The sequence below is a fragment of the Piliocolobus tephrosceles genome, chromosome 1, assembly GCF_002776525.5.
Source record: "Piliocolobus tephrosceles isolate RC106 chromosome 1, ASM277652v3, whole genome shotgun sequence".
Taxonomy (NCBI): Eukaryota; Metazoa; Chordata; class Mammalia; order Primates; family Cercopithecidae; genus Piliocolobus; species Piliocolobus tephrosceles.
In genome coordinates, this window is record NC_045434.1 from 5,785,113 (window position 1) to 5,857,201 (window position 72,089).

The following is a 72,089-nucleotide window of genomic DNA, read 5'->3' on the forward strand; positions in this document are numbered from 1 at the left end:
CCCACCCAAATCTCATCTTGAGTTGTAATTCCCATAATCCCCACCTGTCGTGGGAGGACCTGGTGGGAGGTAATTGAATCATGGCGGTTTCTCTCATGCTGTTATTGTGATAGTGAGTGAATTCTCATGAGTTCTGATGGTTTTATAATCGTCTGGCATCTCCCCTGCTTGTACTCATTCTCTTTCCTGCTGCCCTGTGAAGAGGTGCCTTCTGTCATGTTTATAAGTTTCCTGAGGTCTTCACAGCCATGTGGAATGTGAGTCAGTGAAACCTCTTTTCTTTATAAATTACCCAGCCTCAGGTATTTCTTCATAGCAGTGTGAGAACGGGCTAATTCAATAAGGAATGTCAAAAACCATGGTGGGCAGGGGAAAGGAACATGAAATACTCCCTAAGACTGAAGTAGAGTTCATGGGGATGGCATGCGGGGAGCTGGAGATCCAGACAACTGCAAAAAACATTGTACAAGAGGGCAAAGAGCTTGGACTTGATTTTAGAGACAATAGGAAGCCAAATGAAGTTTTTAAGTAGTTATGGTCTGAGTTGTTCTTTTAGCTGGAGTAATTTCGCAGCTTCCTGGAGAAGCAGCTGGTATGAGGGGGTCTGTGGCAGGACAGCTGGGCAGAGGAACCCTGAAGCATCCAGGAGGGGGCAGTCAGGCTGGAGCAGGCAGTGGCACCAGCACTGGGGAAGAAAGACCAGAAAATAAATACATTGAAGATTTGATGCCTGACTGAATGCAGGGATAAGGAAGACCTTGGTAAATTATGCAGATCACCACTTCAAAAAATGATGATAAAAACCAAGGACTGGAAGTCAAATACCTCAGCTCCAACTCTAGCACAGCAATGAACTGACTGTTTGACACCAAGTCACTTTACCTCTCTGAGTTTATTTATCAAAGGAATGGGTTAGCTGGAAAAATCAAAATGTTCCTTCCAGATTGGAAATCCTATTATTTTAAGCCTTTTTCCCTTCATGATACTTAGTTCTAAAACCAGTGAGATGTGGAACCCCTGCTATTTTTCTCTAAAGTAAACTTTATATATATATATATATATATACACACACACACACACACACACACACACATCTCACATTGTCTTGAAGACACTAAGGGTCTAACATTTATTGAAAATGTTATGAGACAAATGATGAAGGCAATGACTTGCCTATGGAATCTGACCTTGATAAAAGAGTGCATCGTAAACAGGCTTAGGGAGAGGAGATGAGGGGAGTTCAGAGATAAGTCAGGAAATATTAATTGGGCAAGACTGTTAAAAATTGAAAACAGTGTTTCTCGGTTGCTGTATTTGTGAGAAGCTTGTGGGTTACAGAAATATTGAACTCCAATTCTTGAACCAAACAGGTAATGAAACTAATTGGTTTTTACGATATTTGGTCATGCATATCTTCCTCACCATTGAGAGAACTTCTAAAAGGTTCTAGTTCTTTCTAGTGCATAGTTTATAAAAATCTTTAAATACAGGCTTCATGATCTGAGGTGAGTTCCACAGTACAGTACGGTAAAAATGGCCACAAGCTGCACATTTAATGGCAATGATTAGCAATTAAAAAATGTAGCCCCTTCTCTTCATCACGTTGCCGGCTGATCTCCTGATGAATGTTTTATGTTAATATGTGAATGTCCTTTTTGGTCTGCCTCATTTTAATGAAGCAGCTTGAAAATTTTTCATCCCACATTTCAAATATTTTGTTCCAAGGATACTGAATAATGAACTGTGCTCCTCAGCATCTTAAATAATAAATCCATTTATTCATGAGGCAATTAATTTTGTAAACTTCATGTAATTTAGGTTTTTCTGATTTAATGTGAGGTTTTTCCAAGAAAGAGGAAGGATAGAGAGTAAATGGAATCTGGCCTTTTGCTTTTTATTTTCCTAAGTGCACTGTTAAGCCCAAATACGTCTGTCACACAGACTCTTAAAATAACAAAATAAAACTGACAAATTGAATGTTTCACCCACAGGCCTTTAGGCTTCAGGCTTTAATATCCTTATAACCAACAATGGCCTTATGTCAGTGATCGAAGACAAATAGGTAATGACTTTTGGAGAAATAGCGTTTTACCTTCAGTGTGCAAGAACACATTCTAAAGCTACGATACGGCCTTCAGGGATGTTAGGGAGAAAGAGGCAAAAATTTGGAGCACAACTCCTGTGGCTCTGGGGAAAGGCAGAGAGAGAGAAAGCCTGTAATTACCACTAATAGTCACTGGGGCTCTGTCATGGGCATACTTTTGACTTGAGCTGGAGTTTGTTTAGGGATAGGTAAGAGGAGCTATGTTATGCAGTTGGGGATGGGATAATGGTAGCTGGCAAAAGTGAGGGAAGGGAGGAGATTATTTACATCCATTCATTCCTTCAATAAATGTTTGTTGAACCTAGTATTTTCTAGGCATTGCTGGGGATAGAGCACTAAACAATATAGACAAAAACCTTTGCCTTCAAGGAGCTTATATTTTAGTGAGAAGCTAGGCAATAAAGAAACAAGCAAAAGTTACAGTGTGCCAGAATGTGAAAAGTGTTTATGGAGAAGAATAAAGCTGGAGAATGGGATACAGTGTGCTGGTGGGCATAAAAGCACTATTTTAAACAGCAGTGGAGGAGGTCTCCCTGATAAGATAATATTTAAGAAGAGAAGGTGAGAGAGAGAGCCAGCCGTCGAGGAAGAGGGCACGTGCAAGGAAAAAGGCCTCCTAAGTAAGACAAAACACAGCAAGTACAAAGAAAGGCCCGGAGACAGGAGTGCACTGGCTTGTTCAAGGAACCAGATGGTTAGAGAGAGCGACCCTCGGGAAACAGCAGGAGAGTTGTGTGCGGGATGTAAGAACGGTCCAGGGTGCGACATAGGGCCTTGTAGTTTCCCACTCTGCCTAAGACGGAAGCCGCTGCAGAGTGCTGAGTTGAAGGGTTAAGGTGCTCTGACGTGGAGTTCCAGATAATCACTCTGGTTGCTATGTGGAGAGTAAACTATAGGTGAAGGCAGGGGCGAGGGCAAGGGTGAAGCAGGCGTGCGGATCAGTGGAATTTTCAGTAATCCAGATGAGAGATGATGGTGGCTTGAACCCGGGCGACAGCAGTGGCAGTGAAGCGTGGTTGGATCCCGCGTATCTTTTGAAGGGAGGACCCACAGGACTTACTGATATGGATATGTTTGACAAGATAGAGGAGTCATAAGTGAAAAAAGTAATTCTGTGAGCAGCTAGAAGGATGACGTTGCAAGATTGAGGAGGCTGGGGGAAGTGTGAAGGAAAAGGTTAGGAGTTTCTGGACATGTTGAATACAAAATGACTTCAAAGCATGGAGGAAAAACTAACAAAACCTGAGCCCCCTCAGTTTTAATGTGTATTGTTTAGGAATACAGATAGGTGGGATAAAATGGCAGGGAATGATAAACACAAAATATAAGGTAGTGGCTTTATCACTTTGAGAAGAAAAGACAGAGTGATGGGGTAGAGAAGGAACACACAGGTTAATGCAGTGAAATTGGTGATGTTCCAAGTTTTAAGTGGAGTAGAAGCTTCATTGGTGTTCATTTTATTATTATGCTTCATCGTTCACAGATATCCTCTTGCATTAATCAAATGTTACATGGTAAGAATTTAAGAAGGGAATGAGAGCAGTTAAAAACATGGAGTGTGGACAGCTATTTTGAGGGGTGTTTCTGTGAAAGAAAGTAGATTTTTTTTTTAAGATGGAGTCTCACTGTGTTGCCCAGGCTGGTGTACAGTGGTGCAACTTTGGCTCACTACAGCCTCTGTCTCCCAAGTTCAAGTGATTCTCCTGCCTCAGCCTCCTGAGTAGCTGGGATTACAGATGTCCATCACCACACCTGGCTAATTTTTGTATTTTTAGTAGAGACGGCGTTTCATCATATTGGCCAGGCTGGTCTCGAACTCCTGACCTTGTGATCTGCCCGCCTCGGCCTCCCAAAGTGCTGGGATTACAGGCATGAGCCACCGCACCTGGCAGGGAAGTAGAAATATTGAGTTGAAGTGGGGTCGAGAAAGGGTATTTTAAAATCGGAACAAATGAGAGGATGTGCATCTGCGGATGGGAATGACCCGGTAGTGAAGGTGACATTGATGGCACAGGAAGGAAAGTGTTTTCTTGCTACAGAAACATCACTGAGTAGGAGAGAGGGTGTAGGGGTTTGTTTCTGTTCTCTTCTTGCTCATTTGAAGGAGTTCCCTTTCTATTCTAGACACCATTACTGGGTTTAGAAATTGAAAATACCTTCTCCCACGGCCACCGTCCTTAGCATCCTCCATTAAACAGAAATTCTTATTTGGGATGTTATCAATTTATTTCATATTTTGTTCAAGGTGTGGTTTCTGAATTTTGTTTAAATAAGTTTCTCCCTGCTCCTAAGTCATGGGGGTGGTCTTTCATATTTTATTATATCAACATTATAGCTTTACTTTTCAATTTTAGGCCTTTAATTCTTCTAGCGTCTCCCCTTATTTGTAGCATTAGGCAGTGATCCAACTTCAAATTCTCAAAATGGTAAACCAGTTTTTCCAATACAGTCTACCAAACAATCTACCTTTTCCCTAGTGGTTTATGGAAAAACAATTGCTTGCAAGGTTGGTTTTTTTTTTTTTTTTCCCTGAGTATTTGTGTTCTCCAAATTTCCTTTTTACTCTTGGTATGTTTTGACTCCTGCTATTTTCTTATTACAGATTATACTTCAGCATCTGGCGAGCCTCCCTGTGCGTTCGTATGTTTTAAAATGGTCACACTAAAAAGCTGATCCAGGTGGGGTGGTTTGCCCATTTGCAGGCACATTGTAGCATGGGCTGGGAGGTGGGGAGTCTGTTTCCTTAGGGAACTCTCAATCTCAGTATCTTAATTTTTTCATTTAAGAGAAGACTCTTCTAATATCTCGTCTGAAAGATACCCATTTAGCTCCATGCTGTTAGAAAGGGTGAGGAAAGCCTTGGGGTAAGGGATCGTGTTGAGGGAGATTTTCAAAGTAGGATATACAGATTGTTTGCTTGAACCACCTGTGTTCATTGGTATAGCCCTGGCTTACACCATGCCTGGGTGTTTCTAATCCAAGAGACTCTGTTTGATACTATGGGAGAATAACATCCAGTCTTCTGTCTGAGTTCAGATAGGGGCAGTAGTTTGGCTAACGGGGCTTGAGTGAAATATCTGTGGTTCTAGATTTTTGCTGAAACACATGTGCCCAGTCTTTTTTAGGCAAAGACTTCTAGGCATACTCCGAGCCTCTGATTCCCGAGACTCCAGAGCCCACGTGACATCAGTCCTGTGGCTTCCTGGCTCGGACCTCTGCTGGCTGGGATTCAGCTTCATCACATGACCATGAGAAAGGCATTTACCATTCCCTTGTCTATTTCCCGGATTCCAGAATTGTGATGCACTTGCTGCTGCTTCTTTTCTGTCTTTTGTGCGGCTGGAGACTTTCTACTCCCTCCTGTTCCTCTTTCTTGGGAGAAGGTGCCATTTCTTCTCTCCTCGAAGACTAGGCATCTGGCATGGAGTACCACCAGCCTCTTCAGCTGAGCACCCTGAGCGACTTGATGTTTACATGATGTTCCACCTGATAAGAGGAACTAAATTCACCTGTTGATGAAGAAAAACAGAACAAAACCCCTAGTGCCCAGAAACTTACCATGATAGGGCTCCCCACTCCCTTCCACTCTGCCTCTTCTCTCCATCTCTTTCCCAGTCCCTCAAAGGTCTTTTTTGTTTGATGCAAACTGAGGCAACTCCTCTTTGAATTGAGCCTTGGTGAAGGTGGCAAATGTTATTATGTCCAAATGACCTTTTCTTAAAGAGGACACAAACCCCTGGATGTTCTAAAATAGAGAAACCAGGGAGTCCAGCCACGCAGCGCCACGCTGTGTGACATGCTGTTGTGCAGAACTCCAACAGACCTGCCGGCAAATGCAGCTGGTTAGAAAACAAAAGGGCTTTGTCTCTCTTGTGTGCAATTGCACCCAGCATCCTGGCCAGGAAACAGGTGGCTGTATGTTCAGTGCTTTCTTTTGAGAAAGGAGAAACAAGATATTTAGATCTCTGCTGAGAGGCAGCTGTTCTCCTCTGGCTTTGTGCTAAGACTTCAGCAACGTTCTTCCTAGGACTATACGATGCTTTCCAGGTTTGTATCATTTTTCTTCCAAAGAGCTTCAAAACATGTGCAAACACAGATTTCCACCCCATCCCCACCCCCAGTTCGTAAATGTAGAACCAGAGAGACATCGAAATTAAGCAACACGCCCACTCTAGCACCACGAGTCAGAGACAGGACCCGGAACAGAGTGTAAGTCATTTGTCTTTGTTGACTATTACAGATACCCTCGTTCTGCTGGGATGATAGTATAAGTGAGCAGATAATTTTCAAGATGTTTTCACTGTCGGTTGGAATTGTCAATGTTTGTTTATTAAAATTTTTGACTCAAGGCCATGATGATGATTTCCAGGGTATTTTTTTAATTAAAAAATTTAAAAACATAAACAAGGCACTGAGCACTTCATTGGCAAAACTGAACCTGAGCAAGCTCAGAAACCAGTTGGAGTATCAGCCGGGTGCAGTGGCTTACACCTGTAATCCCAGCACTCTGGGAGGCCGAGGCGTGTGGATCACGATGTCAGGAGTTCGAGACCAGCCTGGCCAATATGGTGAAACCCTGTCTCTACTAACGAATACAAAAATTAGCCAGGCATGGTAGTGCGTGTCTGCAGTCCCAGCTACTTGGGAGGGTGAGGCAGAAGAATCACTTGAACCCGGGAGGTGGAGGTTGCAGTGAGCTGAGATCATGCCACTGCACTCCAGCCTGGGTGACAGAGACTCCATCTCAAAAAAGAAAAAAAAAGTTGGAGTATAATCTGTCATAAAGTGGCAATTTGGATGATGAATTAATAATGAACTAATAATATTGAAGTCCTTGGATGGAAATGAGATCCATTGCAGGTGTGCAGAGAAGGCTGGGCAGGTGAATTAATCTATGATCTATGATCTTACACAGAATTCTGGATAGTAAATTTGATTCCTATGGTTCCAACAAAACGAAACACCTAACCACTATATCAAAGATGCCTTAAAAATGTGACAGATGCAGTACAGTCATTGTAGATTGCCCCCAGATGATCATATTTTGCAAAAGGAGAGATGCAAGCACAGAACACTCACAGCTGGGACAGTCACTGCCTAATGAGGACCCATAGTATTGATGATGATACATTCCAATCTCATGGCTCCTATTTCTGGTTTTTCTAAACCACTGTTTATTAGGTTAGGTTTTTATTCCCCTGGCCAAAGATATCCTATGAAGCTGTGATGCTGAAACGACTGTCTTTCTCTGGATCCACAAATACCAAGAGAAAATGGGAGCTGATATAATTACTGACATGTGATAGACTGGACTATTAGTCACAACAACATTCCCCACCCCTGTAGCGTTGCCATATGTTCACAATCTTAGCCCCATAAAGGGTGGAGTGTGTATTTCTCCATCCCTTGGCTTTGGGCTCAACCATGTCGTTGGCTTTGATCAATGGAATATTTAGGCTGACTCTTTCTCTCTCTGCCACTGTCATGGGGAGAGGATGCACAGATAGCTCAGTGGACCCAGGATATTGAGACGCACGTGGTAAAGGGGTGTCCCAGCCAATCCTAGATGTGCCCAAGAAACACATGGTTATTTTTATATGCCACTGAGCTTTGGAGGCTGTGTGTCTCATAGAACTATTGTGGCTATAAATGACAGATACATTAACATTTTATTTGCCAAAGAAGAACAACAAAGGACAGAAAACCTTACTGTTGCTGTCATTTCATAACAGACAGGACATTTTGTTACTAAAAAACAGAATGAACATAATGTAGAATAAAAGTCACTCCTTTAAATTGAAATAGTTAACTATGAAAAATATGTCACTGAATTCTCATTTCCCTCCCTTTTCAATGGGAACCTAGGAAAAGTTGGTCATTGGTTTGTAGCTGTCTGGGGAATAACTCTAAGGAATCTTCTCCACATAGGAGAAGAATCTAGGTACAGGTCAATGATCTCTCTGGTCTCCCTAGCCACAGATGAATCAACGTGCCTGCAGATTTATTCTCTTGTGTCGCAGGATACTATTTTGGTGTTGTGTGTGTGTGTGTGTATATATATATATGTGTATATATATATATATATATATATTTTTTTTTTTGAGACGGAGTTTCACTCTTGGTGCCCAGGCTGGAGTGCAATGGTGCGATCTCGGCTTACTGCAACCTCCGCCTCTGGGTTCAAACGATTCTCCTGCCCCAGCCTCCCGAGTAGCTGGGATTACAGGTATGCGCCACCACACCCAGCTAATTTTGTATTTTTAGTAGAGATGGGATTTCTCTGTGTTGGTCGAGCTGGTCTCAAACTCCTGACCTCAGGTGATCTGCCCACCTCTGCCTCCCAAAGTGCTGGGATTATAGGCGTGAGCCACCGTACCCAGTCAGTGTTGCATATCTTTAATAAAAATCTTCTTTCTTTAACTCTTCAAGAGGCAAGCAACACCCCTTGCGTTTAAAGTATGCTCTTTCTGAGAGGCCAAGGTGGCTGAAATAGCCTGGCAGAGGTCATGGGGCTGGGGGGATGTGTCTCACAATGGAGCAAATCCTTTCCTTGCTTCGTCTGGTGATTCTGAGAGCAGATGCCCGTGGTGCCTCCGACCATGGGTCCTTGACGAAAGCCGCATGGTTAGCATGGCTGAGACAGGGTGAGGTTGGATTTGTTTTCTCCACGGGACTTTGTTTTCTTATTTTTAGCACCACTGCTCATAAAGAAAGCGAAGAGATTGCATATCGAATTGTGGATTGCAAATTATAAATTGCAGCCCAAGCAAAGGAATTGGACTCATCCTCTTGTTACAAAGCATGAAAGTGGCTGTTCACACAGGAAATTATAGTCTAGGGACAATAAAAACAAAGGACATTCAAGTGGATGACCTTCCTCAGGCTGTGGAAAGCTAATTGAGATCTTTAGGCTAGAGCAAACCCCAAATCTGTGGGTTTCCACCAGTTCTGCTGTTCATAGCCTATAACTTTGGCCAGGTTTGAGTGAATTATCAATTCCATGGCAGATCGAGCAGTGATTAGGTGTGGCTATGGTGGGCTCTGCATTGCAAAGTTCTCAGACTTTTTGTTTTCGAAATTTAAAAAAATTGCACAACTATATATAACTATATAAATGAACGAATGTAAAAATGACGAAAACTGAATGAGATCTGTAGTCTTGTTATCAATACTGTACCAACATCAGTTTCCTGGTTTTTACATTATCTTAGGGTTGCCAGGTTCAGCAAATAAAAATACAGCACACCTAGTTAAATTTAGCTTTAAATACAACAACAAGTAATATCAGGACACATTTCTACTAAATAGTTATTTGTTATCTGAAATTCAGATTTAACTGTATATCTTATATTTTATCTGGCAATCCTAATTATACTACGGTTATTTGCAATGTCACTATTAGGGAAAGTTGGATGAAGAAGGCATGAGACTCCATGTACTATTTTTGCAACTTCCTATAGGTGTATAATTATTTCAAAATAAAAAGTTCTAAAACATCATATCCTCCTGTATTCATCCCACATATAAAAATATATGCATCCTCAGATAATCTGGAAATGAAATGGACTGTCTGCCTTGCTGGTTTATATGTTATTTATTGAGCTACAATGGGTTTGAAGAGGTTGGGTACTCGTCTCTTAGCTGTGGAATAAAACAGTGAAGACAATCGGCAAAGATAAATTGTGTGTGGCAAGCTTCTCTTCCCATCCTGTTAAAGTCTCGAATACACCTCCTCTGCTGGCAGTTGGGCAGCAAATAGCATTTTCACTCTGATGTGTTGTAAGTGAGCTCTCTTTGATGTCCTGCATCTCAAGTGACAAACTGTCATGGCTCCCAAAGTGATTTGGCTGAACTTCCTGGCCAAAGACTAGGCTAAACTGAAATTAGCAGCTCAATTTCTTTTTTCTTTCTTTTTTTTATTATTATACTTTTAAGTTCTAGGGTACATGTGCACAACGTGCAGGTTTGTTACATATGTATACATGTGCCATGTTGGTGTGCTGCACCCATTAACTAGTCATTTACATTAGGTATATCTCCTAATGCTATCCCTCCCCCGGTCCCCTCCGCACAATAAGCCCCGGTGTGTGATGTTCCCCTTCCTGTGTCCAAGTGATCTCATTTTTCAATTCCCACCTAGGAGTGAGAACATGTGGTGTTTGGTTTTCTGTTCTTGGCGATAGTTTGCTGAGAATGCTGGTTTCCAGCTGCATCCATGTCCCTACAAAGGACATAAACTCATCCTTTTTTATGGCTAGCAGCTCAATTTCTATTTCTTTTTCTAGAAGAATGGCCTTCAGGACTACTAAATACGTTAGGATGTACTGAGCATCAATATGATTGGATTCCTGAATTCAAAGGGCCCAATGCCAAGGTGACATTCACAGGAAATGTACACTCTTCACCTGCTTCGGTAGCGGACCCTGTGTTCTTGGTGTTCTTTTAGGCCAATGAGGTCTGAGGTTCCCTCTTGCCCCTCTGATGTGATACCAAGACAAAGAACCTGGGTTCTTGGCTCCTTTATCATGGAACCATTTGCTAGTCATGGCAGTCTAAATGCTAGCACTCAAAATGTAGGTGGAAAAATGAGTCAGGTTTGGAAAAAGAGGACCGAACCTCCTTGCCCAAAGCAGCGCTATTTGAATTCCCCACTCCACATTTTCCTGTCCTAGTATTCAGAGATGATATTCAAATATTCAGCGACATGACTATCTAATGCCTGATACACCTATGATATTTCTTTTGCGTATTTTTAATCTGTATTCTCTGTGATTACCTCTTTGTAGGGCAATTTTCTAGTATTTTTACAGAGAGAATAGAAAGATAGTCTAGTCTTTCCTGTGGCAAGTCTAATTTTAAAGTTTTAAAGTTGTATTAATAGTTTAGAAAATGTTCTTTCAGATTCACAGCTCATTCTTGGCAATGTTTTGCAAATTTTTTAGAATTATTAAAATGTTTTTTAGAATTATATAGAATTTTTTTCATATATGACAGTAAGATTTCAGAGACTTTCCGTTTTCTTTTTCAATGACTTCTTAAATGATCTGAATTTGGTGACACTCAACTGACCAGGTATCAAAGTATCTATGTCAAGATATGGGTGAGTTGCCCCAGAGGCCTTAGTTGTATCCCAGGGAATGAACCACACCAGAAAAGGTTTAGCAGGAAAATTTACCTATACCAGAAAGTGATTGCAAAGAACATAAATATATTCTACCCAAAGCAAATTGGATATATTCCCAGTTTAACTTTTTTATAATGTTTGCCAAATGTATGTGAACATGATTATCATTTTTATTTGTACTTTGAGTCTTATTGAGACTAAAGCTATCTTCATTGGCTTTTGGCCTTTTTCTTTTCTTTTCTTTTTTTGTGAATTGCCATTTTAGATTTTTCTTTTTTCTTTTTTTTGAGATGGAGTCTTGCTCTGTCACCCAGGCTGGAGTGCAGGGGCATGATCTCAGCTTACTGCAGCCTCCATCTCTGGGGTTCAAGCGATTCTCCTGCCTCGGCCTCCTGAGTAGCTGGAATTACAGGCATGCACCACCACCATGCCCAGCTGATTCTTGTACTTTTAGTAGAGATGGGGTTTCATCATGCTGGCCAGGGTGGTCTTGAACTCCTGATCTCAAGTAATCTCTTCACGTTGGCCTCCCAAAGTGCTGTGATTACAGGTGTGAGCCACCACACTCGGCTGCCATTTTAGATCTTTTGTCCATTTTTCTCTTTACATTTTACCTTTTTTCTATTAATTTGTATGACTTTAAAAATATATGTCTAAGATAGTAGACTTCATGTTTTGTATGTGTCACAGATTTTTTTCTGTGAATTAACCTTGTTTAAGATGCTCTTTGCTGTATAGGAAGTTTAAATTTTTATAATTAAATCTACAACTCTTGTCTTTTACAAGCTCTATTTTTAATCTTATGTTTAGTAAATCCTTTTTTATTGCAAGACCTAACAATATTGACCAAATAATAGTGGTAATAATGGGAGTAATAGCAATAATTACAACTGTTATATCTATTGATTTAGCACACGGTATTTGCCAGAGACCTCACCAGACATTGAAATTATGGAATTCTATTTCATTCAATTATTAGTCCAGCAACCTGGGTGACCTTATCTTGCAAATGAGGAAATTGAGGCTCAGCGAGGTTTATTAGTTTAACCTTGCCCAAGGTCACTGTTATCTGCTTGACTTGGCAGGACTGAGGGACAGGTGCTGAGTCCAGAGGGCGGGCGAGACAGGTGGGCTGGAAAGCCAACTGGGATGGGAGGGCATACGTAGCTCCTTTCCCTGTGGTAGTAGAAATTCCTAGTCATTACTCTGGAGAAGAAGTGCATTTTATTGACTAATCTTCCAAACAAGCTTTAGGCTCATTTTGTCAATTTCAAGTGAAAAATCCTTTTGGAAATTTGACATTAAAAATAAAATCTTCACACCCAAGATCATGCAATGTCTCATTTATTTAGGTTTTCGCTCACACTCTAAAGTAATACTTTATAGTTTTTTAAATACGATCTGGCACATCTCATAAAGAGAGAATATTATGAATGGGATCTTTTTAAAAAAATTATATTTCTAATTGGTTATTTCTAATACGTTGTAAAACTTCTGATTTTTACATGTAGACCTATCTGACCACCTTACTTGATTCTCTTCTTTGTTCTAAGACAATTTTCCAGTTGATCATCTTGTAGTTCTTTGGTAGACTGACCCAGGTTTATAACATTTATATTATCTTGCCACTTATTTTGATAGGAAGTGTAATTTATTTATTGTGTATAGAATTGATCTGGTTTTCTGGCTTGCTAGTTAGCAGCAAAAACATTTAAAAGTTAACATTAAACAGTCAGTGTCAGCCATGCACGGTGACTCACACCTGAAATTCCAGCACTTTGAGGGGCCTACGTGGGTGGATCACTTGAGGTCAGGAGTGCGAGACCAGCCTGGCAAATGTGGTGAAACCCCATCTCTCTCTACTAAAAATACAAAAATTAGCCAGGCGTGCTGGCTGGCTCCTGTAATCCCAGCTACTTGGGAGGCTGAGGCAGGAGAATCGCTTGAACCCGGGAGGTGGAGGTTGCAGTGAGCCGAGCTCGTGCCATTGCACTCCAGCCTGGGCAACAGAGTAAGACTGTGTCTCAAAAACAAACAAACAAACAACAACAAGAACTAAACAGTCAGTGTCATTTATTCCAGTCTAACAATTGAAGTAGTCTCTTTAGTGTGTTCTCAGTCTCTCCAGGGAAAGAAACAAAAAATAAAAGCACAGTTGTTTTGGAGAGCTGGCCGGTTCCCTTTTAATTTCACCAAGATAGGGTCAGGGTATATGAGGAAAATTGCCCTGTCTTAGTGGTGGTGATGAGAAGGAGGATTTAGATGGGTGTAATGCTCTTATTCTGTCTTCTCTGTGGTGACATCTTTACTCTGATGGATTTCAGTACTGTAGTTTCTGGATGCTGAATTTACAGCTAATTTTTTTTTTTTCACTTTATTAATGCTTCTGGATGCAGTGGTCATACTCACCCCTCCCCACAGGCCCCAGTCCCTCTGCCCCTGACCTCTCAACGTGCAATTCCCTCAGTTCTTGCTGGCTGCACCCCTGAGTCTCAGGCTCATTCTCTGCCTGACCCTCTGGCTTGATAGTCCCTCCCAGCCTCTGCTCTCAGGTCTCAGGTTCCCAGCCTCTGAATCCAGTGTCCTACAGGATAGGAGTTGATGGTGGCCTGTGACAACTAACTGTCAATGCCTCACTCTGCATGTATCTCCAATTCACTTTAATGTGTTTTAATCCGTTATGGTTTTGGGTAATGATATGGTTTGGATCTGTGTCCTTATTTATATCTCATGTTCAATTATAATCCCCAATATTGGAGGCGGGGTCTGGTGGGAAGTGATTCGATCATGGGAGCAGATTTCTCTTGAATGGTTTAGTACCATCCTCTTGGTACTAGCCTCATGACAGCGAGTTCTCGCGAGATCTGGTTGTTTAAAAGTGTGTGGCGCCTCCCCTTCTCCTTTCTCTTGCTCCTGCTTTAGCCATATAACATGCCTGCACCCCCTTCACCTTCTGCCATGATTGTAGGTTTCCTGAAGCCTCCCCAGAAGCTGAACAGACGGTGGCTCCAGGCTTTCTATAAAGCCTGTAGAACCATGAGCCAATTAAACCTCTCTTCTTTATAAATTACCCAGTCTCAGGCATTTCTTTATAGCAATGTGAGAATGGCCTCATACTGGTAACCTATGACTTGGATTCCGCCTAGAGCCCCAGATGGGAAACAGGAGACATAAGACCTCTCTGTCCTCAATTTTATCCTCATTTATCTTATATATCTGTCTCTTTTCTTGCTTAAAAGGGAAAATTGGGACCACATTTGCCAGCTTCGCTTTCTTGCATCCCTTTCTTCTGAAGCCCCCGAAAAAGAAAAAATTCCTTTGAAACCTACCTTTCACCATTTTTTTTCCATCATGACTTTGCAGTCATAGAAAGACTTTGGTATCTTTTCTGCTCCCCTCCAAAATTAATCTTATTTGCAAATAAAATATTACTGCATTTTTTCTTTTTGTGAAATCAAATTATAATCTCTATCCCTATCTGCCCCTCAACAATTAGGGTAAAGATCATGTATTAAATGATTCTGAAGACATTACTTTAGTTACAAGGTTATTAAAATAATTGCAGATAATTTTGTTTCTGTCTTGATTTTTCTTATCTCAGTGGCACCTAGAGGCTCTGGCCGGGGCCTCTAGGACAATGTTGAATAGTAGGACTGATAGAGGTAGCTGCCTTATCCTGACTTTCATGAAGTTACTTTAAATGTCACCACCAAGTTATGATGTTTTCTGGCAATTATCCTTAAGTTAAGGAAAATGCCTTCTATTTTTAGTTTACTAAGAGTTTTCTTTTTTAAAGATTAAGCATTAAACGTTAGTGCTTTTTTTTTTTACTTCTATTGGTATTGCATAATTTTTCTACCAGGTTAATATACCCAGGTAAGTAAAACACTATTCTGCTCAGGTAAATAAATCGCTATTTCTAGCTATTCTAATCATTTGAATTGAATTTCTCTGGTGGCAAACAATGACTAATAGGCATTTAATAGCAATAAAAGAGGAGTGTGTTGAAAATATAGTGGGGATATTTTGAAGAAACAAAGAGCTGAACAAATGGAAGCTCAAGGAGAACCAAGACTGCTTGAAGGAGCCGAGCAGCAGAAACTAGCAGATCGCATTGCTCCTACGACACCATCATATATCATCTACCCCCAATTACCTTTATTACCTTATGATGTTTTCTTCTTCTTTTTTTTTTTTTTTACTTTTAAAATGGTTTTACTTTATGTCCAAATAATGAACAGAATGTTGTACCCATAAATTCTACTTTCCAAAAACAATTAGGAGCTTTTTAAAAGAAAACCACATAATAAACTTTTAAAAGGCACTGGGATTCATCTGCTTCTAGATCATTGCTAGGCTAGAAAAATAAAGTTTGTTCTACCAGGAATCACAGGTTAGAACCGAGTATTCTCTGAAGTGGAAATTCTAGAGTGTAATGCCATTCCAGGCAAAGATTATTCAGTTCTCATCCCCAGCATCCACAACTACCTAGCAGAAGGGTTAAACCAGGTGAAAACAGTCCAGCATAATTAGGCTTCATCAAACAATGTCATTATGCTCTTCTAAGATGCAAATAAACCAAAACAGGAAATTCTAAAATCACAATAATATTTGACGCTGTCATACAAATTGTTAGTTCCTTGTTTTATCCCCTCTTCTATAACATTAATAAAGGGAATATTTTACTGCAAAGAATATTTTATTTTATACATCACTGGCCATGAATTTTTGCCATTCGTTATTATACAAATGCTGCCTACTACCATTATCCATGTGGCATAACCACTTAACATCCACAATTCACTTCTATAGTTATAAGTAGAATTTTCATGTGAAATCTTCACTGATAGATGTACTTATGTAAATCAATGTCCTTTGGAGACTTGGAACTACTAAATTATTGGTTTATTTTTTACATAAGGTCACTTAAATGAAACGTGATTAAAATATATCTTTTCTACATTACTATCTGCAAAACATCAGATAGTAAGATGCAAAACATCTTATGGATGTTAGATTCCAAGTCTCCAAAGGACATTTTCAAAAGTACATCAAGAAATGGTTACCGAGATGTTTAAGAAGCATCTTCATGTCCACATCCGGTTGTAACTGCTGTACTATTTTCTCTTCCAGCTGCTTCCCTTTGCCTGCAAGAAGGACTCAGATAAGATAGATGTTTTGCTTGACTTCTTTGATATCCTAGACTTTCTGTAGCTCTTTATTTTTCTTCAATCTGTTCATTATAAATTTAACTTGGCGTTTCTGTTTGATCTCTTCAACTCTCTTCATTGCATCAATGGTTTTATTCCATAGCTCTCGCTGAATTTGATAGGTTCATTTCTATGTTTTTCAAATTCAAATGAATTATCCACTGTAAGCTCTTTACCAGCTGCTTTCTGGAATGCCTTGGTGCACCTAACTTTGCAAGGATTGTGCTTCTTTTTTAACTTTTTTATGCCGTTTAGATTTACAGAATCTGAACACCTTGCAATCGTTGCGGACGAACATCATGCTGTGGCCAGGGTAGATGGGCCCCAAATAGAAATAATACTTCTTGATACGCGTGTTGAACCTGTGTGGGTCCCCACCAGCCAAACGCCAAGCTTGAGAAGAAGTGACCACCTTATGATGTTTTCAAGAACTAAATTTCAGGCAGAGAGAATCTTATTCGTCTGGTTTAGGTCACATGTCTACTCCATGGTTGAGCAGAAGTAGTTTGGGCTCTTCCAGAATAGGGGAAGAACAATTCCTTAAAGAAAGCAGCATTACAGAAAGAAGTTTAGGGGTTGGTGGTGAGAAAGAAATGTGTTAGGCGGGAAAAACACTGCCATAGTACATGCTAGAGTGGATGTGCTAATTTTTAAAATATTTTTTGCATCTATGTTGTGCATATATATTTGCATCTCAAAGATGGAATTAGTTTATCTTGTGCTTGTTTGAAGTTTTCTATCCCCTTTGGTATATTTTTAACAAAGTTTCATTAACAGAAAAACTTCTTTTCCTAGATTGATTAGTAGAACCTGCCTGATTCTGGTGTGTAAGTACTATTTGTTTGGTTTTAAATATATATTTTTGGCTAATTTATTATTTCTTCCATGAATAATGGTGTACTTGGGTTTCCTTGTCTCTTGAGTAAATTTTGACAATTTATACTTTCATAGAAAATGGTTTATTTCATGTAAATTGTCAAATCTATTGCTATACATTTGTATCCAATATTTTCCTGTATTTTAAGCATTTCTTCCTACTAGTAGTTCAGGCATTTTTTCCATTCTTATCCTGCTTATTTATGTTTTCTCTTTTTTCTGAAACAGCTCTATTTTATTGGACTTTTCAAAGAAACTGCTTGTGCTTTTATCACGTGTTCGTTAATTAAATGTACTCATTTGACTCTTCCATTTCCATTGATTCCTTCCACTTTTTACATGTTATTTTGTTGTTAACTTTCTTGCTTCTTGAGTTGAATGCCAGTGTATACATTTTTATTACGTTTTCTGAAAAGTTCATTATGTGGTTATAAATATTCCTGTGAATGCTGCTTTGGCTGCTCCTCATAGGTTTTTCTAAATACAGTTGATCTTTGAACAATGCAAGGATTAGGGGAACTGACCCCTGCACAGTTGAAAATTCACATATAACTTTTTACTTCCCCCAAAGAACTAATAGCCTACTGTTGGCTGGAAGCCTTAGCAATGACATAAATAGTCATCAACACATATTTTGTATGTCATTTGTATTCTAAACTGTATTCTTAAGATAAAGTGAGCTAGAGAAAAGAAAATGTTATTAAGAAAACTATAAAGAAAATATATTTCCTATTTATTAAGTGGAAGTGGATCATCATAAAATTCTTCATCCTTGTCCTCATGTTGAGTAGGCTGAGGAGGAGGAGGGATTGATCTTGCTGTCTCAAGGCTGGCAGAGACAGAAGAAAATCTGCATGTAAATGAATCTGTGTAGTTCAAACTTACGTGGTTCAAGGGTCAACTGTAGTTCGTAATTTCTCTTTTTATTTCTTATTTAGGCAGTGTTTTAAAATTTCCAAGTAGATTAGTTCCCCCTCTAAGCTTTTCTATTACTGAGCTTCAGTGTCATTGCACAGCAGTAATGACCTGTGTGTTTTCTATTTTTGGATTGTTTGTTTTTTGAGACTGAGTCTCGCTCTGTCACCCAGGTTGGAGTGCAGTGGTGTGATCTCGGCTCACTGCAACCTCTGCCTCCAAAGTTTAGGCGATTCTTCTGCCTTAGTCTCCCCAGTAGCTGGGATTATAGGCATACACCACCACACCCAGCTAATTTTTCTATTTTTAGTAGAGATGGGGTTTCACCATGTTGGCCAGGCTGGTCTTGACCTCCTGACCTCAGGTGATCCACCTGCCTTGACCTCCCAAAGTACTGGAATTACAGGTGTGAGCATATTTTCTTATATTGAGAGAATATCCAAATAACACAAGCAGGGGCAGATAGAACAAATCCCTAGTTATGATTATGACTGAGAGACTTTAAAGAATATTAATGTCTACTATTAAATGTTATTTTGTGTTGTTTGCATATTTTTATCATTATTATTATTATATAAATAATATATACCATTTTTGATATATATACATTTGCTGTACCATTTCACTCTCCCCCCATCCCTGGCCCATTAACTGAAACCTGAAAATCATGCCTCACACACACACACACACACACACGCACGCACTAGTTGATGGTACTTTGGACCATAAGGTGATTGCAGCAATGGCCTGTGGCAGTGTCTGGTATGTCAATGTGGTGTGAAGAGAAGTTGCACATGCAAGAGACACACGATAATGCTCAGATCAAGCACTCAGAGAGAGCTGGGAGTGGTGGTATATTAGTCAAGGTCCACCAGAGAAATAGAACAATAGAATGTTCACACGGAGAGAGATACTTGGATTGAGGAATTGGCTCATGTGATTGTTGGGGCCGGCAAGTTCAAAATGTACAGGGCAGGTTGGAGACCCAGGGAAGAGCCGATGTCACAACTTGAGTTTAAAGGCAATGTAGAGGCAGATTTTCTTCTTCTTAAGCAGATATCAGTCTTTTTAATCTTAATGCCTTCAACTGATTGGACAAGGCCCACTCACATTATGGAGAGTAATTGGTTTGACTCAAAGTCTGCTCATTTAAATGTTAATCTTATAAAAAAAATCTTCACATCATCTACACTGATGTTTGACCAAGTATCTGGGTACCATAGTCTAGTGAAGTTGACATAAAAAATTAATCATCACACCACTTGTTGACTTGGCACCTATATACATTTCCTTAAATCATAATTTTCGAATAAAATAACAAAATCATATTTCAGTCTAACAACTGTCCTGCATACAACGGAAAGTGTACTACCCCATTCCCCAGAAGAGGAAGCAGGTTACTCAGAGATGCTTGCTCTCCTTGATATCCTTGCTCTCCTTGATATCCTCCTTGATATCCTGTCATTAGAGGTATCTGGGAACAACTTCTACCTCTCAGTTTTCCACCTTCCCAGAATCTTGCAGATATTGGGAAAGATGCTGAGTTTAAGTCACATTTTTCTTGGAAATAAAAGACGAAGTCCCCAGGAGCTGATTTCTGAGATTCATAGACTTCACCTGTTTCACAGTTTTGACAAGCATTGACAGCCATTCTCTGACCTTAATGCCTGTGCTGTACATCAAGGCCAGGAAATGAGTGCGGAAATGAGGGGGATCTCAGCCCTCTTCAGCATTAGTTTCTTCTTTTGCCATAATTTTTCTTATTTGTAACTAAGTAATTGATCAGTCAATAAATTCTAGAGTTGGGATGACTCTTATAGTGTACTTCTTCCGTTGTTCTATAAACCATGGTCTATCCTTACTATTTCACTGAGAAGGTTTTATATGAAGGGGTTTTGCTGTCATAAGGATATCTGGGGGAATTCTTAGTCTAACCCAACCCCTCTGGCTCCTGGATCTTCCCTTCATCATTCCCTTAAGTATCAGTCCCCAGGGAAGGAGCTCACACCTTCCTGGGACATCCCAATCCATCCTTGAATGACTCTGAATGATCATTTCTTTATATGGATCAGACATCACTCCAACTGGTCTATAACTTAACCTATTGCAGGCATTGGTTCTTCCCTGGCTACTCAAACAAAGCTGAATCTTAGCATTAATTGATTTAACATTGGCAATTTCACCATGGTCCTCAAAGGTTCATAAAATGACCCAATTCATAATTTTGCTAGGGCATTAACTTGAGTAATGTTTTCTGCCAGGCCAGTGTGTAGAATTGAGTTGCCAACTAGGAAGTGGACCTTCCGAGAATATTAGCATTCACTTTTGACTGTTTTCTGATTTTCATGGTCATAGTAAGTCTCATGAAAGGAATAAATAGCCTTATGAAAGAGTTTGGTTCCATATTTATTACTTGTAAAGGATTACTTAGGTTTTTCAGCTACATATTATTACATTTTATGAGAAAGTATATGCTCTAGTGGTATTTATGTATTTGGGATATTTGAAGGCCTTGGGAAACATTCCTAATGAATGCCAATGATCTATGGTATAATCTGTTTCCATAGGACATTTCTCCAAACAGCTCTGATAATTGCTTTACATTGCTTTATTACTAGGAAGAAGGTGGGAAGGAAGAGATATAATGAAGCTCATAAAGATTTTGACATGTCAAAAATCAAATAGCATTTTAAAGGGAACTAAGGGATACCACCTTGATTAGCATTTGTAGGGAGCAAGCCAGTGTGTGCTACAACCAACTTATGCCTCAATTCAGTTCATGGAAATCCCCAAGATGAATATCTGTGCACAAAATTTACATGAGGGAAACTCAAAATTTAGTAACTTTTCTTCACGAAATGAAACTATATTATTTTATTTATACTCCCTTTTGTTCAGAACTGATTTGAATTGGCATATAAGGCAATTGAATTATTTCATAATGTAGTATGAGTAAAAAGGTGGTGATAATATGGGTGACTATCTAAAGTGTGTTTTATAGGCACAAAAGAAAAATGCATTCAAAGAAACTACTAATGGATATACGAGGTGTCAGCAAACTATGGCCTGTGGGCCAAATCTGGCCCTGTTTATGTACATCTTGCAAGCTAAGAAGAGTTTTTTAAAAAATATTTTAAACTTTTTTTTGTTTGTTTTTTGTTTTTTTGAGATGGAGTCTCACTGTGTCACCCAGGCTGGAGTGCAGTGGCACGATCTCAGCTCACTGCAACCTCCACCTCCTGGGTTCAGGCGATTCTACTGCCTCAGCCTCCTGAGTAGCTGAGACTACAGGCATGCGCCACCATGCCTGGCTAATTTTTGTATTTTTAGTAGAGATGGGGTTGCACCATACTGGGCAGGCTGGTCTTAAACTCCTGACCTCTTGATCCACCAGGCTTGGCCTCCCAAAATGCCGGGATTACAGGCATGTAATGTCAAGCCACCACGCCTGACCTTTTAAATGGCTTTAAGTGAGAAAAAGAAAAAGAATATTGTGTGCAATTGTTTGAAATTCGAATTTTAGATTCCATAATAAAGTTTTAGTGGAATACAGCCATGCTTATTGATACACATCATCTCATATGTAACACTCATGCCATAATGCTAGAGTCAAGAAGTTGTGACAGAGACTGGATGACATGAAAACCTTGAAATTCTTACTGTGTGGCTCTTCACAAGTCAAAGTTCATTGACACTTGATGTAGATTGTTTCGAAATATCTCCTGCAGGAGGAAAGATTTGAGTAAGGAGGACTTGCATGACAACCTGACCTGCCTTCTTGCAACCCCGTGACAGTTTAACTCTAACCGATTCATTGTGATGGGATGGCGACAAAGTGGCAGTCAAGGTTTAGCTGCTTAATTAAAAGAAGGGACAAGGAAGGTGGAGGAGCAGAGACCATGGTAGTTGGTCCCGAAGCTTCATGAGTGTCTATCAAGGTCCAGCAATATGATGAACTCAGAAGACTTTACCTGGAGTGCTACTGGTAAGCCTACAGGATGAACAGGGGAGAACTAAGAGGCAAAGAGAGAAACATGAATGGGAGACAGCAAGTACGGGATTAGGAAGAAAGGAGAGGAATAATGAAGGGAGCCATTGAGTCTGGTTAGGTTTTCTTAATCACCACTACATTGACTGGGGAAAGGATGGTTAGAGTAAGGAGGAGGAAAATATGCAAGGCTTACCAGATGATTGTGTATCAGTCACTATATGTTTAGGCTTACCTCTTCAAATGATCAAATATCATGCAGTCAAATGAACTGAGAATAATTTTGGAGGTAATAGTAGAGTTTTCAAAATGTTTCATGATGCTGAGATTAGAGACCCTGAAATGCCCAAACCTTGGCCAGCTAGCAATTGTTGCTCCACCCCAACTCCTGCTCCACCTATTTCACTCTGGCCATAAACCCCCTTGTCTTAGGAGCTACACTCAAGACAGCTGCCAAATGAGAATCAAGGTGCTAAGTCTGCACCCAATATTTCTGGTAAAAGCTGGGTTAGGAGATGAAATTTAAGCTGGGGTCCTAAGTGGGCACCATCTACATTGCTGTACTCCTAAGTGGAAATTTTGGGAACTTACTGCCTTCAAGATGATCCGTGGTGGAGGAAGCTGTTACACACCAGTAGTCAGGTGTGCATTCAGGCCACACCACCCAAAAGTAGAGAGTAGTTCCAAATTCATTAACAGATAGCCTCATCAGAAAGAAGGAAGGAAGAGATAGTCTCTGGATCTTCCCCATTGGGCCAGGCCTTGTATAATTTACCTACCAAGGTATATAGAAGAGGCAGGCGGTGGAATAGTTCACAGTGACCTCTAATGACCTTGGCCATTAGTGGATGGTGGCAACATGCGTCAGAGAAAGGGCCACGTCAATGACTTGGACTCTTGATCAATTAAATTTGCAGATTTCCTTCTATGTTTGTTTGTGAGTTTGGAGGAGCTCAAAGTAAAGCAGGGAGAAAGTAGTAAAAATTCTTCTTATAATAACTATTCCTTAGTTTTTTTAACTTGTAAAATAAAGATGAACTAAGTGATTTTTAAGGCACCTTATTGCTTTAAAATTCTATATTCATAGATTTACAAATGAAGTCTTTAAACATTCTATGTCTTACTATTCTGCTAGAGTCTCTTCCAAAAATGCTGCTGATAAAAAGTTTGAAACAGACCAACGTGGCCCCAAATTATCTTCTCCATCTTACTCTGATGAGTTCCAAAATGGCATACCTCATGTGCATTTAGTGATGCTGACATGTTGCAATATTTGCAATTCAAAATCTCAAGGTGTGGCTTTAAAATACATCTTATAAAAGTATACATTTTCTCAGGTTCTCACTTGGAGTATCAAAAAAATGATGGTGGGCCCTATTATCACCTTTTCCCATGTCTTTGGAAATGATCATGTCAATGAAGGTTATATTTAGCTCTATAAAAATAATAACAGAAATTTAAATAAGTTAGAAGTGTATTTGTTTTTCATACAACAGAAATCTTGTGGGTAGACACTTCAGGCTGAAATGGTGGCTCAGCTCTCACAGTCATCAGGGATGACTAGTCTGCAGGGACCCTAGTGCTGTTCTATCATCCTCAGCACATCATTTCATCCTTAAACTCCCCTCATTGTCTAACACAGTTACTGGTCATCATGCCTGCATTTTAGGACAAAAGGGACCTCTTCCCAGCTGAGTCAGCTCTTTAAGCAGATTCCTGGGAGTGCTCATGTATCACTTTCACTTATATCTCACTGGTCATGGTGAAATATAAGTGAAATATATATCTCACTTGTATATATTTCACTGTTTTACATATAATATATATTATAATATATATATTTCACTGAAATATATATCTCACTTATATATATTTGACTGTTTTATATATATCACTGTTTTTCTCTGGGAGCCAGAGAAAGACAGATTTTCCTTGAATCCATTGTTATTTTAATGGTAGTCCTATCTTGAAGACAGGGAGAAGGAATACTAGATAGGAAATAGCAGCCTCTCCCACAGTGATGAAGAAACCAAGTTGCATTGATATCTGCTTCTGGATCAGACACTGAAGATGCTTAGGATGAGTTTTTTCAGTTTAGTAGATACTTTGGAAGCATAGGCTCCTTTGGCATCCCAGGTATCCTCTCTTTAGAGCTCAGGTCATTAGAAAGAGTGGTGGAGAAGACTTCAGTGTGAGCTTGGCCTCCACTTACTATGAGGGATGTGTACTTGGGCAAATCGCACCCCCTCTGAGTGTATTTCATTACTTAAAAATTGAAAATTTTATCTGATACCTATCCTACTTGTTTTCTAAGATTGATACAAGACTCAAATATGTAATAAATTAATATTTAATGTATGTATTTACTATATTATATATTTTAGTATAATATTTATTTGCTATATCCCATTCTGGGATATAAATATTCTCCATAGAGGATTTAATTTCATCAAGAGCTTGCATTCACACTCAAGATTTTACTAAGCATTTATTAAGTGTCTACTTTGTGAAGGATATTAGGATTCAGTGGTAAATAAGACAGTGTTCTTGCCCTCCTGGGATTTCATTCTGTCAGTGAGTCACACATTAACCAACACATTACAGAATGCATTGCTTCATGACAAATATTCTAAGTGGTGTGAAAGCTAAGCATGGGGTCCTGTGAGCACTAAAGGAGGAACTGTGACTTACTGTGGAGGGTCAGGAAAGGCTTCCTTGGAAAGAGACATGGACCTGATTCTGGAGGAGGATTAGGAATTGGGGAAATTGGTGAAAGGTTTCCACAGATGAGATATTACATATGAAAAACCACTCATAAAAGGATTAAAAATGTACTGATTCATTTTAAGAAGGAAGGGTTGTAAAGAATGAGTTTGGAAGAGGAGGAAGAAATGTTCTGAATTTCTCATTTCTCCTGTTTCTTTGAGTGCCTACATGTGTGTGTTCTTCTTCACACAGAGAAGAAAATTGAGCTAAAAGTCTTAGTTTTACTGTAATTATTTTTATCAAAAAACTGTATTTCTTTAATTTTATTTGATCTTGTCCTGCCAAAATCTCACTGAAGTTGGACTAATAGATAATCTGAGAAATAACACCTTGTACCATTTACCCACACAGGTAATGTGGGTGATGTGGGAGGCTATGATGCTTGCTGTAATTTTGTGAATTTCAATGATACCCAAGACCAGGGTTCTCCTCAATTCTCTCTCTTACTCATGAGACCAGGGCTCAGCAAACACCTTTGTCAAGAGACACATAAGAGCTGCCAGTTGGTCATTTTCATTATTAGCAAACTTACATGGTTGGCTCTCACAAAATTGTCATAGTCAAGAAAAGGTGGGAAGACAGTATTGAAGCAGAGTGGGAAGCCAATCAAAATACCAACATCATTTACTCATGATTCTGTGGCAGATTTGAGAGAAAATGATTTATCTTGGACTTTTTTTCCCTGGGGATTAAAAGCTTTTCCAGTGCATGTACAGGCCCTGCAGTGGCTCTTCAAGATCTGTAACACACTTGGTATCAAGGTCCTTTCATGTGGCTTTTCTCCAGTCTTCATCTCTAACAAAATGGACAAAAAGTTACTACAGCCACTTTTATTTTTATTCTATTAAATTTATTTTTTGTTTTAAATTTTATTATTATTTTAATTGATTCATCAATTAAATTGAATTGAATTGAATTGATGAATACAATTTAATTGATGAATTCAATTAAATTGAATTTAATTGATGAATACAATATATTTATTGTATACAACATGATAGTTTGAGTTATATATATTTATGGAATGACTAAATTTAGCTAATTGACATATGCATTACCTCACATAGGTTACCATTTCTGTGGTGAGAACACTTCATATTCACTCTCCTAGCATTTTTCAAAAATACAATATATTATTAACTGTAGTCATCATGTGGTACCTTAAGATTACTCCTCCTATCTAACTGAAATGTTGTATCCTTGGGTCAACATTCCCCCTCCTTCTCTGCCAACTTCTTCAGACTTTGGTAACCACTATTCTATTCTCTGCTTCTAGGAGATTAGCTTTTTTAGATTCCACATGAGTGAGATCACATGGTATTTGTCTTTCTGTGCCTGGCTTATTTCTCTTAACATAACAACCTCCAGGTTCATTCATGATGTTGCAAATGACAGGATTTCCTTCTTTTTATGGCTGAATAAATAAGGAAAAAATAAAGAAGGAAATAAAGAATAAAGAAGGAAAAAATATGTGTATATATACCATGTTTTCTCTATCCAGTCATCCTTTGATGGACACTTAGGTGGACAACATTTCTTGGCTATTATGAATAATGCTTCAATAAACATAGCAGTAGAGAAATAGGCACACTAATTTCATTTTCTTTGGCTATATTTACTATATCTAATAGTGGGATTGCTAGATATGGTAGTTCTATTTTTGATTTTTTGAGGAAGCTCTACACAGTTTTCCGTAATGGCTGCATTAATTTACATTCCTACCAATAATGTGTGAGAGTTCCCTTTTCTCTACGTCCACTCCAACACTTGTTATCTTTTGTCTTTTTGATAAAGATGATTAGTGATGTTGAGCATTTTTTTCCATAAACCCATTGGATATTTGTATGTCTTATTTTGAGAAATGTGTATTCAGATTATTTGCCCAATTTTTAATTAGGTTATTTATTTGTTTTATTGCTATTAAGTTGTTTGAGTTCCTTATAAATTTTGGACACTAACACTTCATCAGATGTATGCTCTGAAAATATTTTCTCCCATTCCGTAGGTTGTTTCTTCAATCTGTTGATTAATTCCTTTACTGTGTAGAAGCCTTTTAGTTTTATGTTATCTCATTTATCTATTTTTGCTTTTGTTGCCCAGTCTTTTGGGGTTATATTCAAAAAATCACTACCCAGACCAATATCATGGAGCTATTCTCCTATGTTTTCTTCTAGTAGTTTCATAGTTCAGATCTTACATTTAAGTCTTTAATCCATTTGAGTTGATATTTGTATATGTTGTGAGATAAGAGTCTAATTTCATTCTTCTGTATATAGATATTTAGTTGTTCCAACACCATTTATTGAAGAGACTGTTCTTTTCCCATTGTGTTCTTGGCACCTTTGTTGAAAATCAACTGACCATCAGAGGATTTATTTTTGGGCTCTGTATTCTGTTTCATTGGTCTATGTATCTATTTTTAAGCCAGTACCATACTGCTTTGGTTACTCTAGGTTTGCAGTATATTTTGAAGTCAGCTAGTGTGATGCCTCCAGCTTTGTTCTTTTTGCTCAAGATTGCTTTGACTATTTGGGATCTTTTGTGGTTCCACACTGATTTTAGGATTGTTTTTCCTATTTCTGTGAGTCAATCTCCTTACTCATTATTAATATGTTAATATTGTCTGTTTCTACATAATACAGTCTTGGTAGGTTGTCAAGGAATTTATCCATTTCTTCTATGTTATTCGATTTGTATGTAATTGTTCACAGTAGTCTCTTTTGATCCTTTGCCTTTTGTATCCTTTATTTTTTGTAATGTAGTGTAATGTCTCCTTTATTTTTACATTATTTTTTGTAATGTGTCCCTCCCCTCCCCTCCCTCCCTCCCTCCCTCCCTCCCTCCCTCCTTCCTTCCTTCCTTCCTTCCTTCCTTCCTTCCTTCCTTCCTTCCTTCCTTCCTTCCACTCTTTCTCTCTCTCTCTCTTTTTTTTCTTTTGACATGGAGTCTTGCTGTGTCACCCAGGCTGGAGTGCAGTGTTGTAATCTCGACTCACTGCAACCTCTGCCTTCCAGGTTCAAGCAATTCTCCTGCCTCATCCTCCTGAGTAGCTGGGAGCCACCACACAAGGCCAATTTTTGTATTTTTAATAGAGACGGGATTTTGCCATGTTGGCTGGGCAGATCTCAAACTCCTGACCTCAGGTGATCCACCCACCTCGGCCTCCCAAAGTGCTGGGATTACAGGCATGAGCCACTGCACCTGGCCTACTGTTTAATTAAACTTTCAACCCCTTTATCTTTTTCTTCTTCTTCTTCTTTAACTTCTATGACTCAAAATTGCTCTTTTGATCCTGTTCCATACATACTATATATTTATTCATTCCTTTTCATTCTTTTTTATCTTTTTTCCTTCGAATGTGTATTTTCAAATAACCTGTCTTTGAGTTCACACATTCCTTGTTTTGCTTGATCAATTATGCTGTTGATGGTGTCCATTTCATTTTGATCAGTGTATTTTTTACCTCCAGGATTTCCGTTTGATTTTCAAAATACTACAATTTCAATCTTTCTATTAAATTTCTTATTCTGATCACACAGGTTTCCTCATTTTGTTGAACTGTGTCTCTACATTTTCTTGATGTTTGCTGAGCTTTGTTAGTTATTTTTAATTTTTAACCAGGCATTTTGTACATCCTCATTTCTTTAAGGTCAGTCACTGGCACTTTATTTCATCCCTTTGGTGATATCATGTTTCCCTGATTGTTCTCGATCCCTGCGGTCATGTGTCATTGTCTGCAGATTTGAAGAAGTAGGTACTAATTCCAGTCACAGACTGACTTTGTCTCAGAAAATGCAACAGTCAGCCTGTTCCGAGATTCTGGGCAGACTGTATTGTGTGATCCACAGGACTTGGGCTGCTGTGGTAAATGTGGCACGGGGTTATCCCAGAAGCTCAGGGCCACTGTGGTGGACACCACTGGGGTGGGACCAAAGCCCAGGTTCCCCGGAGGCCAATGTAGTGCTGGGGCACACCAGAAGCCTAAGGTCCACCTCAGGCCCACTGTGCACCTGAAGCCCAGGGCTGCTGAGGCCTCCCAAAGCCTGGGACTGCTGAAGTAGGTCCAGTGGTGGTATGGGCCTGGAATCAAGTCTGTTATGCAAGCCTGAAGCCTGGGGCTGCATGGTCCTACTTGGCACCAGGGCAGGTCTGCAGGCTTAGTCTGTGGGTACTGGCCTGGAGGTGTGCGGCTATCGGTGTCTTCCTGGTGCTGAGTTTTAATGTCATGGGCCCAGTGTTGGGGTCCAAGGCAAAGTTCTGTGCTCACTTTCCTCTTTTTTCCCCCAAGTGGACAGTGTTTCTCTCCACACTGTGCTGACCAGGGTTGGGGAAGAGTGATGCAGGTAATGTGAAACTGCCCTTTCTCTTCTCCTTAATGTGTCTTTTTTAATTATTATTTTGCTGCAACCAGGAACTGTGATCTTTCATCTGGTTTCCTTAGCTCTTATGGATCTATTTTCCCTTGTGGATACTTGTTCAAATTGACGTTTCTGCGGGGGGACAGTCACTGAAGTTGATCTATTCTACCATCTTGCTCTACCCCTTCACATATATCTGATTCGAATTTTTCAAAGAAAAAGGTATTACCTTCTTAGTACTACTTTTTAGTTCTTTTAACAAATCTATATATCTCACTTTAACCTTTCAGAGGGAAAGGTGGTACCTTCTAAGTGCTGTCTTTCATCTCGGTAACATAGAGGTCTGTATCTGTGACATATTAGAGAATGACCAATAACAGTGCCTCAACTAACAAAGATATTTGAATCTGTAACATAACAAGATGGCTGGAGTTGGTGGTTCCAAGGGTGGTTCAGAAGCTCAAGGTCATCATTGAGGACTGACTGCCATTTCTTCAAACATTGTGCTCTAAGATCCCAGTGTGTTGGTCTTCCTCATACTTGCTCCCTGATGGTTATAAGAGAAAAAGCGCAGTTGCTGACATCAAACCCTGACAGCACATGGAAGGCATAGCCTTCACTAGCAGACTCTTCTTGCAGGCTTGTCTTTCTTATTAAAAGAAACTATTTCTCAGAAACCTCTCAGCCGATTTCCAGTTATGTCCTCTTTGATGAGACCTGTGTCATATGGCCACTCTTAGCTGCAGGGAAGACTGAAAACAAGTGTCTGTCAAATGTCATTGTTGTTATTGTCATTGTTTGATCTGAACAAATGGTTCAGATCACTACAATTTAGTCGCTGGGTTCCAATCAGACCTTTATTTTTCTGCCCAACTGTTTTGGTGGCAAAATAAAAAGGGAGAAGAAAATAAAAAATTTGTATACTCTTTCAAAAAGTGTCCCTGATTGTTTATTTCGAATAGCTTTTCGTTCTATAACCTAACCGTCTAAGACAGTGATGGAGAAATATTTTGGACTTAAGAACCCTTTATGCTTTTAAAAATTATCAAGAACTCAAAGAGCCTTTGTTTATATGTGTTTCATCAGTCAGTGTTTAATTTTGAATAGTTACCAAATTTGAGTATTATTTTCACAGATTTTTCAAATACTCTGCTGTTAGGCGCACATACATTTAGAATTTACCATATTTGAAAATAAAACAAAAAAGTTTAAAAAGTATTTATTATTTTAAAATAGCAATAATAAACATACTCCATGTTAAACAAAAATTAAAAGTTTTAATAAAAAGCAACCATTTTGCAAAAAGAAAAAATTAGTAAGAATTGGTATTGTCTTACAGTTTGGAAATTTCTTTAATGTCCGGGTTAATAGAAGTCAGCCAAATTCTCATATGTGCCTCTGCATTTAATCTATTGCAATATGCTAGTTTCATTGAAATTGTCAAGCTGTGCAGTAGGAAAAGGAAGGATTATTTTAGTAGCTTTTTCATTTTTGTGAATATTCTTCTTTGATACCATATAGAAATTTGAGAAGTGGTAATTTCTTAAAGGTTAGTTGCAATGTGGAATCTGAAACCATACTAATGAACCTTTTTTGTTGTTACTGAAAATTTACTATTGTAGCTTGAAATTTGCGTGGATCTTTCACCCATGCATTATTTTGTAATATCATGTATTGGTAGATTGGGAAACAGTAGCTCACTCAGCTATGCAGATCTTCCAAATATGTGTTATATCTCACTAGTCTCAAAAAAGGCTTTTTTTTTTTTCTTTTCAAGTATTTGGAAACTGTCATGCTCATGATGACGGAAACAAGTTTTACAAAATTCTAATTTTTAGTCAAGAACTTTAATTTTATCACTGGCAACAAATACTGTCAGTTGTTTTCCTCGAAGTCCCTGTCTCACTTTGCTTATTTTCAAGAAAATGTCTGTCAAATATCCAAGTCTGGAAAACCATGGTTCTTGTGTTGTCTGTCAGCTCTTCTTTCAAATCAAAATAGTATTCAAGGAGAAAAGTGACTAGATCAGCTCACAGCTCCAGCAATTGCTATGGTGCTTTTTGTTGAGACAGCTATGGAACTTCAGTACATAGCTGTACTTTATGGGTTGTTTTCATTCATCACACTGAATATTCGAAAGAGGTACTCATGAACGAATCAAATGAACACTTTTTATTGCTTCTTTGTGGATATTCATGAGGGAAACAACTTTCTTTTTCTTTTCGTGCATAGGAGTGAAGAATACAATGACTGCCAATTCAGTTTGGTGCTGTGGTCTTGATTCATGCAAATATACCAGCAGTTTTACCCACCATCGCTGTTGCACTATCAATACAAAGGCCAGTACCAACAGACACATGAAGAAATGCTCATCATCACTGGCCATCAGAGAAATGCAAATCAAAACCACAATGAGATACCATCTCACACCAGTTAGAATGGCAATCATTAAAAAATCAGGAAACAACAGGTGTTGGAGAGGATGTGGAGAAATAGGAACACTTTTACACTGTTGGTGGGATTGTAAACTAGTTCAACCACTATGGAAAACAGTATGGCAATTCCTCAAGGATCTAGAACTAGATGTACCATATGACCCAGCCATCCCACTACTGGGTATATACCCAAAGGATTATAAATTATGCTACTACAAAGACACATGCACACGTATGTTTATTGCGGCACTATTCACAATAGCAAAGACTTGGAATCAACCCAAATGTCCATCAGTGACAGACTGGATTAAGAAAATGTGGCACATATACACCATGGAATACTATGCAGCCATAAAAAAGGATGAGTTTGCGTCCTTTGTAGGGACATGGATGCAGCTGGAAACCATCATTCTTAGCAAACTATCACAAGAAGAGAAAACCAAACACCGCATGTTCTCACTCATAGGTGGGAACTGAACAATGAGCTCACTTGGACTTGGGAAGGGGAACATCACACACCGGGTCCTATCATGGGGAGGGATTGCATTGGGGAGTTATACCTGATATAAATGATGAATTGATGGGTGCTGACGAGTTGATGGGTGCAGCACACCAACATGGCACATGTATACATATGTAACAAACCTGCACGTTATGCACATGTACCCTAGAACTTAAAGTATAATAATAATAAAAATTAAAATTAAAAAAAAAAAAACAAAGGCCAGTACAGTGGAAAAGATAGTGTTTTTTTCTCTTATTATGAAATAGTTTCAACCTCACAAGCCTCCTGAAGAATTGTGGGGATCACCAGCTGCTTGTGGACCACGCTTCAAGAACTGCTGTTCTAAGAGGTTAGTTGTTGCAGTCTTTTTTTTTTTTTTTTGAGACGGAGTCTCGCGTGCAGTGGCCGGATCTCAGCTCACTGCAAGCTCCACTTCCCGGGTTCCCGCCATTCTCCTGCCTCAGCCTCCCGAGTAGCTGGGACTACAGTGTTGCAGTCTTTTTAAAAAGTTTAGTCTCACTCCTATTCTTTTCAAATAATGAGATGCTTTTGGTGATGTATATTTGTCAAGTACAAAATTCCAACTTTTTATAATTTGGTTCCATAAAGGTTAAGGTACCTCACTCTTTCTTCAAGGAAGTAATATCTTAGATTATATTGGAGTTTGGTTATAAAACACATGTAAAGAAAACACAAGGTAGATGTCGTTAAACTTACCATTACAAGTACCCTTTTACAGTGAGGAAGCTGAGGCACAGAGAGGTGAAGAACTTGCTCAAAGACACACAGCTAGTAGGAGTGGGGCCAAGACTTAAACCCATGTATTCTGACTTTGGTGCTCACACACTTAGCCACTACTGTCCTGTTCAGTGTGTTGGTGCAAGGAATAGCAACATGCATTGTACTTTGGAGGGGAAATCCTAACATGTGCTTGACCACTTAAATACTACAATTTGACTGGACATGTAAGCTCCTAAATTTTTAGAAAATTATCTCACACCTTTTGGCATGTTATTTACTAGGGTATTTTAGGTTCCTGCTACTTTTTATTTTCCAGGTTTTATGATACCACTGATGTAATAAAATGTTAAGATCCCTAAGTACCAAATCAAGTCTCAGTAGAGGGTAAACAGAACTCTGAGTCTAGGTAGTAAAGGTGTACTTACAGCCTTACTAGGTAAAAACAGCTTCTGGATATTTGCCTATTGGTGTATGAAGTCTCCAACTATAAATGTGGATTTCTCTATTTCTACTTTCAGTTATGTCAGTTTTTGCTTTATGTATTTTGATACTCTGTTGTTAGGTGCATATATATTTTGAATTAATAAATGTTCTTAGGGAAACAACTCCATTATTATGTAATATCATTCTTTACCTCTAATAATATTCCTTCCCCTGAAGTCTATTTTTTTCTTATATTTCAGCTTTATTTGATTAGACTTTGCATGACATGTCTTTTTCTATCTTTTTACTTTAGCCAATCTATATCTTTATAGTTTAAGTGAGTTTCTTATAGACAGCATACAGTTAAGTCATGCTTTCTATAAAAACATCCAACACAATAATCTTTTGATTGGTGTTTTTAGACTATTTATATTTAGTATAATTATTTTGTCATTAGATATACCATCTTGCTATGTTTTTATAAAAATATATTTTTCTCTTTTTGGCCTTTTTGGGGTTAAGGGAACATTCTTTATGATATGTTATGACTGCATTTAAAATAAAATAAAGTATTATTTATATTTCTCTTTAAAGATTTTTCAGTGTTTGCCATAGGCTTTATAATCTACACCTTTATCAGCATTTGTCTTCAAATATTGTTGTGCTGCTTCATGTGTAGTTAAGGACCTTATAATAGTGTATTCCCAATTTCTCTCTCCCATCCATGTGTTTTTTCATATATTTTGCTTTTTTGTATTTTATAAAAACACAGCACATTGCTGCTATTATTTCTTTAAATGTTATTTTTGGAGAAATAAAAATATGAAAAATAAAATTTATTCGAATCTTAATTTACCTCATTTCTGACACGACTTCTTTGTGTGAATCCAAATTTTTTTACTTGGTATCATCTGCTTTAGAACCTTTTAAAAACTTTTTTGTAGTGCAGGTTTGATGGCAGTGAATTTTCTCAGTTTTTGTCTGAGAAAAATCTTTATTTCTCCTTTATTTTTGAAATATATAGGTTCCTGCATATAGAATTATGGCTTTCAAATTCCAGTATTTTATACCATTGTAGGATGACTATAGTTAATAATACATAGCTTCAAATGGCTAGACAGGATATTGAATGTTCTCAACAAAAAGAAATAATGAATGTTTGAGATGATGGACATGGTAATTACATGTATCTGGTCACTACACATTGTATATATCCAGACATCACCATGTACCCCATAAATATGCATGATTATTATATATGAATTAAATTTTTTTTATTATACTTTAAGTTCTAGGGTACATGTGCACAACGTGCAGGTTTGTTACGTATGTATACATGTGCCATGTTGGTGTGCTGCACCCATTAACTCGTCATTTACATTAGGTATATCTCCTAATGCTATCCCTCCCCCCTCCCCATAATAGGAAAATAAAATTTAAGAAAGAATTCTGAGCTGGGAGGTTTTTTCCTTTTCTTTAAGTGCTGTAAAGATGTTGCTCCGTCATCTTGTGGGGTTCATGGTTTCCGACAAGGTCCCTTGTAATTCTTCTCTTTGTTTTTCTTTAGATAATGTCTTTTTTCTTTGGTTGCCTTGAAGATTTTTTCTCTCTTTTTTTTTTAGCACTTTGAATATAGAGTGGTTTTAAACATATATATAATCTTGTATGCTCTGAGCTTCTTAGATCTGTGATTTGGTATCTGTCATTATTTTTAGTTTTGTTAACAATTCTATCCAAATTATTCTCACCAACCTTCAGTTGTGTCTTCCTCAAGTAAGCAAATGTGTATTTTTCATGTCTCCCTTGAAGCACATGTCTTTTTTTTTTAATAGTTCACGCTGTTTGGTTGCCTTGCAACCTCAGATTCCTTATAGATTGTCATAATCTTACTGTTTGTCAGACTTTGTGTGTGTGTGTTTTTAAAGATGAGAGTGATGTTTGTATTAGGCTGTTTTTGCATTGCTATGAAGAAATACTTGAGGCTGGGTAATTCATGTAGAAAAGATGTTTAATTGGCTCATGGTTCTGCAGGCTGTACAGGAAGCATGGTGCTGCCATCTGCTTCTGGTGAGGCCTCCTCAGGGAGCCAGCATGTCACATGCTGAGAGTGGGAGCAAGAGAGAGTGGGGGGAGGTGCCACTCACTTTCAGATGACAAGATCTTTCTCATGTGAACTAGTGCAAGAACTCACTATCACCAAGGGGATGCTGCTAAACCATTGATGAAGGATCTGCCTCCATGATCCAATAACCATTGATGAAGGATCTGCCTCCATGATCCAATAACCATTGATGAAGGATCTGCCTCCATGATCCAATAACCATTGATGAAGGATCTGCCTCCATGATCCAATCACCTCCCACCAGGTCCCACCTCCAACACTAAGAATTATATTTCAGCATGAGATTTGGAAGGGACAAACATGCAAACCATATCAATGTTCTTTCCAGATCTCTACATACCAAGCAGAGCTCCTAACTTTTTCTCCATGGAACTAATTTTGCAGAGAAAAAACTAATGCACTGGGCCGATGCGTGCAGATTTCATGGATCTTACCAGGCACATTTTCCATATAAACAACTGTCCTTAGTAAAATTATAATGACTTTTTGAAATTTCAGTAAATGCTGAACAAGAGATTCTTTTTAGAGTTGGGAAACTATCCTCCAAGATCCAGTATGTTCAGTTTTAGTGGCCAATACAGTGTCTGATTTTTTCTGTAGCCAGAATACAAGGGTTGTGCAGCCAAGGGATAAAAATTACAGTGGTACTTCATACTATTCTTTTTTTTTTTTTTTTTTTTCTGAGACAGTCTTGCTTTGTTGCTCAGGATGGAATACAGTGGCATGATCTCAGCTCACTGCAACCTCTGCCTCCTGGGTTCAAGCAATTCTCTTGCCTCAGCCTCCCAAGTAGCTGGGATTATAGGTGTGCACCACCACACCCAACTAATTTTTGTGTTTTTAGTAGAGACAGGGTTTCACCATGTTGGCCTGGCTGGTCTCAAACTCCTGACCTTGTGATCTACCTGCCTCGGCCTCCAAAAGGCACTTCATACTGTTCTTGAAAAACTTTTACTTCCTTTTCCTGAGCACCTTGGCAGTTTGCTGGTTTAGAGATCTTAGTTTCTAAGGGGTAAATGTTGTCATCATGTATTATCACAAACATTCCATTAAATTCAATGTTGAAAACTGCTACCTGTCCATATAGGACTCCTATGATGCACCAGGAATATAGAATGTATGAGGTTGCCATGTTAATTGCACTAATTCATCATGATTATCAAGGAGAAATAGGGTTGCCCCTACACAATGGCAGCAAGCAGAACATGACAGGAGAAGAGGCGATCCTCTGGGTGATTCTTAGTGTTGCTAAGTACGGAGGAAAAGTTAATTGATGTCTAACAAAACCCAGGAAGGACCATCAAGGAGCTCAGAAATTCTGGAAATAAAGTGTTAGTTGTCCCTACCAGATATAAAACCCTGACCTTCTTTGCTTTTGGCTGAGGGCAATGGGAACTTAGAATAGAAAATAGGGGAAGAAAAGCATTAAACCAATTACAGCCTGGAAGACAGCTGCAGAAATTGGGATATAACATTTATTTATACTGTATCGCATGCTTGGCCACGTATATATTCAACATTTTTAACTAGTTTTATTTTTTTTTCTATTCCATTTCCCCACTTTTATGTTGTTGTTGTTGCTTTGAGATGGAGTTTTGCTCTTGTTGTCCAGGCTGGAGTGCAGTGGCATGATCTTGGCTCACTGCAACCTCCGCCTCCCGGGTTCAAGTGATTCTCCTGCTTCAACCTCCTGAGTAGCTGGGATTATAGGTGCCCACTACCACACCCAGCTAATTTTTGTATTTTAAGTAGAGATGGGGTTTTACCATGCTGGCCAGTCTGGTCTCGAACTCCTGACCTCAGGTGATCCACCCGCCTCGGCCTCCCCAAGTGCTGGGATTATAGGCATGAGCCACAGCATTCAACCCCCACTTTTAAAATATAGGATATGTTGTGATAATTTATAATTTCATTCATAAGTTACACGATATCAAGATGAATCACAGAAAAACAATATGTTTTGCTGATTAGTGGGGCTGGTGAACACAGGCTTAGGATTGTTAGTGGGAGTGATTCTTAGTCTCTGATCCTCCAGGTTTGTGGTTAAAAGGTTGGTGGCAGAGATAGTAATGCTCACCATATTTCTATGTCCTCCCCTTCATTTCCAAATCTTCTTGCACTTGAGTCCATCCTGTATGACTAACCCTAGCTAATGATCAGTGTATGAAAATGACATGGGTCATTTATGGACCAAGGCAGTTTAGAGCCATGTGCCCCTTTCAGTGCTTTCTTCCTCTGCCACTGAAATCTTGGAGGCCATGTGTCCAAGCTGGTGCAGTTACAAGATGAAAGAAGGCTGCACAATCTGGATATTAATTTGGTGAGTGACAAATCTTTATTGTGTTCAATTGCTGAGTTTTGAATTTATCTGTTATCACATATAACCTATGTAACCTGTTCTGGTATGACTAATATAAGATTACAGGATTGATGGCTATATATATACACAGAAAAAGAGTTATATTTTATGGTATAATTAGAATCATACTTTGCTTGATATTCTTGGTATTTAAATAGGAAGTTGTGAACAAACCTCTTATGCATTTCTTATTTGCTACCATGTGAACCCAGAAATCTCCACGTCTCTGTGCTATAGATTTATATATATCCATGGACAGAGAGATTTATATATATCCAGAGAGAGAAGACAGTAGTTATTTTGCTTGAATCAATGATTGGAAATCAGAATAAGATAGCATAACAAATCCTTCCATTGCTATCACTGAGGCACTTGGTTTCTTAAGCAAAATGCAAAGTCATGTTACACCTTGAATCAGCTTGATTCGGAGCCTGAATCAAATCCAAATAACTCATCGGAAGGCTGAGACTCATGTGACCTGTGTGTCAGTGTACTCTAAAATGCCTAGGAAAAACAAGTATTTAACATTAATAGTCCTTTTTGTTATGATTTTCTCTGTGCAAAATAGAATGCTGGTTGAGACACAATAATTTTTTGTACTTATTTTTTTTTCTGTAAGAATATGTAGGACTTTTATCTTCCCGGTCTGTTTTTTCTCTAAGAAGTTTAAAACAGGACATACAAATTTTATGTGTGTATTTCTGTTGAAAGGTCAGAAGACTGGTACAGGTCTAAAATATTTTGCTGGTTACCTCATTTGTGAAATGAGAACAGCTGGACCAGGTGTCTCTGAGATTCTTTTTTGCTCTAAAATTCCGTGATCCTGCAGTTGAAAAAAATGCAATTTTTGGAGAGTGTATCCAAGGTTAATTTAATTTGTGGTGACCTTCACGATCTTTAGATATTTCCAAGTGAGGTAATAGAACATGTTATTCTCTGGAGCAGAGACGCAGCCGTGAGGGTACAGGAGAGAGGAGTATAGTGTAACCACCATTTCTCTTCACTATTGGTATCTGGATGCAGACGTACCACATGGCAGCAGGGATACTTTTGAGGTTCACTAGAGCTGGCTCCCAGGGTGATAGGGACTCTGTTGAAGAGCCTGCTTGTCTAGAAACACTTCTTCCCAGCCCTGTTCCAAAGTCCCAGTGTTCTCCAATATGCAGGGCTATGCTCCACTACAATGGGGCGTGCTCTGTTAGGCTGCTAACTTGATCGCAACAACCACCACCACCACCAAGAACCTGTTATTCGGTGCTGCCCTAAATAAAATGGGAAAGTCAGGGAAATCAGTTGTTTACCAGCAGGCACTAACCCCTGTCTGTTGGGGTCCGCGTGTTTCCTAAACAAAGGAATGAACACACAAGACAACACAAGACAAGACAAACATGGCGGCCACCCCGAGCAGCACGCTCTGCTTTATTTTATACATGCTTGTGGAATTTTACCACGTCACAAGACACGAGTTGTTTTTATGACACAAGTTGTTTCTATGTCATGAGTTGTTTTTCTGACCTTTCCCTAACTTTCCAATGTTTTAAGATGCTTGAACATTAACCAGTTCCCAGAGTCTGCTGTTTACAGCCGACTCCTTTGTTCTTCCTGTTTGCAGAGAAGAAACGTCGCGCTTTGTTTGCAAGAGCATAACTATCGGGAACATCTCGTTTGTGAGCACATGGTCCTCTACATCTCCCCCTTCTTATTTACAGGTTTGAATTTCTTTTAAAACCATCATCACATGTTGGGCTTGCTGGGATTCGGTGTTTGATCTCTGACACCCTCTCTAGCAGACTGGGAAAATGACAAAAGCAAGAACAACAATCAATACATTATTAGAAACAGAAGTCAGTAAAGTTTTTACAGAGTTGATAGGGTTTAAAGATGTCAAGCTTTGTGCAATACCAGTCATTAAATCTGTTTCGGTTAACAATGGTAACTGATTGCGAAATGTGTCAGAAATATTTTGCGTTAATTCCTGTATTTCTAGGGAAAGATTGTTATGGCCAATTAAAAGTTTGTTTATCTCAGTCCAGTTATGTATAGTGGTATTAAAAGGAACAGGAGTAATACAAAATTGGGTAGTATTTCAATCACATTTTAACAAAGCTTGAGTATTCAACACTGTCAGTTGATCACCTATCCAAGAAACTACTTGTTCCAAATTATCCACTCGTTCAGTCAGATGTGCATTTATGTTTCGTCGTTGTTGCCACAACAAATGAGACTGTTCATGTCATTGTTGTACAAATTCTGCATTTTGGATACTCTGATGTAAAGTTAATCCAGCAACAGCGGTGGTGGAAGCAATTGCTACAAGTCTTATCACTGCCGTCACAACGATTCCAACCATTCTCCGACTGCGGTGAACAAGATCTTGTATTACTTTGTAAATTTGAGTAACTCCAGCAGATTCACTCCAAGCGCGTGTTAAGTTTACAGGTAGCCAGGTTTCTTTTCTGGCTCTCAAAATCCATAAACCGGAGTGTGACTTATTTCAATTATTATTCCACCAAGTGGTATTTACACAACTTAAGAATGTACAATTGCCCATACAGTTAACTACCCCTGTATTATTATTCCATTTAAAGATTCTTGCTACTAACAAATAAGGCTTTCTTACACATGCAATAACATATCTGGAACTATTTCAATGCAAAGATATATGGAAAGGGTTAGCAATATTAGTAAGATTTAAGGACATGTTTCCCATGAAAGTGGACATGGGTTTACCAGCAGCTAGCAACTTCCAAATATGACTTTGTATCTGTGAGGTATTAGCCAAATGTGGCATAGGAGGTGACAAACCACCATCATGCCAAATAATAGTTTCATTGCCATCCGCAGAAAGACTATGATTACCTTTATGCCAACGCAGATTGACATGACTAAATGTAGTTTGAAAATCTCCATGTGCACTCCAATCAGTAATAAGGTGATTATGACTTCTTCCTTTTACTTCTAATAATAATCGCAGCCCACTACCTCTACACCTAGTCCACTCTAATTGGGAAACACCTCCGTTCACATCAGGGATAGGGCATAAAGATAATGTAGTGGGCAAAGTTTCTTTTAGTAATGCAGTATGATTATACTTAAAACTTTGAGCAACAATAACCATAGTAAAGGCAGCAATGTGACTATAATGATAACAAACAGCCCAAGCCTCATGAGAAGGATGTAGACAATGCGGACTACTCCCAAGACATATAGGTAACCCTTCAACCCCAAATTGATATGAACTATTTACTGTGCCAGTGTCTAATTCAGGATCCTGGTTTAAAAACGGTGATGGCATCCAAGCAGTATCATTAGTAAATACTGGGACTTCTCTGTCTTCCCAGGCCACACCTTAATATAAGGGTGGAAAGGAAATATAAGCCCAGCATGTAAATTCTCCAGCCGTTACCTGACAATTTACTATGGCCAGGGTAGCCAAAAATAAAGTCTATGGGGTTTTTGGCTGCCCAGCTTGTTGAACAACCCCTTCAGCTTTTTGAGTGAGCTTTTTCAGCTGTCCCCATGTCGGAGGCTCTGCACGTCGAGTTCCAAAGGTGAACGTTCTCTGAGCACGCAGATTCAGCTCCTGAAATTCCTTGAGGAACTCTTCGGTTTGGTTCCTCTTTGCCAGGGCACTGTTTCAACAGTCGAGATGGAAACCACTCGTCTCCGGCACGTATGGAGACGAGCATAGCCTCGGCCCCATTGTAAAACTTTTTCTTTTAAATATTGTCCTTGTAATGAAGGATAATACACCCATAGATTACTATTTTGTGGCTTTTCTAAAGGCTGTTGAAAATGTTTTACTGCTGCGGATTGCTGTAATTGGCGTCAGTGATTGAGAAAATTTAAAGTAAATAAAGCTTTTAGAATTTGGTGTTTTGGGGAATCTCGCCCATCTCCCCCTTTTTGTTTTGAAAGTTGTAATTTTAAAGCTGCATTGGCTCATTCAATAATAGCTTGACCTTGACTATTAAACGGAATATCTGTTGTATAATGAATGTGATATAAAGAAAGAAAGGCGGCCAATTTACGAGAGCAATAAGCAGGGGCGTTATCAGTTTTTAATTCAGCAGGAACACCCATAACTGCAAAGTAAGTAAGCAAATGAGTAATAACAGAGTCAGCCTTTTTAGAAGGTAATGGTGTAGCCCATTGGAAATGTGACCATGTATCAATTGTATGATGAACATATTTTAACGACCAAAAGAAGGGACATAAGTTACATCCATTTGTCAAATGTGATTTTGTTGAGTGCCCCGGGGGTTAATATCTGGACTTAAAAAGGGTGTAATGACAGGAGCACAGGATGGACAGGCCCTGACAATAGCTCGGGCTTGACGGCGTGTGATAGAAAATCGCCGTTGTAATCCTAGACTATTAGCGTGATGTCATTGATGTTCATCTTGAGCTCGTTGGACACTCAATAAGTAAAGAATCAATCTGACCATTGTCAAAAGATAAAGGTCTTGGCAAAGCTGAATGAGAATGAATATGAGTGATGAAAAGGGGGGCAGTGTGAGAAGTAAGAGTTACAAATAATAAAGAAAATACCTTTTATAAAGGAGTTCGAGGATATAATGGTAAAGAAGTCTGAGAGATATATTTAGTTACATATACAGCATATTGGGAATTACTAACTATATTATAAGGGGTCTGAGGCCAGTCTTGTAGAACCATAAGAATGGCAAAAAGTTCTCCCTGTTGTACTGATTTAAATGGATAGCAAGAAATTTTTGAATTGTCAGATGTCCAGTATCCAGCTTTTCCATTGCTAGAAGCATTAGTAAAAAAGGTGGGACCTTTAACTGGTGTGTAAGAGATAGGATTATATGGTAGTAGGGAATATTATTTATTATTAGGATAGTGTTGAGAAAAAGAACCAGTATACTCAGCACAAGTCACTTGCCAACACTCATGAAAATTGGGTAATAATTTTTATGGGGTCAGCGCCAAACAATTGACGAGCTCGATGTCATCCTTTAATAATTAAGTCAGCCAATTTATCAATATATGGGTGAATTTTCTTAATGGCTTTATTAGCCAAAAAAAAAAAAAAAAAAAAATAGCCACTCTAGAATATTATTATCTTGATGTAAAACGGCTGTTGGCGAATGGGGAGTATGAAAAAGACACAACGAAAGTGGAAGATTGGGTGTAATATAATCAAGATGAGCTTCACTAATTCTATTTTTTACAAATGACAATTTTTTTTGTTTGTTTTAGGGGATAGTTGACGGGAACTACTTAAATCTGAATCCCCCTTTAAAGTAGCAAATAAATGTTGCAATTTATAAGTAGGGATGCCTAAGATGGGACGAAGCCAATTTATGTCCCCTAACAATTTTTGAAAATCGTTAAGAGTTAAAAGTTGATCTCTTTGAATTTGAACATTTTGAGGTCGAATATGTTTTTCTGCTAAGAGATATCTCAGATATTGAATAGGAAATTGAGTTTGTATTTTTTTAGAAGAAATATGTAAATTATATTAATTGTTGTTGTAAAGCTTGAAAAACTTGACTCTGTAAGACTTCATTAGGAGTTGTCAATAAAGTATTATCCATCTAATGATAAATTAATATAATGGGGAATTGGCTTCTAACAGGATTTAAAGCTCTATGAACAAATTCTTGGCATAAAGTAGGACTATTAAGCATGCCTTGGGGGAGAACTTTCCATTGATATCTTTGAGTGGGTTGTCCATTATTATACTCGGGAACAGTAAAGGCAAATTTTTCACAATCTTGGGGTTGTAATGGAATAGTAAAAAAACAATCTTTAAGATTTATAACCATTAATTTCCAATTTTGTGGGATAAGAGTTGGATTAGGAAGCCCAGGTTGTAAAGTCCCCATAGGTTGAATACAAGCATTTACAGCTCTAAAATCAGTTAATAAGCGCCATTTTCCACTTTTTTTTTTTTTGACAAGACAAACACAGGGGAATTCCATGCAGAAGTACTTGGTTCAATATGCCCCTCGGCCATTTGTTCCTTAACTAAATTCTTTAAAGCCTTAAGTTTTTCTTTAGATAATGGCCACTGTTTCACCTAAACAGGAGTTGTAGTTTTCCACTTCAATTGTAAAGCTTGAGGCTTGTGGACAGTGGCTAAGAGTTTAAAGGATTGTAGCCCATTTTGAACATCATATTTTTGGCAGCTGAAGAAATATGAGGAATGCTTAAAAAGGCACCAAACTGTTGTAAAAGATTATGACCCCAAAGGTTAATATTAATGGGAACAATATAAAACACTACTTTTCCTTGTTGTCCTTCAGGTCCCACACAACTAAGGGGCTCAACACTTTGGTAAACTATAGAAGCAGTACTTAGGCCGGATAAAGTAACCGAGACTTGTTTCTTTTCTCAATGAGTGGGCCACTGAGCCAAGCAAATAATAGATACATCTGCTCCTGTGTCAACTAATCTCTCAAAAAGTATTCCATTAATTTGCAAGGAGCGTAGAGGTTTTTGATCACAAACTTAAGGTTTCCCAGAAAACAGTTTTTTCAGTACTACCAAAATCTCCTTGTCGAGACACATTTCTAGATAGAAAAGGAAAAAAGGGCAATAGAAGCAATTGTGCAATACGTTCCCCTGCCTCTAGGCGCATAGATTGTGAGACTTATACCATAATAAGAATTTTATCAGTAAAATCAGGATCAATAATTCTCGGAATCACCATTAACCCTCACATAGCACTGCTGCTTTGACCTAAGAAAAGTCCTATATGTCCCTTTGGTAAAGGACCACACACTCCAGTAGCTAACTGATATATTCCTCCATTAGGAGACAGAGTATAAGGCTGAGTAATAGCTAAGTCAGCAGCAGCGCTTTGCTTAGTTGCAGCATAAAGCTGAGAAACTGGGGTAAGGTGTGATGCTCTTAAGGAGGACTGGAAGTCACTCCTTGATGTTGTAAACTATTGCCCACTGGGTATTGTGGGAGGCCTGCATTGTAATTGTTGTGGCCCCAAGCCTGCGGGCCCCGACTCCCGTTTCCTGGAGGGGGTGACAACAAATTTTCACTCTTATCAGTTTTTGAACCACATTCATTTGTCCAATGTTGACCTTTCCCACATCGTTTGCATATCTCAGAAGGTAACCTTTTTTCTTTTGAGGCAGAAGAGCCTAGTTTTTTCCTGCATTACTTTTTAAAATGACCAGGTTTTCCACAATGATAACATACACCTTGTTTAGACCTGCCTTTTAAAGCCTTAGAAAGTGTCCCAGCAAACAATTGAGCATTGTAAATCGCTCCCCCAATGCCTGCACAAGCCCGAATATACTCATCTAAATTAGCGCCACTGGCCTTTAAAGGTCTTAATAATTTTTTGTTGCAGCTTTTATTTCTTTCAAAAATTTAAATTGTAGGGCTATAAAAGTCACATTCTGGCCACCGTTTGGGAACTGAGCATTGGGGCCGAAAGCAGCCTGTGTTATTGGGAATAGATCTAATTCCTCGAAATCATCCTTTTCCTTCAATTCCTTTTTTTCTCCTACAGGAGGAAAAGGCACAGAGAAAACCTGACCTGACATAGGCAAAGAGGTTGGAGGTGGTGGCAAAGGAAAATCTTCCTCCAAAGGAGCAGAAGGAAAAATAACAGGGAAAAAATAGGAGAAGCAGGAGCATTAATACCTTGTAATTTTAACAGCTGTTGTAACATTTCCAAAATACGCTGCATATCAGAATTTCCTTTAGAAGAGGGAGGAACTAGCTCTTTTTTCCAGCTCTTTGTCCTCAGCAACCGGAGCGCAAATATGTTCCTCTCTAAGATCATTCCTCTCTAAACCTTCAGGTGCCTCGCCTCCTGTGGCGACATTGCCACGCTCTGAGTCAGTTTCAGGCAGTTCCAATGCCTGAGTAATGGAACTGCGCAAAGTCCATAAAGTCAAAGGCATAGTCTGCCCTCGCTGATGAGCTCGACGCAGGACTTTTACTACCTGCAACCATTCCTTTCGATTTAACTGCACTTTGGTTTGATATTGAAAGTAATAACAATGTTGTTCAACATGGGCAAACAATCGCTTCAAAGTCATATGTTCCTTAACTAACTTCTATAGACATCAACAGTCCCTGGAGTAACCGCAAATATTCCGAGGCCAGAGAGGTGGAATTCCCCATAATTTTCCCATGGGTCCCCCTTCTTATTTATTTACCTGCCCACGGTCTCCCCGCGCCTGCCCGGGGTGTCCCCCCTCCGGTTCCTTGCTCTCGTGGAGCCACGGACCCTGCTCACTGCACCAGATGTTGGGGTCCGCGTGTTTCCTAAACAAAGGGATGAACACACAAGACAACACAAGACAAGACAAACATGGCGGCCGCCCCGAGCAGCACGCTCTGCTTTATTTTATACATGCTTGTGGAATGTTACCACATCACAAGACACGAGTTGTTTTTATGACACAAGTTGTTTTTATGTCATGAGTTGTTTTTCTGACCTTTCCCTAACTTTCCAATTTTTTAAGCTGCTTGAACATTAACCAGTTCCCAGAGTCTGCTGTTTACAGCCGACTCCTTTGTTCTTCCTGTTTGCAGAGAAGAAACGTAAGGCTTTGTTTGCAAGAGCATAACTATCGGGAACATCTCGTTTGCGAGCACGTGGTCCTCTACACCTGTCATTTTCTTCACTTTTACGACCTGAGGACTGCGCCTTCAGTTGGAGAAAAGATCTGGCAAACTCATCCTCCTCTCGTTGTGAGGAACTTAGCGTACTGTCTCTCACAAGATAATTATGTTTTCGAACAGACCTAATGGGAAAAGATAGACTCCAACACAAACAAATGAAGCTGTAGTGCAACTAATTTCATACATCAGGAGGGGAAAAGATGGGCATAGGGCTTCTTAGCAGTCCTCATCTTTTGGAGTAGGAAGACTCTTTCTGACCTGCCTAAGTTTGACTCAGTCATGCCGTTTGGGTCTAATCGCATGTAGCTTACTCTCTGAGCAAATTCCTTAGAGCAGTCCCTACTTCCAGGCACTTTCTGACATCTCTGAAGACTGCATGTAAGCCAGATGCGTCACTAAGCAGATCAGCTCTTATGGATGAGATTTTGTGATCCCGGGTTAATGTCTTTTCCCTGCTTTGCCTCATGTTTTAATGATCAACAATCATCTTCACCCCTGGCAAAGAGACAGATAAAGTCAGTCCTCTATCTTAATAGCTGTCTTCATTACCTTGGCAAAATCCATCAACCAGGATCTGAACCTCATCTAAAACCTGGGCACACTCTTCCTGAGACATCCATCCCACACAGAGCAGGCCTCATAATTAAGTCTCTGAGCCCTGGATGGTTGGATCTGTGTGAAGTCCCTTTTCACAGTTGAACATGAAGGACCTTATCGTAATACACAAATCCTAAAACCTAGCAATAAAACTGCACCATCTCTCAATCTTAACCTATCTGGGTGAAACCACAGAAGAATATAATTTTAGGTTAGTCTTCTGATGCAGGCTCTTTGATATAAAAAGATAGTAAATAGGAAGCATTTTAGTGGGATAAAACAAAACACACCAAACAGAGGCTTGAGATTTGGAGCCAGAAATTCATGGTTTGCATCCTGTCAATGTAGTGGTTATGTGGCCTGGAATAATTAACAAGCCGCCTGAACATCTATGTATTTACCAGCTAAAACAAGAGTCATAAGAAGGACAGCAAATGGAATAATGCCGATCTCATATTGCGCTTTTGTGAATTAATTGCAAGGAGTAGAAAAATGCCTGCCGCGGCGCCTGTTTCTGACAGTACAAGTCAGCTTCCTTTCTTGTGCCCTAATACCTTGCCCTGTGTTTTTTCTTTGAGAAAATATAGGACCAAAGTTTTATCCTCAGCAGACAGCATTTACAAGTGCTGTCTTGATGGATTAACAAGATATTTACTAAGCCCCTGTTTTTTATGTTGTTGTTGTTGTAAATTTATGGGGTACAGGTGCAATTTGATCCATACATAGATTATGTAGTGCTCAAGTCAGGACTTTTAGTGTATCCATCACCCAAATAACATACAATATACCCATTAAGTAATTTCTTATCATCTACTCCCCTCCCTCCTCCTCACCCTTCCAAGTCTCCATTGTCTATCATCCCAAGCTCTAAGTGAAGGTATACACATTTTGTGGCACTCACTTATGAGTGAGAATATGCCATATTTGACTTTCAGTGGCTGGTTTCACTCAAGATGATGGCCTACATTTCTATCCATGTTGCTGCACATAATTTTGTTCTTTTTTATGACTGAATAGTAGTCCATTGTGCAAATATACCACATTTTCTCTGTCCAGTCATCCATTGATGACCACTTGGATTGATTCCATATCTCTGCTATTGAGGACACAGAATGTTAAAAGTGGTTTTCTAGGATACAAAGAAACTTGAGCTCGAACTCATGACATTTAGAAATTACAGCTTAAATGTCTAAAGCTGCTTCATTTCATAGGAAAAGACTGTACATGAAAATTTTCTAAATTAAAGGTATGAGTAGCACATGATTTTAAAGCCCTCTGGTGGTCTGCCCCTGTTTCAGTGTGGTAGGATAAAGCAGACACGTTTCATTCTTATGCATTTGGACAAAAACATCTTTTTCTCTCCGTGATAAAAGTTTCCAAAGTTGGATGGGCTTCTGTGGTGTATGTAGAATCAATTGACATATGGTGACAACCGTTTCGCTGGAAACATGAGTAACTTACACTTTCTTCCTACTGATTCTGTACATTGCATAACCTCCAGTGGCTGCCAACATCCTCCACATCGCTCAGCCCGTGACTGTCTTCGAGACTTGTTGGCTGTCAGGGTGCTCAAGTTATGGCCTATTTTTCAGGTGAACTAGCACAATTATGATAATTATGCCATCTAAGTTCAATATACATGGAAGATTTGGGGTTAAGTTTAGTTAACTTTTCCTCAGGAAACATTAAAATATTAAAAATTAGGTTTATGCTGGATTTAGTATCCTTGAAATGGGTAGGTTTTTTTTTTTTAAATGGCTATGTGTTTGATTAAGAATGATGTGAGATTTAGAAAGCCTGTCTGCCCATCCACAGAGGGTGTACGAAACATGTGGGAGGAAATTGAAATTCAATAGTCCCTGCAAAAGCCATTGGCTTCTGCGACTCGAGTGCTCCTCCTCGTGTGGGCTGCTGTGGAGACTTCCCGCAACACATGGCACATCCATCTTGGAGAAAGATCATTTTTTAAATGATGTATTTTGTAAGCAACTTTTTAATTTTAGGATGAAAAAGGTTTCCTTTCTGAGAAAGTCACTCTTAAGTTTTCAACCCTGAAACGACAATGGCATTTTAACAGAAATATTGGATTTCCTTTTGGAGCAGCCACTGTCTTTGATCAAAGGATAAAATGCTAATGGATTGACCATTAACAACTTTGGTTAAAAAAAAACATTCAAGACCATGTGCAGTGGCTCACACTTGTAATCCCAGCACTTTGCAAGGCCGAGGTGGGCAGATCATGAGGTCAGGAGTTCAAGACCAGCCTGGCCAATATGGTGAAACTCTGTCTCTACTAAAAATACAAAAATTAGCCGGGCGTGGTGGCATGCACTTGTAGTCCCAGATACTCAGGAGGCTGAGGCAGAAGAATTGCTTGAATCCGGGAGGCAGAGGTTGCAGTAAGCTGAGACTGCACCACTGCACTCCAGCCTGGGCGACAGAGCAAGACTCTGTTTCAACAACAACAACAACAACAACAACAACAACAACAACAACAACAAAACACAAAAACCAAACAAACAAAAATAAAATGGATAAACTCAAAATCAATTTTCTTTTGTATTATGAAATATTTGATACAAAAGGAAGATGATATGGATATGCATACAGGTGAAAATTCACCAAGCCATCCACTTAACATTTGTATAGTCTACTATAAATTATACCTAAAAGTAAATAACATGCAATGTAATACACATTGCAGTTATAAAGCATGATAGTTTAACAGAAAATTCTACTCCCATCACGCAACTTGAGAGAGAAAACATTACTAATAATGTGGAAGGCCCTTTCTTTTCTGGCATAAATGAATCCCTTTCTCTGCCTTTCCAGAAAAAGGTAGCTGTCTCCTGAATTTTATGTTTATTGTTCTCTTCCATTTCTTTATATTTTCTAACATATATTATTATGCCAAACAGCATCATTTATTTTGCCTGCTTTTGATCTATATGTAAATGGCATCAAGCACATCATGTCTAAGTTGATTATATTACAGTCAGAGCGTAGCTCCAGAGTCCTTGTCTCATACTTACAGATGAGTCTCTTGAGGGCAGGATCATGTTCTTCTTCTCCACATTATCTACAGTACATGCCCGACACAGGGTAGGTGGTCATACTTTGTTTTTTTTGAGATGGAGTCTCACTCTGTCGTCCAGGCTAGAGTGCAGTGGTGTGGTCTCGGCTCACACCTCTGCCTCCCGAGTTCAAGTGATTCTCCTGCCTCAGTCTCCCGAGTAGTTGGGATTACAGGCATATGCCACCATGCCCAGCTAATTTTGTATTTTTAGGAGAGACGGGGTTTCTCCATCTTGCTCAGGCTGGTCTTGAACTCCCAACCTCAGGTGATTCACCCGCCTTGGCCTCCCAAAGTGCTGGATTACAGGCGTGAGTCACTGTGTCCAGCCACTTTTTTAAATAAATAAATCTCCAGTATACCTCCCCCTGGTCCCAGTAGAAAGGGTTTCAGAGAATGGGACGTCCTGGCCTCTGGAGGTTTAGCTCCCTCTCCTCCTTTTCTAATGGTTCAGGATTTTCCATTCAAAACTGGCTTGGTGATAGGGTTGCCAGATTTAGCAAATAAAAATACAGGATGTCTATTAAATTTGAATTTTGATAAACAACTAATTTTTATTTTAAGTACATCTCATGCAGTATCTGGGAGCATACTGATACTAAAGAATTCTGTTATTTATTTGCAATTCAAATTTAACTCATCATCCTGTATAATATCTGGAAACTCTACATGGAGATCTCTTGGAAAGAACATATTGCTCCTTCTGAAGCGATTCTGATCCATCGCTTCCAGTTACTCCCTGTCCTTTTTTCTTTCTCACAGAATATGAAAATGGTAACCCAGCAAAATTTGTCCTGTCTTCTTACACTGCCACTCTCTTCAATCAATAGCTGAATTCATTCTTCTGTTTTGATTGACTAAAAACACATACCGCAAGTGACTACGAATTATAGATGTGTTTATAATTACCTAGCTAGCTCTACTCAGTTATCCACAAATGACTTTGTGCTTTCACAGCTTTAGTAATATTCATTATCAGATACATTTTTCTATTCTAAAGCCTTAAAATGATAAATTACTTACCAAAGAACATCTAAAAGTAAAAAAGAAAACATAGAGACATGAAAATGTAAAGGAGAGAAAATGATGATCTTTGCTTCCTTTATTCAGAGGCAACCATTGTTAATATTGGTTTTTAATCTATTTTTGATCATTTAAAAATGTACATTTATACACTCTAATTCATATTTTTTGAACATTTGTCTCACTTAGACAAAGCCTGACATTTAACCAAACTTTTAAGTTGTTTCCAATTTTATATAGTTGCAAATAGCTTCAATAAACATCTCATTTAAATCCACTTTTGGTATTTATGTATGTGACAGTCATTATTCTATGCTCTGGGGCTGTGACAGTGAATACAACAACGTTGCTACTCTCATACAATTAACAAGGAAGACAGAAAATTACCAGATGTATAAAGAAATGTATAACATGTGAGTTAATGGTAAGTGCTGTGAAAGAAAATGAGAGAATAAATGTGGAAGGAAGATAAGGTGCTGGCACTTAAAAAGAAAGATGAAGGGAGGTCAATCCCAGGAGATGGCATTTAAGCAGATACCTGGGTGAGTGGCGAGTGAACAGTAAGGCATGTGGGGACAAGCATTCAGCAAGTGCAAATCCCACGAGGCAGGAGGATGCTCCGTATTCTTTCCTATTCAAGGCACAGGGGAAAGATCAGTATTGTCATACTGTGGAGGGTTGGGGAAGAGTGGTGCAAGGTGAGGTCAGAAGGTAGGGAGGAGCAGGGTGTGGGTTTTATTTCTAATCACGGTGGGAAGCCATTTGTACCTTGTGCCTGGCAATGACCCTTTAAGAATGTCATTCTGGCTTCTATATGAGAGGATACGAGTAGAAACAGGACTGCCAGTTAGGATGCTACTGTAGCAGCCTGAGAATGGTGGCCTGGGTTGAATTTGTAGTGATGGAGATGTGAGAAATTGGTTCAAGATACATTTGGAATTGATATTGATAGGATAGATTGATGTGGGAAGTGAAGAAAAAGTGAAATCAAGGATTTTAATTTCAGAGTTTTTGGCCACATGTGAATGGTAGAGCCATTCTCTGAGCTACGAAAGACTAGAAGACCAGAAGTTGTGTGTGTGCATGTGCGTGTGCCAGTGTGTGCGTGTGTGTGCCTATGTGTGCATGTGTGTGTATGTGTGTATGTGTGTGCATGTATGTGCACCTGTGTGTCCATGTATGTGTGCCTGTGTGCATGCATGTGGCTGTGTGTTCCTGTGTGTACCAGTGCATGCCTATGTGTACATGCATGCATGTGTGTGTGTCTTGTGTACATGTGTGTGCATGTGTGTGTCTGTGTGCATGTGTGTGTCTGTGTACCTGCATGTGCATGTGTGTGCGCATGTATGTGTGCATGTTGGGTGTGGTGGTGGGGAAGAATCAGTAGCTGTTTTTAACATGTCACGTTTGAGATGTCATTGAAAGATGCTTGGGAAGCTTTCTAGTGGACGGTGGGATTCCCAATACTGTAGCTCAAAGGACAGGACAGAGCACAGTTCCATACTGGGGCCTGAGGCAGAAGGAAAAACCAATAATATCTATCTGTCTTTACTAAAATGCAGGTATTTTGTTAATGATGCATTTTTGGGTTTTCATTATCTTTCTACAAATGTTGCATTGAAATATTATTTATCAATTATATAATGGTGATTATTAAATTTTTTGATACCCCTGAAATTTTAAGTTTGAGCCTAGTGCCTCACTTGCCTAACCCTGGCCCAGGCCCTTATAGGACTCAATGCTATATATTGACAGTATTTAAAACCATGAGCCTATATGAGATCCTTTAGAGAGGGAGTATGGATAGAGAAGTCAGGAAGAGAATGTGCAGCCAAGGAGACAGAGAAGAAACATCCAGCGAGTTGGGAAGAAAACAGGGATAGAGAACGTGCATTTATCATTATTAACAGTAATCACTACCACCATAGCAAATGCATTGATTTATCATCCCATTAAACATTACAACAACTATACAGAGATAAGTACTTTATTATCCTTATTTTGTAGATGAGGAAATAGAAACTTAGGTTAAGTTGCCTGATTTCATTATGATCCCAGAGCCCACTGTATATACTCCTGACCACTGTATTCTCTCACACCCTTTTGTTTATACCCATGAGCCTCCCCCTGCCCACTTTATTATGGTGTTTTCTTTAATTTTTGACACAATAATAGTAAAAGTAGAAAAATGCTTACTAAGTTGAATTAGATGAGAAGATGGACAATTGTTTGGTGGACTCTGTCATCGAGTTACAGCTAACAATAAGAATACTTTGCTGGATTAAAAAATCTGGAATATATTTTGTTCACATTTCATCTATTTAAAAAACCTTCTCTTTCATAAATGGCATTCTGTTTACGCTTCTTGGTCTTGCTGAATTCCAGCTCAAACACATTCTTTTCTTGAAGTCTTAGATAAACCGTTTATTTATACTTCTTTGTTTTTCACATACTAATGTACCATGCTGATGTTAAATTTGCTGTGATGTGTTGGGATTAATTTGTGAGAGTGTTACTAAACTGAACAATAACCTCATAATACTTAGCATTTGTTCAACATTTACTATGAGTCTGGTTCTAGGCTAAGAGCGTATTATGTATTACCTCATTAAATTCTTTTTTTTCTTTTTCTTTCTTTCTTTCTTTCTTTTTTTTTTTTTTGAGACAAAGTCTCACTCTGCCATCAGACTGGAGTGCAGTGGTGCGATCTTGGCTCACTGCAACCTCCATCTTCTGGGTTCAAGCGATTCTCCTGCCTCAGCCTCCCAAGTAGCTGGGACTACAGGTGCGCGCCCCCACACCTGGCTAATTTTTGTATCATTAGTAGAGATGGGGTTTCACCATATTGGCCAGGCTGGTCTCAAACTCCTGACCTCGTGATCCACCTGCCTCTGCCTCCCAAAGTGCTGGGATTACAGGCATGAGCCACCACACCCAGCCTATTTCATTAAATTCTTAACACAAACTTATGGGCTGAATACGATGATTATCAACTTTCTTTTGGTAAGAAAATGAGACATAAAGTAGTTAGATAATATCTATTATAAAGCAAGTTATAAAGCAAGGAAGTTTCAGGGACTGAAATGAACTCAGAAACTAAGAGTTCTTCACCACTTACTGTTGCCTTCCTTGTTCAGTCCCCTATTATCACTGAAAAAGTTTGTGCACTGGCCACAGTTAGAGAAAATGTGAGTATAGTCCCATCTCCAAATGGCTTATTCACTTTTCTTTTGTGTCTCTCATGGTATCTCATCCTTCTGGAATTTTGTACGCCTATTCATAGTAGCCCCAAATGGCCAATATTGATAACTCCAGGGTTAATGCATTCCTGCAGTGACAACACCTGTTTATTTCTTTCAAGCCCTGCTGGCATGCTGCTTTCCTCTTTTAGACACTATTAAGTCAGCACTCTGCACCAAACAATTTTCTCAAATTGACCTGGCCCTTCTGATAAACTGGCAGTTCTTTTTTAAGTGTATCGTCAGAGTCAGAAAAAAAAAATTATTTTCCAACCTCAACTCTGGCAGAGAGTGAAAAGCTGCCTATATTCTGTTTTCTCAATGTTCCGTATAGGCATTCACCACCAATAATAAGCCCAGTGTAAGGCAGGACAGCCACAGGCCAAGGTTTCATGACATCTGAATATGGAGGGAGGAAATTACTTCATAGAGAGGAAAACATTGATCTTTAACCGACAATAACATTTCAGCCTGAACAAAATCCCAATGCCCACTGAGATATTTTCACTCCTGTGTAATATTTTCGAAGTGGTGTCTATGTGGTAATTTTCGTCTCCATCCAGTGTGTCTGGGCAAATCGTTTCATATATTTTTCTTATCCATTGTTCTGATTTTTTCTCTCCATTCCTGAAGAGATATATGTGCTCCAGTATCCTTATTCCCAGAGAAGTCCGTCCCGAAGGATTTGCCTTGAAATTAATGAGCTGGCCAGCAAATATGTCCCTGTCTTCAAGTCCCACCTCTTCTCCGAATGCTTTTTCACCATCTGAGCCCTACGTGATGATACTCTTTTATGGACACTCCCATATTTACCTCTCATTGGTTCCCAAATGCCTTTCTTGGGACAGACGGTATCACAATCACTGTGGTCACTCATGAGAAACGTAGATCATCAGGCCACACCCCAGATCTGCAGAATCATATACTCTAAGGTTTGGTTCAAGAATCTCTATTTTAAATAGTCTCTCAAGGCAAGCTGCCTTGACTTCAAGCATCCTCCTCTCTGACCGCTGCCCCTTAACCACTCTGCTCACATCCTCTAGAATCCCTGCCCCAGACATCTTTCAAGCACAGGGACCTCCAGCCCACTGACCCACTGATTCTTCCCCTCTCCTCTCACCCTTCATCTCCTCACTTTGCTTCTTACCCATCCATATTAGCTATCATGACTCAGCAACATACATTCTCTAGTCCCTGGTCTCTTTCTCACTTCTTGTAACTTGCTTAGAAACATTCCAACTCTGGGTTTGTCTAACCATCTCCCTACTCTGTTGCCTGCACCTGCACAACTAAATATGTCAGAAGAAAACCACAAAACCAGGCCAACTGGTCAAATTTTAATTTATTATCATAAATTCACATGAATGGCCCATGCTGATGGAAAAATCCCACCATCCCTCCTCCCTGTCACTATTTCACACCTTTTTTTTTTTTCCTTTCTCCTTAAGTCTCTAAGCCTCTTCTTCAGTTCTCAAAATAGAAGCATTCAGATGAGAAATCCTTCATCTTGCCACCAAAGGTACGGGCAGCCCACCTTGCACCTGCACCCTAGAGCTTTCCTTTCCCACATGCTGCGCTGGGAGCTGCATTCTGCTTCTATGGAAAGCCAGCACCTGCTCTTTTAGTTTGGGCCCTGTTTACCCTCTCATCTTCAATAATTTTATCTCTACAATTTCCTTTAGTTTCTCTCCTGTATCATAAGTTTTTTCTCTTTTCCTGATTCTGCCATCAGATAGACATGTCTTCCATATCTTCCATTAAAAAATACTTCTTTGTGCCTGGTACAGTGGCTTATGCCTGTAATCCCTGCACTTTGAGAGGCTGAGGTGGGCAGATCACCTGAGGTCAGGAGTTCGATACCAGCCAGGCCAACATGGTGAAACCCCGTCTCTACTAAAAATACAAAAACACTAGCCAGGCATATTGGCACATGCCTGTAATTCCAGCTACTCGGGAGTCTGAGGCAGGAGAATTGCTTGAACCAGGGAGGCAGAGGTTGCAGTGAGCCAAGATCACGCTACTGCACTCCAGCCTGGGTGACAGAGAGAGACTCTGCCTCAAAAAAACAAAGCTTCTTTGGTCTCATGTTTTACTCACTCACTACCCCATTTTTTCTGCTTATCTTAGAGAAAAACTTTTTGTGAGATTTGACTGAACTGCTATCTCACTTTTTATATTCCTGTCTCATGCCACTCCAATAGAACTGTTGACTCCAACCACTCTATCCTTGAAACATCATTGACAAAAGTCTCCAATTAGTTCCATCTTAACAGACTGCAAAGGCCACATCTCTGTTCTTTAAGTTACTGTACATCTCATTGATGTGGCTGATACAGTTGGTCACTCTCATCTTCCTTAAAATACTTCCTTTTTTAGACTTCTCAGTTTTCTGGTTTCCCTCCCATGTTACGGATTTCTCCCCATTAATCTTTTGTCACAAATTGAGGAATCATCTTTGATTGCATTCTTTTCTTTATATCCAATATCTAAACTATCAGTACCTTTGGTCAGCATTAAATATTCATCCTAAATCTAACAACTTCTCACCATCCATATTGCTACAATCCTAGGTGAAGTCGCTACTATCTCTTATCTGGACTACTAAAATAGACCTGTTTACTCACTCCAAGCCTTGACCCCTTCAAACCATTCTCCACAAAACAACCACAGTAACCTTGTTTAAAGCATAAATATAGTACTATCATTTTCCTACCTAGTTAGAATTCTACTTGGCTTTCTATTTAAATTTTAATTAAATTTAAAATTTAACTATTTGTTTAAATAGTTAAACTATTAACGAGTTTAGCAAACATCCTACTATGTTCTGTAGGGCTCTCTGTTTACTCATCATTCAATAAAATCTACTGAGTAGCTAATATGAGCCAGATGTAGTTTTAGATGTTGAATAAACATTACTGAACAAAATTAAAATTTTTCCCTTATGTGGATCTAATATGGAAGACAAATAATTTACAAAAACTTTTTTTTTTTTTTTTGAGATGGAGTTTAGCTCTTGTCTCCCAGGCTGGCATGTAATGGCACCATCTCAGCTCAACGCAACCTCCGCCTTGTGTGTTCAAGCGATTTTCCTGCCTCAGCCTCCTGAGTAGTTGGGATTACAGGTGCCCGCCACCATGCCCAGCTAATTTTTGTATTTTCATAGAGATGGAGTTTCACCACGTTGGCCAGGCTGGTCTTGAACTCCTAACCTTGTGATCCGCCTGCCTTGGCCTCCACTTACAAAGTGCTAGGATTACAGGCATGAGCCACCGTGCCCAGCCTACAAAAACTTTTAATAAGTAATATATATGGGATATTGAATGTTGATATGTGTTCTAAAAAGAAATAAAGCAGGGAAGATAGCAGGGACTTTAGGGGCATAATGGTGGTGCAATTTAAAATGAGGTGACAGAGGAAGACCTTCCTGAGAAGGTGGATGGCAACACTTGGAAAAGTCTTGAAGGAAAAGAGGGGAGAATGGGGATGTCTTGGGGAAGAAAGCTGCAGAGGGAGGCACATCCAGTGGAAGGGCCCCATGTGGGGTGAGCCTGTGTTGAGTCAAGACATGGCGGGGAGGCCCGTGATCTCCCACAGCGGGAGCAAGGGAGGTGATTGGAGAACAGAAAGTGGGAGTGGTAACTGAGCAGGCGAGGGTTGGAAGATAGCAAATGTGGGACATTGTCAGCCATGTTGAAAGTCTTGGCTTTAACCTGAGTGAGATCAAAAGCTATTAGAAGGTTTTGAACAGAAATGACTAATGTTTAATAGGATCACTCTCAGACCCTACATTAACAGAAGGGGCAAGGTCTAGGTATCAATTAGAAGGCAATTGCAGTAATCCCCGTGAGAAGTGATGATGGCTTCCATCAGGATAGTATCAGTGGAGGTGGAGAGAAATGCTCAGATGCTGGGCACATTTTGAAAGGAGTCATCAGGGTTTTCTGACAGATTGAATGGAAAGTATAAGAAGAAGGGAAGAGTCAAGGATGACTAACATTTTTAGTCTGAGTGATTGGAAGAGCTGAGTCATCATTAACTATATTGGGGAAGATACAGAAAGCCATTTATTTGGGGAGAGCAGAAATTGTATTTCAGCCATGTTATATTAGGGATACATAGCTACATGATCTAGCTTCTGTCCAACTCTCTGATGAGACCACAGCCCTGGTGACAACTTCTTTGCAGCCTTGTGGGACCTGCAACAGGAGATGCAGCTAAGCAGTGTCCTGATTCCTGACCTACAGAAACTATGAGATAAATTGTTTTGTTCTAAGCCACCTAGGATTATGGTAATATCATTATACAAAAGAGATAACTAATATAGTGAGTGTGTTGTGTGATTGGTTTGATTTACCAAAGGATTTAATTGTTTTAAAGAGTGATCACTCCAGTACATTCAAAATTTGATTTTATTTATCAAAATTAAATTTGAAATTTATAAAAATAATACATGGTATAAGATGAGATACACTTGTTTTAATATCTAAACTTCAGGATTTACAGAGCTTTTGAAAATATTTTTTCTATGGGTGCTGACGAGTTGATGGGTGCAGTGCACCAACATGGCACAAGTATACATATGTAACAAACCTGCATGTTATGCACATGTACCCTAGAACTTAAAGTATAATAAAAAAAAAAAAGAAAATATTTTTTCTTTGGGAATCTCCATTGTATTCATTTTTTTCATGGTACTTTTTAGAAAGAATATGCAGTTCTTTAAGTCTGATTCTTTAATCCTGCACATCTCATACTGGTTCACCCAAGGGTAACTAAAAGTACCAGGATAGATGTGGTATATAGTCCTGGAAAATTAATTTTACCTGACAATTTGGGGAAATGCAGATCTGAATTCTTATGACATTAAGATATTTTGAAACATGCATGTGCAAGTAAATTAAGAAGATGGTAACTTATACATGTTAGAGAATTCATGAGGAATGAGTGGAAATGTTGGCTGTTTTGAATTCTTAGGAAATCTGGTGCTCTTAACCCTCCTGGTAACCAAAGGGGTATGAGGACGAATGATACTTGGCTGGTGTGGGCTGCTGTGTGACACGCTAGAACAGGGACTGCAGTATCAACATTCACAGACACTGGCACAGGTAGAGTTTGGTTTTTGCTTTTTTTTTGTTGAATGCACTTTTCACTATATAATCAAGTGACTTTTAAAGCATATAATTAGACCAGAAAGCCATTGGCCAACTTTAATCAGCCCAACTCTCTTGCCTTGACTATAATAAGCTGTTTAGTTGACAAGGTTGCAACTGTACTTCAATCTATTTCTTATTGCACTGATTTTGTCCATATCATAATGTCCTCTTACCAGCAATTTTGCTTTTTTTTTTTCTTCTTCACAAATTAGTGTCATTCTTTACCTTTTAAAAGGGAAATAACATTCAAAATTCTATTTTCAAATGGGGACAGTAAGTTATGGCTAAAAACAGGGAGTTGGAAGCCTTCACTTGAACCCAGAGGAAATGCTGAAGATCAGACGGGATCAGAGGTCATCAAAGGGGCCACAGCTCACCGGACAGGGCAGATGGGAGCACCTCTCAACCACTCCTGCAAAATCAGTCATCATGGTGGCAGCTGATGCCAAAGTGGAGGGTGTGCTTTGATACTTATTTAAAATACTGTTTTAAATTTTGGTGAAAGACTAAGACACATGAGAAAGTCTGTATCATTAGCTACATAACACCCATAATGTAAAAATGAGTAATGTTAATTTTGAATAAAATACTTGTAAACTGAAGAGAGATGAGTCTCCATGAGGACCATACAATGAGAAGTACCATGAAATAAACAACTTTTAAAAGCATATTCAGCTAACCTCATATAAGGTTAGTTACAGCAATTCTCTCTTAGGTTCCTCATTAAAAGGAGACCATGGGATGAAATCTTGAATCTGTTTTGGGTCTCAAATGGCTGCTAAGCCGAAAGAAGACAATTGTTAAAGAACTCTTTCATATGATGCACTTTACGTGCTCAACAGACATATTTAAACAGCTGGTTGAGAGACTGGCGGTGACCTGGTTCCTTCTATTACAGGTGGCTGGAGGCATGGGCTTGCTTTATTCATCTCAGGTTATCATATGCTTGCTTTATTCATCTCAGGTTATCATATTTATAATGATGTTCATCTCAGGTTATCATATGCTTGCTTTATTCATCTCAGGTTATCATATTTATAATGATGTTATCTATGAAGATGCTAACTTAAAAAGAACTTTTGGCAACATAACTGGTGAAGACATTCTCAACGAGATGTATGAGATATTTAGCAGGCACTGTATCAATTACAAAAAAAAAAAAAATGTATGGCCATGTGCACAGATGGAGCTAAATCTGGAAAGGCAAAGCTGAGAAGAGGAATACCTCACACCAAGGCTGTGAGCACATCCAGGAAAAGACCAGCAGCCGCCAGATCTCTTACCAAGACACCTCACCTCAGGAAGTTTGTCACTATCTCAATGTGTCTGACTGGGGGTGCCGGGACACAAAATTATGACTTTTCTTTAAAAATTGCTTAAAATTCTCATTTTTAAAAAACACATTTGTCAGAAAACCAGAAATGTCTTTGAAAGCTGACTGGAATGCACAGATGTAATCTGGCTTAGCCAAAGGAAAGTGTTCGTCAGAATTTATTTTTCCTAAATGGACATCGGGAGTGTAATATTGATGACTCATCAGCCTGCTTCATGTCACATTATCATCTTTAATTTACCCATAAACCATTTTTATGTTGTTTATTTAAATAGGTATATATTGAAGTACATGTATCTTTATTTACATTTATATATTTCCTTTTTTTTTGTTTTTTGAGACGGACTCAGTTGGCCACCCAGGCTGGAGCATAGTGGCTCAATCTCGGCTCACTGCAACCTCCACTTCCCGGGTTCAAGAAATCCTCCCACCTCAGCCTCCCGAGGAGCTGGGATGACAGGCATGCGCTCTCATGCCTGGCTAATTTTTGTGTTTTTAGTAGAGATGGGGTCTCACCATGTTGGCCAGACTGGTCTCGAACTCCTGACCTCAAGTGATCTTCCGACTGTGGCCTCCCAAAGTGCTGGGATTACAGACGTGAGCCACCGCGCCCAGCCTGTATTTTGTTTGGAGATGAGGTATTGCGATGGTGCCCAGGATGATCTCCAGCTCCTGGGCTCAAGCCACCTTCCCACCTCAGCCAGAAAATATATTTTAATAATGTGAGGAACAGCTGTGAACTCACTATCCAACCCAAGAACTGCAACAAGAATAACCCATAGCTACCAATTAGCTTTTCTCGATCCCATTACTCTGCCTCCCCTTCAGCATCAAAAATTTTGTTGATTCTCTGCTTAAACAAAGCACACATTTAACAAATGCATAAATATGCATATCTAAAGCACAGCATTTGGTTTTGGTTGTAAAATTTATAAAACGTGTTTTATATTATATGTAGTCTTCTCAGTACTTCCTTTATTCACTCAATGTTGCACTGAGCATCTTCTATTTCTTTCAGGCAGCTGTAGCTCATTTTCACTATGATATGATATTTTGTTGTGTGAACATACTGTGATTTATTATTCATTTTCCTCTCAATATGCTTTTCAGACTAGGTATTTGGCTATTATAAATGTTCTTGACCGGGCGCGGTCGCTCACACCTGTAATCCCAGCGCTTGGGGAGGCCGAGACGGGCGGATCACGAGGTCAGGAGATCGAGACCATCCTGGCTAACACGGTGAAACCCCGTCTCTACTAAAAATACAAAAAATTAGCTGGGTCTGGTAGCGGGTACCTGGAGTCCCAGCTACTCAGGAGGCTGAGGCAGGAGAATGGCGTGAACCCGGGAGGCGGAGATTGCAGTGAGCTGAGATCCGGCCACTGCACTCCAGCCCGGGCGACAGAGTGAGACTCTATCTCTCAACAAACAAAAACAAACAAACAAACAAATAAATAAATAAATGTTCTTATACACGTCACCTGGTGTTCATGGGAAAGGATTTCTTCTGGGTTAAACTGGGGTTGTGGGGTATTAAGGTGTTTAGCTGAACAAAACAATGACAAACCGTTTTCAAAAGTGATTGTGTCAATTTACCTCCCCACCAGCCGTGTGGATCATGTTGATCCATGTCCTCTTCAAATCTTTGTATAAGGAAACTCATTAATTTTTGCCAGTCTGCTGGATGCAACCTGACATCTCACTGTGGTTTTGATTGTTGTTTCTCTGATTTCTGATGAGATTGAATATCTCTTCATATATTTTTTTGGTCACAGGTTCCAAAAATTATCAATTTATTGCCTCTAAGTTCCAAATTCATTCTTCATTGCCTACTTTGTGACAATGGAGTCAGAATTTACTTTTCTTACATTTTTTTAAATGCTTATTTTTTTTCCCTAAATAATTTACTTTTCCTGAACCCTGTAAACTTTGTGTTCTGTCTTACCAGTATTTCTGTACTCCAAGATCAGAAAACATTCACTTCTGAATATTGGTAAATATTCTTTACCAACATTGTGTTTCAATTTTTTTCTCTCCCATACGATTAACATTTTTTTCCTAGCTTCTTTTATTTAAATGTTTCTCACATGATCATTGTTTCTCTATTATATATATGGGAGAAATACATATTCATATATGTGTATATATATATTATGTGTATATATGTATATATACACACACAAAGTTCTATATTCATGGTAATATTTCTGAGGTTTTTTTTTTTGGTTTTCTGTTTGTTTGTTTTTTTTGAGACGGAGTCTACCCAGGCTGGAGTGAGGTGGCGCCATCTCGGCTCACTGCAAGCTCCGCCTCCCGGGTTCCCGCCATTCTCCTGCCTCAGCCTCCCGAGTAGCTGGGACTACAGGGGCCCGCCACAACACCCGGCTAGTTTTTTGTATTTTTTTAGTAGAGACGGGGTTTCACCGTGTTAGCCAGGATGGTCTCGACCTCCTGACCTCGTGATCCCACCTGCCTCGGCCTCCCAAAGTGCTGGGATTACAGGCGTGAGCCACCGCGCCCAGCCTATTTCTGAGTTTTTAATCTGTTTCATTGGTCAATTTGTTTATTTCTGTAGTTTTATTGTATTTTATAGCTTTTAAAATATTTTCATCAAGGAGTAACATTCATATGCTGCACAAGATGCAGTAATCTAAAATGTACAGTTCAATGACTTTAACATTTGCTTTCACTCATGTAACCACCACTCATATTAAGTTATGAAACATTTCTATTAATTCATAAGGCTTCTTTTAGCCCCTTTCAGGTTTATATTCCTTCTCTCAGATATAACTACTATCCTGACAGTTTTCATCATAGATGAAATTTTCTGTTTTTAAATTTCATATAAATGGGAACATACAATATATTCCCTTTTAAGTCTGCCTTCACTCACTCATTGTTGCAACATGCAGCCGTAGCTTATTATCTTTTATTGAGTAATGTAGTTCATTGTACAAATATTCCACAATTTGTTTATTTGTTCTCCTGTTGCTAGACATTTTGGTTATTTTCAGATTGGGACTGGTGTGATAAAAAGGCTGCAGTGAGTGATAACGTACATTTCTGTTAGAGGACACATGCACGCATTACTCTTTGATATATACCTAGGAGTGGAATTGCTGTATCTAAGACTATTTGACAATTTCTACTGATGTTAAATGTACATTTATGGAAATGTTTCTACTAATGTTTAACAGTAGAAACTGTCAAACGGTCCTGTAGAAATAGTCTTATAGTCAAATAGAAAATGTTTCTACTAATGTCTAACATTAGTAGAAACTGTCAAATAGTCTTTCAAAGTGGTTGTATCATTTTATACTCATATACGGAATGTATGAGGGGTCCAGTTTCTGCAAATCCTCAGTAATACTTGTATATCTTTTTAATTTTAGTTATTCTGGTGCTTAGGTAGTAGTATCTGATAGTGATAGCTACTTACTAAGTCCTGGTATTTGGCAAGACAGATCCGTAACTTGGCTTCTTTATTCTTCTCCTACAAAACAGTCATGATTATTTTGGACCTCTGCTCTTCTGTATACATTGGAGATTTGGCATATTTAATCCCACAAAAAGCCTTGTGGAATTTTTACTGGAGCTACATTGACTCTATACATTATTTTATGAACAAAATATATTTATATGATACTTTGTCTTTCTTTTCATGAACATGTGGTATCTCTCCATTTGTTAAAATTTTTTTCAATAAAGTTTTATAATTGTATACATATGGGTCTCCCATTTATATTACTTTATCTTCTTAGGTACTTTGTAATTTTTGTTGCTATTGTGAATGATGCCCTTTTAAAAAGTAATTTGCTGGTTGACTGTTACTAGCTCATGAAAATGAAATTAACTTTGCATTTTTATATTAATCATATATCCAGTCACTTTGCTAAGGCATCCTATTATTTCTAATAATATGCCTGTAAATTATTTTGGGCTTTTGGTGTAGAACATCATGTCTGCAAGTAATTAAATAATTTAAGCTTTACTTCCTCTCTTCCCATCCTTAAGCTTTTAATTCTAAATTTTAAATTAATTTCTGGTCTTATTTTACTAGTTAGGACTTCTCATTCAAGACTGAAATGTGATAGTGGGCATCTTGTTCTTGTGTCTAATTTTAAACAGAAGACTCTAAAATTTCCAGGTTGAGTATATACTTTATCATAGGGTTTTGCAGATATACTTTATCTTATTCGATCAGTAATTGTCAGTTTTTCATTATTGTCCCCCTAAAGAACCTTCATAGACTTTTCCCCCCAATTGCCCCCTTCATGACGTTTTAATGCCACTAATATAGTTTACCTCTTTATATACTATATCTGTGCTTTATATATTAAAAGAGAAAGGTTTTTTCACTCCAGTATCCCAGAACGACCCTTTTTTTTTGCACTTACAGATGATGTCATCCCTTCAATTCTTGCATTACAGGCATTTCTTTTTACTTCTAGCATATTAAGATTTCTTTAAACTTTAATTGATGTTAAAGTGTATCAAATGTATTTCCAGTATGTCATAAATTTCATTTGTTTTTCTACTTTAACATGGTAAATACGTTGCATAGATTTTCTAACAATAATGCTCAAGTTCATGGGTGTAACAACTTCTTTATATACCATTGGATTTAGTTTATTAATATATATTTGTGAGTTAAACATGCCAGTGACTTTCTTTTCTAGGCTACCTCTGTCTTTTTTTTAACTTTTAATTTTTTTAATTTTTAATTTTTTTCTGAGATAGATAGAGTCTCACTCTGTTGCCCAGGCTGGAATGCAGTGCTGGGATCTCGGCTCACTGCAACCTCCACCTCTCAGGTTCAAGATATTCTACCGCCTCAGCCTCCTGAGTAGCTGGGACTACAGGTGCCTGCCACCACGCCCAGCTAATTTTTTGTATTTTTAGTAGAGAAGGCATTTCACTGTGTTAGCCAGGATGGTCTCCAACTCCTGACCTCAAGTGATCTACCTGCTTCTGCCTCCCAAATCTGTCTAGTTTTGATATCAAAGTAATGAAATGAGTTGGAGAGTATCCCTTCTTTCAAAAAATTAAAGCTTTTGTTTGAGATCATTGTAGATTCACATGTACGACATAAAACAGAGAGGTCTCCTATACTCTTTATCCAGTTTCCCTCAATGATAACATCTTGCAAAACTATGCTACAATATCACAACCAGAATTTTGACATTGATACAGTCAAAATACAGAACATTTCCGTCACCAAGAGGATTCCTTAGGTTGCCCTTTCATAACCAAATCTACCACTCTCCCACCCCCTTCCCCTAACCCTAACCTCTGGCTACCACTAATCTTTATTCCATGTTTATGATTTTGTCATTTTGAGAGTGTTATATGTAATTCTCTGGACATTCATTCAAATCATTGAATCTATCAATATTTCATTCCTTTTTATTGCTGAAGAGTATCCACAGTTTGTATGTATTACCGTTTGTTTAATTAGTCACCCATTGAAAGACATTTGGATTGTCTCCAGTTTTCCATTATTAGGAATAAATGCGTTGTAGACATTTGTTTTCAGCCTTTTGTGTGAACATAAGCTTTCATTTCTCTAGGATAAATATTCAGGAGTGCAATTGCTGGGTCATGTAGCAGTTACCTTCTAAGTTTTTTTTTTTTTTTTAATTTGTTTTAAATTTTGAGGCAGAGTCTCACTCTGTCCCGCAGGCTGGAGTGCAGTGGTGTAATCTCGGCTCGCTACAATCTCCACCTCCCAGGTTCAAGCAATTCTCCCACCTCAGCCTCCCGAGTAACTGGGATTACAGCCACACACCATCATGCCCTGCTGACTTTTGTATTTTTGTAGAGACGGGGTTTCACCATGTTGGCCAGGCTGGTCTTGAACTCCTGACCTCAGGTGATCTGCCCGCCTCAGCCTCCCAAAGTGCTGGGATTACATGTGTGAACCACCATGCCCAGCCTAAGTTTTTAAAGCAACTGCTCAATGTTTTCTAGAGACTAATATTTTGTACTCCCATGAGCAATGAATGAGTGATGTGTAGCTGTAAATTTGGCATTTTGTAAATATTTGTTTTACTAAATAATATATAGCACATTTTATTGATAATACATTAGTAATATTTTATTTATAATATGTAAAAAATATTTTATTTATTTTAGCTATTGTGATAGGTATGTAGCAATATCTCATGGTAATTTTAATTTGATTTTCCTAATTGTTACTAATGTTAAATATATTGTTATATGTTTATTTACCATCTGTTTAGTCTTGTCAGCAAAATGTCTGTTCATGTCTTTTGCTCATTTCCTATTAGGATTGTCTGTGTTTTTACTAGTAGTCTGATAGTTCTTTAGATATTCTCAACATTAGTCCTTTGTTGGATATGTGATTTGGAAATGTTTTCTTCCCTTGTGTAGTTGTCTATCTTTTTAACAAGATCTTTAATGTAGCAAAAGTTTTGCTGGAGTATAATTTATCAATTTTTTTCTTTTTTGGGGTCATGCTCTTTGATATCAAGTCTAAGTATGCTTTGCCTAGCCCTACATCCTGAATACTTTCTCATATAGTTTTTTCTAAAAGTCTTAGAGTTTTACATTTTACAGTCCATCATCTATTTTGAGGTACTTTTTGTATAAGTTGTGATGTTTAGATTAAGGTTCATTTTCTTTACTCATGAATGTCCAAATGCTCCAGCAATGTTGAAAAGGTTGTCTTCCCTTCCATTGAAAGACTGTATTTCTGGGTTCTGTATTTAGTTCCATTGACGCAAGTGTTCATTCCTCTGCCAATGCTACACCCTGAATTACTGTAGCTATCTAATAAGACTTGAAATTGAGTACAGTATTTATTCTCATTTTCTTCTCATTTGTCAAAATTGTCTTAGCTATTTTAGTTCCCTTAACTTTTCAATATATACTTTAGAATAATCTCACTATACCTGTAACATATTTTGCTGGAATGTGATTGGTTTATTTTATTTTTTTGTTTTTGTTTTTTGCCACATTTGGGAAGTATTTCTTCTTTATTTTTTGAGCACTTTTCCAGCCCTGCTCCCCATCTCCTCTCTTTGCTGGACACTGCTGACACAAATGTCAGATCTTTTGTTGTAGTCCCACAGGTCACTTGGGCTCTATTCCTTATTTTTTTTTTGAGACGGAGTCTCGCTCTGTTGCCCAGTCTGGAGTGCAGTGGCGCAATCTCAGCTCACCACAACCTCCGCCTCCTGGGTTCAAGCGATTCTCCTGCCTCAGCCTCCCAAGTAGCTGGGATTGCAGGCATGCGCCACCACGCCCAGCTAATTTTGTATTTTTAGTAGAGATGAGGTTTCTCCATGTTGGTCAGGCTAGTCTCAAACTCCCAACCTCAGATTGTCCGCCTACCTTGGCCTCCCAAAGTGCTGGGATTACAGGCATGAGCCACCATGCCCAGCTTCTATTCATTGTCTTTTTCAGTCTATTTTCATTCTTTTGTTCAGATTGGGTAATATCTATTGTTCTGTCTTCAAGTTCACTGACTGTTTGCTCTCTTCCCTCCATTCTGCTGTTGAATTCATCCATTGGGTCTTGTGTTTTAGCTATTGTATTTTTAAATTTTAAAATATCCATGGGTTCTTCTTTATATCTTATGTTTCATTTGTTTCTTGCATTCTTTTAATCACTGGTTGAAGCAGTGGTATGATGATGGCTTTAAAATCCTTGTCAGATCATTCTCACATTTCTATCATCTCAGTGTTGACATCTATTGATGGTCTTTTGAGATTTAGTTGAGATCTTCCTGGTCCTTGATGTGATAAATTATTTCCCATTGAAACCTGGATATTTGGGTATTATAAAATGAAATTTATTTAAACTTTCTGTTTTAGCTGTTTTCTGTTCTGGCCGGGAAAGGAGGGGCACTTCTTTCAGACTACAGATGCAAATAAAGGTTCAAATTCCCGTTCAGGATTCACTGAGTCACTAAGGGTGGTGTTCAGTGTTTCTGTAGGGTGGGATGGTTGTTCCACCCTCCCACGAGGTCCTCTCTGACACCACTCCAGTGCAGGTGGGGGCTGGTATCACCTCATGACTCTTAGGTGGTAATCCAGGCTCCTCACAGTCTCCACTGACATCATGAGGGGGGATTTTGTTACCAACTGGAGAGGATGAAAGTCTTGGCTGCATACTGGCCTCCTCTGACACCACCTGGAGGGAGAACTGGAGAGCCTATTTACAGCCTCAAAAGAGTGGAAGTCTAGGCTAGCCACCCAAATTTTGCTGGAACGGGTAGGGAGAGGGCCACAGTTGTTCCTGTGGTTTTGGCTGAAATATAGCAGTTATCCTCTAAAGCATATTTGGCTTGCTAAATTGCACCCTTCCTGCTTTTTTAAAGAGCACAAGCTTTTGTTGAGGCGATTTTTTCGGTGTCCATTGGCATTTTCAGGTTTCCTGCTTTTTCAGCTCCAAATATGGGCAATATAAGGCAAAAAGATACCCAGGGACTCCTCACCACTATGCCGTTCTTTTGGTACTGATATCCCTCACTGTCTCAGAACCTTCTAATTTGTTTTGTCTGTAAAATTCTAGTTGTACTTAGCAAAAAAAAAAAAAAAAAAAAAAAAAAAAAAAACAGAAAAACACATCACCTCCATCTTCTTTTTAAAAATTGATTTCTACTTTTCCAGAAAATAGGAGAGGTAGGAACACATCCAAAATCATTCTATGAGACCAGTATTACCCTGATAGCAAAACCAAAGACATCACAAGAAAAGAAAGAGACCAATATTCATTATGAATATAGATGAAAAATCCTCAGCAAAATACTAACAAACTACATCCAACAATATAAAAAATTGATTATGCACCATGACCAAGTGGAATTTATCCTAGTAATGCAAGGCTGTTGCAACATCTGAAAATCAATCCCTGTAATATACCATATTAATAGCAGAAAGATGAGCCACATGCTCATCTCAATAGGCACAGAAAAAGCGTTGGACAAAATCCAATACACTTTCACATTAAAATTATCAAAATAGTAGGAATAGAAGGGAACTTTCTTGCCTGATAGAGGATATCTCTGAAAAAGGTGCTGCTAACATACTTAATGGTGAAGAACTGACCACTCTCCCTGTAATATCAGGAATAAGACAAGGATTTTACTATTGCCACTTCTAGTGCACACTTAACAGAGTTTCTAACAGCACATTTTGGCAATAAAATGAAATAAAAGACTCCAGAATTGGAAAGAAAAAAGTAAAACCATATTTTTAGAAGACATGATCTCATATATAGAAAACCCTAAACAATTCACTAAAAACTATTCATATAACAAGTAAGTTCAGCAAAGTTGCAGGGATTCAAGTTTAATGTATAAAAGTAAATTCTATTTCTATATACTGGAAATAAATAATCCAAAAATGAAATTAGAAAATAATTCCTTGTATAATAGTATCAAAATAATAAAATACACAGAAATAAATTCAGCAAAAAAGAGAAATATTTAAACACTAGATGCAAAATGTGAAAAGAAGTTAAAGAAGACCTAAACAAATGGAAAGACATCTCATGTTTATGGATTGGAAGACTTAATATTATGAAAAAGGAAAAGTTCCTCAAATTGATATATAGATTGAACATAATTCCTATCAAAACCCTAGCTGTCTTTTTTTTTTTTTTGGCAGAAATTGACAAGCTGATCCTAAAAATCATATGAAAATGTAAAGAATCCAGCAATCTCTTAGAAAAGAAGCCAAAACAATATTGGAGAAGAAAAATAAAGTGGGAAAACTCACACTTCCTGATATCATAATGTAATACAAAGCTACAGTAATTAAGGCTATCTGATTATCTGGTATAAAGATGGACATATAGATCAATGGAATAGAATTTAGAATTCAGGAATAAACCCATATATCTATGGATAATTAATTATCAACAAACACAACAAGACAATTGGGGAAGCAACAGGTTTTTCAACAAATGGTGTTGGGACAATTGGATCACCACATTTAAAGAATGAATGTATTAACACCATATACAAAACTGACTTACACCTGATCAAAAACTAAATATAAGAGCTAAAACTATAAAACCATTAAAAGAAAAAAATGTGTAAATCTTTGTGACCTTGGATTGGGCAACAGTTTCTTGAATATGACATGAATGATACAAGCAAAGAGAGAAAAAAATAGTTAAATTGAACTTCATCAAAATTAAGTACTTTTTGTACTTCCAAAGACACTATTGAGAAATTGAAAGATTTTCTACAGAATGGGAGAAAATATCTGAAAATCATGTATCTGACAAGAGTTTAGTGTACGGTCTACATAAAAACTCTTACAACTCATAGATAAAAAGACAAAGAACCCAATTAAAGTATGGGCAAAGGATTTGAATAGCTATGTCTCCAACAAAGGCACAAAAATAGCTGATTAGCACATAAAAATGTTTGGTATCATTAGTCATTAGAGAGATGCAAATCAAAACCCCAATGAGTTACACCTCACACTCACTACAATGCCTGAAATTTTAAAAGTCTGACAATGAGAAGTGTTGGTGAGGATGTAGAGAAATTGAAACCTTTCTACGTTGTTGGTGGGAATGTAAAATGATTCAGCCGCTGTAGAAAACAGTTTGGCAGGTCCTCAAAAAGTTAAAGTTACCAAATGACCCAGCAATTTCACTCCTAGGTATATAGCCAAGAGAACTGAAAACATCTCCACACAAAAACCTGTACACCAACATTCAAAGCATCATTATTTATAATAGTCAAAAAGTGGGAACAACCCAAATTTCCATCAACAGATGAATGGCAAACAAAATGTGGTAGGTCTCTACAATGGAATATTACTCAGCTATACAAAGGAATGTGGTACTAATATATGCTGTAAGATGAATGAACCTTAAAAACATAAGGCTAAGTGAAAGAGGCCAGACACAAAAGGCCACATACTGTATGATTCTATTCATGTAACATGTGCAGAATGGGAAACTCATAAACGGAAAGTAGATTAGTGGTTGTCAGGGACTTGGAGAGGGGAAAACAGGGAGTGGCTGCTAATGATACAGGTTTTGGGGATGATGAAAACATTCTGGAATTAGATCATGGTATGGTTGTAAAATTTCTGAATATGCTAAACACTACTGAATTGTACACTTTGATGAGGTGA

The 72,089-nt window shown here is 38.6% G+C and overlaps 1 pseudogene; it reads right to left on the bottom strand.

Annotated features, from left to right (window-relative positions):
• Window positions 1-5,545: 5,545 nt before the first annotated feature.
• On the bottom strand, window positions 5,546-19,880 carry LOC111545289 (annotated as a pseudogene).
• Window positions 19,881-72,089: the final 52,209 nt, after the last annotated feature.